The following is a 66,705-nucleotide window of genomic DNA, read 5'->3' on the forward strand; positions in this document are numbered from 1 at the left end:
GATTTTCCCAGGAGCCTCCCCCGTCAGACTGCTGCTTGCATTTCATTGGCCAAAACTGTGTTAACTGGTCACACCTGACCAAAAGGTGACCAGAGAGAAGAGGGTTATGGATAGGGAGTGTATCATTTAATCAGAGATGTCTGACCCATCATCTCATAGATTTCTTCCAACTGCTGCATAGAGTCCACAGTGTCCCTTCACCACATTTTACTGTGATGGCTAGAGGTACAGCAGCTATATTGTGACCATGAGGAAAAGCCAAGAGACTCCCAGAGAAGGCCCTGACATCATCGAGTTACTCAGTCAACACCAACAGCTTCTTATCTTTGAACTTTTTATCTTGTATGAAGAATAAACCTCTACTTGTTTAAGCCACACATGTCAGTTAGGGTTTAATTACTGGTAACAGAAATAAATCTGGCTAGTTTAAATAAAGAAGCAGGCTCTAGGTCCGGGAACAACTTCCAGCTTTGAGAGGCACATGACCTCTGCCTGTGATCCAGAAAACAAGTCACTACTACAGGAAGCTGACGAATCAGGAAACTGCTCACTAGACCCCCCCAACCATATCTGTCACAATTTGTGACAGCAAAACGGATGTCCCATGCTACTTAGTTCTATTCCAAATTTGTGTCTTACACAAAAGCAGAACTTAAATCACAGATTCCTAGCTCACAAGAATCTGGGAAGTGTCATTATAGCTTTCCAGCTTTTACAGTTTTGGAAGCAGGTTGAGCAGCCAGCCTATGGCAGCAACCACACCCCTGAGGTCAGTTTTTGGTTACAACACCTGACTGATACACTGCATAAAAAGCAGCAAGGACCAACCCCCAAAACAGCACTGAGTGAAAAGAACGAACACAATAAGCTCTGTAGCACAATCTAAGGTGTGAGTGAAAATAAAACAAACCACCACTACTTTTTTCAATGAAATGTATGTTGTCAAGAATATATGTGTCATCGAGTTCCCATTGTGGATCAGTGGAAATCATGACTAGGAACCATGAGGATGCATGTTCCATCCCTGGCCTCGCTCAGTGGGTTAAGGATCCGGTGTTGCCATGAGCTGTGGTGTAGGTTGCAGACGTGGCTCCGATCCCGTGTTGCTGTGGCTCTGGTGTAGGCCGGTGGCTACAGCTCCGATTACACCCCTAGCCTGGGAACCTCCATATGCCACTGGAGCGGTCCTAGAAATGGCAAAAAGACCAAAAAAAAAAAAAAAAGGTAATTTAACTTAAAGAATAATTTAATAATAATTTTATTAATTTAATAAATAATGGGAGTTCCTGTCGTGGCTCAGTGGTTAACTAATCCGACCAGGAACCATGAGGTTGCAGGTTCGATCCCTGGCCTTGCTCAGTGGGTTAAGGATCTGGCGTTGCCGTGAGCTGTGGTGTGGGCCAGCAGCTACAGCTCTGATTAGACCCCTAGCCTGGGAACCTCCATATGCCGCAGGTGCGGCCCTAGAAAAGACAAAAATATAAAATAAAACCTTCCATTAAAAAAATAAATAAATAAATAATGAAAACCATAGTTTGATTTGAATAATCAAAATAATTCATTTACATGTGAATATAATTTAAATATTTCATATTTAATGTACCACATCAAACTAATCCATTAAACTGAATATATCATAATTTCTGTACCCTAATTAAGCAATTCTTTATGCTTTAATTTCCCCAGAATCTAAAAAAATAGATCCAGGTGACCCCTGGGGCCCCTATGCCCGTCCCAGTCACTCCCTCTTTAGAGAGGTGTGTGACTTACAGCCTCTCCCACCCCTACCCCGCCTACCAAGCCCGGCTCCATTCTTCAAAGCGTGGGTTTGGAGCTGGTCTCCGAAGGGGGCCGAAGGTGTGAGTTTGCAGGAGAGGCGGATCTTACTCTCAGAGCCCCCTCCTCGGGGGAGGAGCCACCCGGACTCGGGCCCCGCCCACTCTAGGCAGGCTCTTGGGGCGGGGCTCTGTCGGCTTGGGGAGGGGAGAGCACCTGCCCCGCCCTGCACCTCATCCCTAACTAACCCGGCTTGATCCAGCTCAGCCCCGAGGTGTTTGAGGCAGCTCTTTCCGTTAAGTCGAGCCATCTGTTACCTGCGTTGCTTCCTGGGGGGGAGAGTCCACCTTGAGGCGCTCCAGAGACCCGGTGAGTGCTCTCAGGAGCCTGGGGCTTACTGTGAGTCCCAGCAATGGCTACCTCCTAGGGAGCCTCCAAACCCCAGGTAAGGTCCCCTGGGAAAAAGGGAACTGCCGCTCTCCCTGAATCTCACCAGGATCCTCACTTACAGTGACTTCTGCCCTCTTAGGGCTCCTGCCACTCTGCTTCCCTGCCACCAGCATGTCCTTTCTCCAGTAGGAAAGGACTCTTCCTTGGGCCATTGGGGTGAGTCACAGATGCTGAGACATGTCCCAGGATTCAGAGGGACACCATTCCCCTCATTCTGTGTTATAGATGCCAGCTGCATTGAAGGGGGGAAACCCGCCTTCTTGCCCCCAGCATGGAAGAGGAGGAGCTGCCATCGCCGAGGGGAGGGCTGGACGTGTCTGATGCCTCTATCCCAGGCTGCACGCTGGGGGCCCTGTACTGGGCCTGTGTCCGAAATGACTCTGCCCAGCTCCAAGCCATCCTGGATGATGGGGTCTCCCCAGAGGAGGCCACCCAGGTGGACGGCAATGGGAGGGTGAGTCACCCCACTCGTCTTGGGAATTTCAGGGTGGCATCCACTGCCTGGGTCCTCAGGAGGAAGGGAGAGAGTGGGTCTTCACAGGAACTGGGACATCCCTGGGACAGATGTGGATTTAAAGGGCCCAGGGCCCCCAAGAAGCTCCAGGAGGAAAGCACGGGGGCTGAGCTGCCCCTCCCCCAGACAGGCCTCATGGTCGCATGTTACCATGGCTTCCGGAGTGTCGTGGCTCTGCTCAGCCGCTGTCCTTTCCTGGATGTGAACCAGCAGGACAAAGAGGGGGACACAGCCCTCATGCTGGCTGCCCAAGCAGGTAAGAGGCTGCTGACCCCACCCTCTACCCGCCAGACCAAGGCCACAGCCCACACTCTTTGCACCAATGTTCTCTCACTCTGACACCGCCACTGCTGTGTTGGGTGGAGAGTGGGTCTGGGGCTTTGTCATTCCTTTCCTGGGTAGCCAAGCTCTGCCCTTGGTGCCCTGCAGGCCACGTGCCTCTGGTGAGTTTCCTGATCAACTACTACGCGGGCCTTGACCTGGAGCGCCGGGACCAGCGGGGGCTGACAGCGCTGATGAAGGCTGCCATGCGGGACCGTTCGGAATGCGTGGCTGCCCTCCTCATGGCAGGTGCATGGAGACGAGGATGTTGTGTGGCCTCCAGTTCCTCCCCCACACCTCCCCACCAGGCACTAAGTCAGCTGTCATAGTTGCAGAGAGGAGAGAGGTGGAGATGGAGAATAAATCTAGGCTGACTTCCTGGAGGAGGAGAGTGTGCTGGAGCTTCTCACCAGCAACAAAGTCCAGCTCCTGATAGCTCTGTTTACATGATGAATGGCAGTCCCAGAAAAGAAAACTTGGGAGCATAACCTAGACTGGCTGGAGAACCTAATACAAAAAAAAAAAAAAATGCTGTTATCTGGAACCAGACTCTTTGGTGCCCATCCTGGCTCTGCTGCCCACTGAGTGACCCTGGGCAGGTGGCTTTCCTCTCTGGGCTTCATCAGTGTAATGAGGTCAATGGCCTTCTCTGAGCTGATCTCCAGTTCTGACAAACCAGGGTTCCAGGAATGCAGGGATGTGTGGTTGAGACACTGTGACAGCGTTGTTCTGGGGTGAAGTCCACACTGTGGAGTCTCCAGCCCGCGCTACTCTCTGAGCTGGGGGTTCCCTCTGTGGGTCACCCTGGGGGACCCCAGCCTCCGGCTTTGCCCTTTCCCATCCTATTAGGCTGGGTTTGAGGTGAGAAGGGAGGAAGCTCTACATCCCCTCCTTTGTGGAAGAGTAACTGCTACTCCCCACCCCCAGGACTGGGGGGTGTAGTGATGAAACGAAGAGTCAGAAGAGGGAACCAGCAGGACCCCCTCCCTCCACCTGCCCCAGAGGGTGCAGCTCGGACCTCCCCCCCATCCTGAGCAACCCCCACACACCCTCTGGTCAGTGCCTTGGTTCGGGACGTCTCTAGTCTGCCCCATGTTTGGAGACCTGGAGTAAGTATCCCTGGTCGGTTCCCCTCACTGGACTCCTTTCGCCAATCAAACCGGAAGTTGGGATCCTAAACCGGAAGTTGGGGTCTGGGGCTGGTACTGTCCCTCGGTGCTACTGCAGCCCCTGAGGGCCTGATTCCAGCTGCAGCAGCGTGGGCCTCTGGTTTTGCATCTAACTCAAATCAGTCCTGCTCCTAAAAGCATCTGTCCTTCTGCAAGGCACCGATCCCATCCCATGCCCGTGCCTTTCCCAGGTGCTGACCTGACTGCGGTGGATCCTGTCCGAGGCAAGACGGCCCTGGAGTGGGCATTTCTGACCGACAGCTTCGACACAGTACAGAGGATCCGGCAGTTGCTGCGACGGCCCCAAGTGGAGCAGCTGAGCCAGCATTACCAGCCCGAGTGGCCAGCTTTGCCCGGGCTTGTGGCCCAGGCCCAGGCTCAGGCCACCCCATCTCTCCTAGAACGACTCCAGGCCACCTTGAGCTTCCCCTTTGCCCAGTCTCCTCAGGAGGGGGGTGTCCTGGACCACCTTGTGACCATCACGACCAGCCTGGCCAGTCCTTTCCTCAGCACTGCCTGCCACACCCTGTGCCCTGACCACCCACCTGCACTGGGCACCCGAAGCAAGTCCGTGCCAGAGCTGTTAGGCACTGCCCCACCCCCCTCCTCCTGTACCCCAGCCCCCCCAGGAAGTTCCTGGCCCCCGGGTCTTCATCCCCTACCAGAGCCCTCAGGGTGTGTTGAGCATGTGCCCCCAGTGGCTCCAGCCCAGGGGTAGTACCAGCTCCAGGCCCCAAGCCCCCAAGATCCTCCTCTCCAAAGCACCCTCATCTGGCATCCAGTGGAAGCTGGAGCCCAGGTCTGCAGGGAATCGAAGCCTGGCCCTTCCTGTCTGGAGATACCAGGAGCTCAGGATGGAGAGGAGGAGGCAGGAGGAGTCCAGATTGGCAGAGAGCCAGGGGAAGATGGGCTAGACCAGACTGGTAGCAGGTAATCAGGCCCTTTCCTTAGGCTCCTTTGCTGTCTAGAGCCCCTTCTGCCTTCCCATCTACCTCTGTCTAAGTGACTCTACTCTCAGCCTGTGTACCAGGTCATTCATACAGCATCATGTGCAACAATAAAAGAATGGAAATGACCCACGTGTCCCTCAATAGGGGACTGGCTAAATTGATTCTGGGTGTAAATACTGTATACCCATTTGATGTATTCTCTACAGTGGGAAAACAAGAGGAAGGAAGCTTTCAGAGTTCTCATTGTGGCTCAGCAGTAACGAACCCAACTAGTATCCACGAGGATGCAGGTTTAATCCCTGGTCCCACTCAGGCATTGCTGTCAACGGCACTGTAGGTCGAAGATGCAGCTCGGATCTCTTGTGGCTGTGGCTGTGGCTGTGGTGTAGGCTGGTGGCTACAGCTCTGATTCATCCCCTAGCCTGGGAACTTCCATATGCCTCGGGTGTGACCCTAGTTCTGTTATGAAACTATCTTCAAGATGTATGAAGTGAAAAAACAAGGGGTGGAACAGTGTATGAGGCATGCTACTATTTGCCAAAGTAAAATTTGTACCAAGATAAGCTTGATTAATATACATATGTAGTGAGTACCAAGATTCATTTAACTACTTAATAAGTATAAGAGCAGGATGGGTCAAAGGGAAGAAGTGAAAAGCTATTATTGACATTCAGGGGGAAAAAAAAATGCTCAAATAAGATCACAAAGTTAGATACAATAAACGTTCATTCTTACCTGGCAATAAAACCATAGCTGTTTTTTTTTTTCCCCTACCAGACAAAAGTAATTTGCTATTTATCAATCTACAGGCTAACCTCTGAATTTTTTAGAGTCGGGGCACTAATCAATAGCAAATCGTGCATCAAATGCGTTGTTTCCTCTAGATGACCCATAGGTGGGGGTTATTAGTCAATGATCTAAAATGTCTTTGAAAAGGCACCTAAGAATTTTTTATGTGCCTTATTTATAAGTTTTGGACTCTTTTTTTTTCCCCAGCCGTGGCATATCGAAGTTCCCCGACCAGGGACCAAACCTGCATGGCAGTTGCAGCCTGCACCACAGTTGCAGCAACGCCGGATCCTTAACCCTCTGTGCCACAGGAGAACTCCCCAAATATTTTTTCTGAACATGTTTGTTGCATAAATATATTTGCTTGTTTATCTGTAATAATAAAAGCAACCACTTTTAAGGTGCTTACTCTGTAATTAATACACTTAATGCTCCCAATAATCCTATGAGGAATTTATCTTTGAGGACATGGGGCACAGAGAGGGTAACGAATTGCCCAAAGTCACACAGCTAGAAACTGGCAGAGACCAAGACTGAGACCAGCCACCAGTTGTGGAGGCCAGACTCTCAACTGCTGTCTCACTGGAACCTTCCTGGAAAGAAACATGACAGTTCTTTGAAGAAGAAGACTGAGCAGTTGATCCAGAGTGGAAGGGAGGCTTTTCACTGAGTATCTTTAAATTGTAGACATTTTTACAAAATCATACTTAATTTTTTGAATAGCTTTAGATTTATGGAAAAGTTGTGAAGATCATGTAGAGGTCCCCTATACCCTACACCTAGTGTCTTCTTTTATTGATAAGTGTAGTACATTTGTGGCAATTAATGAGCATTAATACATAACTGTTAATAAAGTCCATACTTGAGTTTCCTTAGTTATTTCCTAATACCTTTCTTCTGCCTAGAATTCCTTCCAGGATACCGCATTACATTTAGTCATCTGTTTCCATAGATTCCTTTTGACTGTGATAGTTTCTCAGATTTTCCTTGTTTTGATGACTTTGACTCTTTTTAATGATTTTTATTTTTTCCATTGTCATTGGTTTACACTGTTCAGTTTTCTTTTTCTACCGTACAGCAAAGTGACCCAGTGACACATGCATGTATACATTATTTTTCTCACATTATCCTCCATCGTGCTCCATCCTAAGTAACTGGATATAGTTCCCAGTGCTATACGGCAGGATCTCATCGCTTATCCATTCCAAAGGCGATTGTTTGCCTTTATTAACCCCGATTCCCAGTTCACCCCACTCTTTCCCCCTCCACTTTGGCAACCACAAGTCTATTCTCCAAGTACATGAGTTTCTTTTCTGTGGAAAGATGTATTTGTGCTGTAGACTTTTTTTTTTTTTTTTGGTCTATTTGCTTTTTAGGGCCACACCTGCAGCAGATGGAGGTTCCCAGGCTGGGGGTTGAATTGGAGCTACAGCTGCCAGCCTACACCATAGCCACAGCGACATGGGATCCGAGCCATGTCTGCGACCTACACCACAGCTCATGGCAACACCAGATCCTTAACCCACTGAGTGAGGCCAGGGATCAAACCCTAAACCTCATGGTTCCTAGTCGGATTCGTTAACCACTGAGCCACAACGGGAACTCCTGTGGCTTTTTTTTTTAATTGAAGTATTTTTGATTTACAATGCTGTGTTAGTTTCAGGTGTATGGCAAAGTATTTCAGCTATATATATATATATATATGTATTCTTCTTTATATATATTTATATTCTTTATCATAAATATATATATTCTTTTTCAGATTCTTTTCCCTTTTAGGTTATCACAAGATACTGAATACAGTTCTCTGTGCTAGGTCCTTGTTGTTTATCTATTTTATAAATAACCTTGACAGGTTTTTTTTTGGCCACACCCGCGATATGTGAAGTTCCCAGGCCAGGGATAGAACCAGCACCACAGCAATGACAATGCTGAACCCTAAACCCGCCGAGCCACCAGGGAACTCCTAACCTTGACAGTTTTGATGATTCCTGCTCAGATATTTTATAGGCTATCGCTCAATTGAGATTTGTCTGATGTTTTCCCCAGTGGGGGGGTTATGACTTTTTGGGAGGAAGGCCACAAAGGCAACGTGCCATTCTCTTTGCATCATTTCCAGGGTACATACTGTGACCATGACTTGATTATCTGGCTGAGGTGGTATTTGCCAGGTTTCTCCATTGTAATACTACTCTCCCCATTGACCCCCATCTATAATGTAGTCTTCAGAGGGAAGTCATTATATGAAGCCCACACTTCAGCATTGAGGATTTAGACTCCATCTCCTTGACAGTGGAGTATCTACATCAATTATTTGGAATTCTTCTACACAGGATGTTTCGACTTGTTAGTCATGTATTACTAATGAAAATTTAAAAACAAAAACAAATCTGAAAAAAAAAAATGGAGTTCCCGTCGTGGCGCAGTGGTTAACGAATCCGACTAGGAACCATGAGGTTGCAGGTTCGGTCCCTGCCCTTGCTCAGTGGGTTAACGATCCGGCGTTGCCGTGAGCTGTGGTGTAGGTTGCAGACAAGGCTCGGATCCTGCGTTGCTGTGGCTCTGGCGTAGGTTGGTGGCTACAGCTCCGGTTCAACCCCTAGCCTGGGAACCTCCATATGCCGCGGGAGCGGCCCAAGAAATAGCAACAACAACAGCAACAACAACAACAACAACAAGACAAAAAAAAATCTGCTCTTGTGTCTATCAAAAGATGAATAGATAAATAAGATGTGGTACACACACACACACACACACACACACACACACACACACACACACACACACCAGAATACTATGCAGCGATAAAAATGGACTTTTTGTCATTTGCAACAACATGGATAGACTTGGAGGGTGTTATGCCAAGTGAAATAAGTCAGAGAGAGAAAGTCAAGATACTGTATTATGCTATCACCTATATGTGGAATCTAAAAAAATACAACAGGAGTTCCCATCGTGGTGCAGCTGAAATGAATCTGACTAGGAATGATGAGGTTGTGGGTTTGATTCCTGGCCTCGCTCAGTGGGTTAACGATTTGGCATTGCTGCAGCTGTGGTGCAGGCTGGCAGCTATAGCTCCCATTAGACCCCTAGCCTGGGAACCTCCATATGCCTCAGATGCTGCCCTAAAAAGCAAAAAGAATAAAAAATAAAAAATACAACAAACTAGTGAATATAACAAAAAGAAAAAAAAGAAACAGAGTCATAGAGTATAAACTAGTGGTTAACAGTGAGGAGAGGGGAAGGAGAGGGACAGTATAGGGTAGGGGATTAAGAGGTACAAACTCTTATGCTTAAAAAAAATAAGCTAGGCGTGTCGGTCGTGGCGCAGTGGAAATGAATACAACCAGGAACCATGAAGAGCCATCCCTGGCCTCGCTCAGTGGCTTAACGAGCTGGCATTGTCGTGAGCTGTGGTATAGGTCGAAGACACACCTGGGATCTGAAGTTGCTGTGGCTGTGGTGTAGGTCAGCGGCTACAGCTCCAATTCAACCTCTATATGCTGGGAGGTGTGGGAACCTCCATATGCTGCAGGTGTGGCCCTAAAGAGCAATAAATGAATAAATAAAGAAAGAAATAAAATAGGAGTTCCCATCGTGGCGCAGCAGAAACAAATCCAACTAGGAACCATGAGGTTGCTGGTTCAATCCTTGGCCTTGCTCAGTGGGTTAAGGATCCGGTGTTGCCGTGAGCTCTGGTGTAGGTGGCAGATGCGGCTCGGATCTGGCATGGCTGTGGCTCTGGTGTAGGCTGGCGGCTGTAACTCCGATTCAACCCCTAGCCTGGGAACCTCCATGTGCTGCAGGTGCAGCCCTAAAAACACAAAAGACAAATAAATAAATAAATAAATAAATAAATAAATAAATAAATAAAATAAGCTAGGAGTTCTCTGGTGACCTCGTGGTCAAAGGATCCAGCATTGTCACTGCTGTGGCTTGCGTCACAGCTGCGGGGTGCACTGGATCCCTTGCCCAGGAACTTCCGCATGCTGCAAGTGTGGCTAAAAATAAAAAATAAAGTAAAATAAATAAGCTACAAGGACATATTGTACAACACAGAGGGTATAGCCAATATTTTATAATAACTATGAATGGAATATAACCTTCGAAATTATGAATTACAATGTTGTACAACTGAAACATACATTTTAATCAACTATATCATTAAAATTAATTAATTAAAATCTGTTCTTTGAATGGGGAAAACACACACACACACACACACACACACACACTAAGGTGACAATGGCAACTAGGGTTAGATAGTGTGTGATTTCTTCCAGTGGGTTCTGAGGGCAACTGTGGTGGACCAGAAAGAGTTCAAGGCCAACTTTTCTGTTTCCTACCTGTGTGATCCTGAACAAGGCATTTAAGTTTTTCTTGCCTCAGTTTTCTCATCGGTTAACTGGGGGCAAATAGGGTTATTAGAAAGAGCTGTTAGCTGCTAACATGGGTTAAAAAAAAAAGCCTCTGTAAACCGTGAAGTCCTGCCAAGAGTTGAGGGGCTCTGGGAGGGCCCTGGGGAACCAAGTTTGACTGAGTCGCTTCTGAGCCTCCAGGATGGAGCCAGCGTTCTTTCCTCCCCACCTGCTGCTGAAATCAAAGCACATGAAGCCAGCCCGGGCACTGGGCACGGCAGCCGCGGAAAGAAACTACATCTACAGGCTTGGCATAGCATAGCATGGAGGTGGTATGCTTCAGCCTGGGAGTGGGCCTGTGACCTCAGGCAAGTTCAAGGCTCTTATATGTAAGAGTGGAGCTAATAAAAACAGGGCTGTTGTGAGAATTCGATGCGGTGAGGCAGCCCTTTGCACGGTGGCCAGACTTGATGTCATCATTATCCTGTTTAGTCCACACAACCTTCCTTTTAACCAGCTGAGGAAGCAGAGGCCATGAAGGTGAAGCAACTTGTTCAAGGTCACCAGCTGGTAAGTGGCTAAGTGCTGCTCGGAGTTCCAGCCCGCGGGACTCGGAAGCCTGTGTCCCCCGTACACAGCCCGGGCTCTCTGATTCTCTGAGTCCCTCCCTCCACGTCCAATCGGCTCGAGTTTCCCTAGGGTGCAGGGGCGACCATGGCACCCTCTGGGCAAGGAACTCCCCCTCTGTGGCTCTCTCCCTCCCCGCTGGCTGGTGCAGGGTAGAGCTGGGCTGGGAGGCTCCCGGGACAGGCGGTAAGGCGGGGTCCCTGGGTCAGACGAGATTTTCCAGCAGAGGGAGCCTCTCCACCTCGAAGAAGGCCTGCCCCTCCATCCCAGGCCTTCTCCAGGGCAGCAGGGGTCCCCGGCTAAGCCGTGTCTCTCGAATCCCCTAATGGCTCTGGACGGCCTCTAACAGGCCACCAACGAGGAGAGAGGCCTTCATGGGCTTCTCTGCCTGGGCTGCCCTAAGGGAAGCTCTCCGCTAGCACCCCAGCCTCTCCACACCCCCAGCCCAGCTCCTGCGGCTTCCAACCCGAGTTCCTATCAGCAGAGAAGTAGGTCCCTGACCATGCAGAACACAGGCCACATCGAAGCCGCCCTGCTCCGGCCCACAGACCTGGGTTTGAATCCTGGCCCTGCCTCTTATCAGCTCTGTGACCAAAACCTCTCCCAGCCTCGGTCTCCTCACTTGAAACATCAAATGGTGATGATATATAATTGCTACTTGCCATGGTTGTTGTGCGGCCTAAACAGTGGGAGGCCTGCGAGGCGCTGAGCCTGGCCTGGCACGGAGTCAGCGCCCGGTAAATGGCAGCTTTTGTTACTGTGCTGGGTGGCAGCGGGTAAGGAAATGGCCAAGTGGACCGATCTGTGGGGGAGGCCAGTGGACGTGGCCTTGGAACTCATGGCCTCCTTTGTGATTTTAGGATATTATTCTGGTGGCCCCTGAAGTGCAAACACACTTATCCCAGACTGCCCTCTCAGACTGGCTCCCACACAGCTCTGGACCCCCGAACGCAGGCCCACTCGCTGCAGCGCTGATGGCCAGCAAACCCCCCAGCAGACAGAGGGTCCTACAGAGGTGATGCAAAGGTGGCTGCCCTGACACACACTGGGATGGCAGCCAGGCTCTGGGGACTCCCCGGGAACCCTCTCCTCACGCTTGTGAGGGCAGAAGCCATGTCTGTCTCCCCAGCCCCGGGCTCTGTGCCTGACCCATCCAGGCTCAATAACTGATTCCAGATTCCACCGAGGTCTGGGATGCTAAGAAGGTCCTTTAGCATCTTCCTCTTCTTCTCAGGGGCTGCTCTGGTTCCTGGAGAGGCCGTGTCCTGGGTTATTCCAGGGCATGGCCTGTTGGGTCAAGAGAAGGCAAGGGGGTACATATACACGGTGGGAACAGAAGACAAATGGGGGCTCTTTGGCTTATGTCCCCTTTCCCCCATACTGGCACCTGACCAGGACTCCCTCCTCTCCAGCAGTCAGACTTTCCCAAGGGTTGCAAACATCTGTGTATCTACCCCACACCAGCCCCAGGCCAGTCTCGTCCCTCTCGCGTTCCCCTCCACCCCTCCATCCATTCCTCACCCTGACCTCTGAGGGCCCCTCTCCTGTCAGATCACAGCTGCTGCCCCGAGAAACCCATCGGGCCAGGGTCCCCACAGAGCTTCAGACCTGCTTACCTGTCTCCTTCTCCCCAGAGGGACCACGGCTTCCCATGGTTAAGGAAAATACCATACCTGGAGTTCCTATTGTGGCTCAGCGGGTTAAGAACCTAATTAGTATCCATGAGGATGTGTGTTCGATCCCTGGTCTCTCACAGTGGGTTAAGAATCCAGCGTTGCCATGAGCTGTGGCTGTGGTCGCAGACATGGCTCGGATCTGGCATGGCTGTGGCTGTGGTGTAGGCTGGCAGCTGCAGCTCCAATTCGACCCCTAGGCTGGGAACCTCTGTATGCCATGGGTGCGGCCCTAAAAACAAAAAAAAAAACAAAAACAAAAAAAAAAAAGGGAAGATACCACTCCTGAAGGGAGGACTTGAGGGCAAGACTTGGGGTTGAATGAACACTATGCAACATCACTCATAGTCACACAGGCAAGGTCACATGCAGACCCATGGTTAGCCAGGGGCCCACAGGGGCCAGCAGGCTCACAGGCACAGAAGAACACACAGGCCCATTGGCTCACAAACTCCTAGTCACACATACAGAGGCCACAGCCACAAGAACCCAGAAACATAGCCCATCACACAGGGTCACAAACACATAGGCTCAGTGACAAAGGAGAACATAAAGGCAGCATCCCCCTCACGCCCCTCCTCCTGTGGCCTCCACCCCCGACACGACGCAGACCCCAGCCGGGGGTCTGTCTGCCGTCTGTCTAACCCTTCGGAGCGGGAGTTAGAGAGTTGAGGCAGGACCAAGTCTGACCCCGAATCCTCCCTGCAGACCTAGCTGTCTTGCCTTTTTTTTTTTTTTTGTCTTTTTGTCTTTTTAGGGCCACTCCCGGGGCATATGTGGTGTAGCTGCCAGCCTATACCACAGCCATAGCAATGCCAGATCCGAGCTGCATCTGCCGCCTACACCACAGCTCACGGCAACGCCAGATCCTTAACCCACTGAGCAAGGCCAGGGATCAAACCTGCAACCTCATGGTTCCTAGTCGGATTTGTTAACCACTGAGCCACGATGGGAACTCCTAGCTCTCTTCCTTAACTGAGAGCCACAGTCCCTCTGAAGGAAAGGGAAGCAGTGGGCAGCCGAAGCCTAACCCCTGCCTGTGGTTACTTGCTCCAGATCAGCCTTGGAGACCGGCATCCCTGCTTCCTAGATCCGTGCCAGTGACCTGCCCTGGGGAATAAGGAGCAGAGGCCTGTGGCCGCTGGCGTCTTGGAGACCAGCGCTCGCTGAGCGCCCTCGGTACCGGGCCCTCTGGCGCTGGGGGGGGGCAGGGGCAGAGCCTGGGCATGGATGCTAGAGGGCTAGGAAAGGGGCAGGATTTGTGGCATTTCCCCTCCAGCTGGAAACAAAGGCAGATTCCTGTGTCTAGCTCCAGCAATCCGGTCCCACCCACCCGAGTGGCGGGAGCTGAAGGAAATCCCGCCGGCCTCTGGCCTCGCCCAGCCACTCAGCCCCTCTTTCAAACAATCTCTCTCTCAGCCCAGGCCACTACCCGCTCTCAAATCCTGGGAGCCCCCTCCTTGTCCAAATACCAACACCTCCCCATTGGGGAGGTCTCCTTAAAGCCCCCCAGACTCTCTCTTCAGGCAGTAAGGGTCCCCTCACCATCTAAGAACCTACCAGGCCCCTGCGCCCTTGCCAGGCAACTCTGCCGACCCTCAGCCCAGCAAATCCAGGCCCTGCTTGTGTTTAGAGGGGGCACAAGTCTTGACGCCCTTAGGGAATCTTGTGACATCCAAAAAACGCTCCGCCAGACCCCGAAGGCATCTCCATGTCCTGAGTTTCAGTTGATCACCCCTCCCACAGAAACAAGATCATTCACCTCAGCAAGTGGACACATCTTCCTTTTTTTTTTTTTGTCTTTTTGGAGCCATACCCATGGCATATGGAAGTTCCCAGGCTGGGGGTTGAATTGGAGCTGCAGCCGCTGGCCTACACCACAGCCACAGCAATGCCAGACGCAAGCTGCATCTGCAACCTACATCACAGCTCACGGCAATACTGGATTCTCAACCCACTGAGTGAGGCCAGGGATCGAACCCACATCCTAATGGATACTACTCAGATTCGTTACTGCTGAGCCAAGACAGGAACTCCGGACAAATCTTTCCATTATTGCAGCAAAATTGCAGCTCTAGGAGGGGCCACTCTTCTGACTTGGGGAAGAATCAAGAGACACTTGGTGACATTAAGAGGCACTAAAGGCGTATCATTTAAATTTACGAAATAATAACCTATGATCAGTAATGAGAAAGGAGAGAATCTAGGAGTTGGTGTTGTGGCTCAGCGGGTTAAGAACTCTACATGGTGTCCATGAGGAGGCACATTCGATCCCCTGGCTCGCTCACTGGGTTAAGGATCCGGTGTTGCCGCAAGCTGCAGCATAGGTTGCTGAGGTGGCTCGGATCCTGCGTTGCTGTGGTGTAGACTGGCAGCTGCAGCTCTGATTTAATCCTTAGCCTGGGAACCTCCATGTGCCACAGGTGCAGCCCTAGAGAAAGACAAATACTGGATGGGATCCCTTACACGTGGAATCTAAAAACAAGTCAAACTCATAGAAAGAGTTAGAAAAGTGTTTGCCAGAGAGCCTGAGAGGTGAAGAAATCGGAAGAGGTTGGTAACTGGTGCATACTTCAGCTATAAGAGGAATGAAGGCTGAGGATCTACGAAACCAAGTCCCCCTAAAACCAAGCCTTTTGACCAGGTTTGTGATGAATGTCTCTATGCAAAACATTGGTGCCTTTCTTCTCCCCTCTGACCTCAACCCCGTGCCAACTGAACACTAATCAGCCAGAGTCAGAGGGCTAAAATTGCTGTTGTTCACAACATCGTCAGGACTAAAATTGCTATTATAAATGTCATCACTGGAGTTCCCGTCGTGGCACAGTGGTTAACGAATCCGACTAGGAACCATGAGGTTGCGGGTTCGATCTCTGGCCTTGCTCAGTGCCTTAAGGATCCGGTATTGCCATGAGCTATGGTGTAGGTCGCAGACGCGGCTCGGATCCCGAGTTGCTGTGGCTCTGGCGTAGGCCGATGGCTACAGCTCCGATTCGACCCCTAGCCTGGGAACCTCCATATGCTGCCAGAGTGGCCCTAGAAAAGACAAAAAGACAAAAACAAACAAACAAATAAATGTATGTCATCACTAATGTGCGAATGAACTCAGGTTATTTCTCCAAAGACAAGCTAACAGACCCCCAAGCCGTGAAACAACTAGTTAGAGCACTGTAAACCAGAGACACACTGACTCCTGAAACCATGACTAAGAAATGTCACAGAAATGTCACAAGACAATGATTAATGCCAGCCTCTTTGTTCTTCCCCTTTAAAGAGCCCCTAACTCAGAGACCCAATGGGAGTGGATCTGAGGCTCGTCTCCCACTCCCTTGCTTGGTGCCCTGCAATAAGTGCTAACTTTGCTGCAGACTCCTGCTGGCAGAGTTTGGCTTTCTGTGTGACAGGCACACAAGCCCTTTGCTCCATCACAGCTGTAGGTTTTGGGGTTTGTGGTTGGGGGATGGTTGGTTTTTTGGCCACACCCATGGCAAATGGAAGTTCCCAGTTAGGGATCAAATCCGAGCTGCAGCTGTGACCTGTGCCATAGCTGCAGCAATGCCAAGTCCTTAACCCAGTGCTCCAGGCAGGAAGTTAAACATGAGCTGCCCCAGAGACAATGCTGGATCTTATCTCACTGCCACAGTGGAAACTCCGCAACTATAGTTGCTAACATTGTATTGTATAATTGAAATTAGCTGAAAGAGTAGAAGTTAAATTTTACTCACTAAAAAAAAGAGATAAATATGTGACAAATGTGTTAATTAACTAGATAGAAAGAATCCTTTTAGAATATACAGATATATCAAATCATCACCATGCACATTTTAAATATCTTTTAAAAAAATATCTTGTATCTTTTTTGTTTTTTTTTTTTTGGCCACACCTGTGGCATGTGGAAATTCCTGGGCCAGGGATTGAACCTATGCCACAGCAGCAAATCAAGCCACAGCAGTGACAATGCCAGATCCTTAACCCACTGTACCACTAGGGAACTCTGAAATCTTGCATCTTTTTAGAAATTGAAGTATAGAAGTCCCATTGTGGCTTAGCAGTAACGAACCCGACTAGCATCCATGATGATGTTGGTTCAGTCCCTGGCCTTGCTCCATGGATCAAGGATCTGGCATTGCGGTGAGCTGTGGTGTAGGTCGCAGATGCGGCTTGGATCCCTCCCTTGTGGCTGTGGCTGTGGCTGGCAGCTACAGCTCTGATTCCACCCCAGCCTGGGAACTTCCGTTTGCCGAGGGTGCGGCCCCCAAAAATGGAAGTATAGTTGATTTACGATGTTTATACCCTAACATATCTTCTAATTGTATTTGTCAGTTGTATTTCAAGAAAACTGAAGAAAAGCTATAGATAGCCATGTAAACATGTTGTTTAGAGTTATTAAAGTAAATGTCAGAGAAATAAGTATGCTGCAGGAGTGGTCCTAAAAAAAAAAAAAGGCCAAAAAATGAATAAAATAAAATCAGACTCCTGCTCCAATATACCATCCCTTTCTTTTTTCTTTTTTCTTTTTTTCTTTTCGGGCCACCCCACTCCATGTGGAGTTCCCCGGCTGGGGATCGAATCTGAGCCAGAGCTGCAACCCACACCACAGCTTTGGCACCACTGGCTCCTTAACCCACTCTTTTGGACCAGGGATCGAACCCATGTCTCTGCCACTGCAGAGACACCGTCAATCTCGTTGCACCACAGTGAGAACTCCGCCATCTCTTTCTTAAGTGTTTCCCTTCCGAGATAAGTCATCCGCAGGGCTCTGGGTGGGCGAGGAATGGACAAACCCATCTAGAGAACATCCCAGCGGAGCTGGAGAGGAAGAGGAAGGTGATTCAGTGGCGCATGGTCTGGCCCCTGTCTGCCAGCCTCTTCCTGAGGTGCTGGCAGAGCTTGGGGGGGTGGGATGGGGGGCCCAGCCTCCACAAACCTTAGCCTGGGCCGCACTGCCTTTTCACCTGAACTGTGATGTCAGGGCCTGGGACCCAGTGGTTTCCTGAATCTTAGAGCCAAAGGAGATGATACAAGGGCTGAGAAGAACCTTTGAGGGTCTCTGGTCTAAACCAAGCCCAGAACAGAGGCCTGATGCCCCTGGGTTTATTGGTCTCCTCAAGACTCTGGCGGAGGAGGTCTCCAGAGGGCACATCCCCTCCCTGCAGCCCACAAAGCTGAAACTCTCCTCTGCCTTGACGAGATAGAGAAACGGAATGTGATCTGCTCCTCTTCTGCCAGGAGACGGTGCTTCCTCCTCAGGTACCCTGTTCTACTCTTTCCCTGTCTTTCACATTTTTTTTTTTTCTTTTGGCCTTTTTAGGGCTATACCTGCGGCATGTGGAGGTTCCCAGGCTAGGGGTCCAATCGGAGCTGTAGCTGCCGGCCTACACCACAGCCACAACAACGCAGGATCCGAGCCACATCTGCAACCTACACCACAGCTCACGGCAATACCGGATCCTTAACCCACTGAGCAAGGCCAGGGATCGAACCCACAACCTCATGGTTCCTAGCTGGATTTGTTTCTGCTGTGCCACTATGGGAACTTCCCTGTCTCTCACATTTGAAAAATCCCTAAGGTTGTCTGACCTAAATCTCTCACTCTGCAATTTGTTTTTTAATTTGTATTATTACTGATTTTTTTGTGGTTTGCTAGGGCTACACCCTGGGCATATGGAAGACCCTGGGCTAGGGGTCAAATTGGAGCTGCATCTGCGACTTACACCACAGTTTGTGGGAACACCAGATCCTTAATCCCCTGAGTGAGGCCGGGGATTGAACCCGCGTCCTCATGGATACCATGTTGGGTTCTTAACATGCTGAGCCATGACGGGAACTTCCCATCTCTGCAATTTAAACAGAACAAAGCCCACCCCTTCCTCTGCTAATTTCTCCCCCCCCTCACTCTCACCCCCATCCCTGCTCCCACTTTTCCTTCCTATTCATCCTGGTGCAGAACCAGCTGTACAGTTTGTGGGGCCCAGTGCAACATGAAAATGCTGAGCCTTTTGTTCAAACATGATTAAGAATTCCAAGACGGTGACAGCAGAGCATTAAACCAAGCATGGGGTTCCATGGGGCTGCACAGGTTGGACACCCATGAAGTCAGCCCTGCCCTAGCATCAAGAGCGATGCTGGAACTCAATCCCCAAAGCTGGTCCTGAAAAGTCAAGTTGTCCAGTCCCCTGCCTTCATGCCAGACCCATCTCACCTGCCTTCCACAGGTGAGAATCTCCTTGAGGTTTCATCCCACGTACCCTTGCCAGGATCTGCAGGCCTCTGCTTCACATCCTGCTGGGAAATCCTTCTGAATGTCTCAATCTAAGTCTTAGCCCTTTAGGCCCGTTTCCTCTTCTGTCCTCCCTGAATATGGGGAACAGCTGGTCCTTTTGAGTAATTACTTCTTGTTGACTGGGACCCAGTCTGTAATTCCTTTTCCCTTCCCTCCTTGGGCTGAGTCTCCAGTGCGTTCTTCAACGCTGTGTCCCTCCTCTGATGCTGTCCCCAGGTGCTCTGTATGTTGTTGGTGTCCCCAAAGAGCACCAGTCAGGGTCCAGGGCACTCCAAGCCCTGGGGAGGTGGGGAGACTCCAGCACTGAGGACCAGCCATCCCCCATCGGCCCCGTTGCCCTCCTCCAAGCCCCACACTCTGTTTATCTGTTTCACGAACCCTTCCCAGAGAAGTCTCCCATCCCCACTGACTCTCCCCAGAGACGCCCAGCTCCTGTCCATCTCGATGTCTCTGTCCTCAGTGTGTGTTTCAGGCTGAAGGCTTCCCTTGGGGAACCCCACTCTCACCCCCCAGGACAGAGATCCATGAGCTGGGACTGGGAAGGGTTTATCAGAAGCCATAGCAAGACGGCAGTGGGGTGTGTGTGTGTGTGTGTGTGTGTGTGTGTGTGAGAAAGATGGACATGCAGCCACACTCCCCGTTCTCCGGCTAATAGAGTGCTCTAGTGGCCACTATAATCTGAAAACAGATATTGTAATCCCATAGTACTTCCTATTGGCTGCAGGACACAGCTCTATCCTGACACTGAAATTTGGGTGTGCCTTAGTTCTAGAATTCACAATGCTCACAAGTTGTGAAGCAGCTGCTGGTGGGGGCTGGGGAGGGTTTCAGCAGAGGAAGTGAGGTCAGTCAACAATTGATGCCTGTCTGAGCCTTTAGTCATTGTCTCCCCCAGCCTCTATTCTTGTCATGGGGGTGGAGAGACGTTCTGGCCCATCTTACAGAATCCCCACATTAGAGCCAGGCGCCTTAAAAATCTGCTTCTGGAGTTCCCGTCATGGCTCAGTGGTTAACGAATCTGACTAGCATCCATGAGGACACAGGTTCTATCCCTGGCCTCGCTCAGTGGGTTAAGGATCTGGTGTTGCTGTGAGCTTTGGTGTAGGTTGCAGATGCAGCTTGCATCTGGCGTTGCTGTGGCTGTGGTGTAGGCCGGGAGGTGAAGCTCCGATTGGACTCCTAGCCTGGGAACCTCCATATGCCGCAGGTGTGGCCCTAAAAAAAGACAGAAATCTGCTTTTTTTTTTTTTTTGGTCTTTTTAGGGCCACACCCATGGCATATGGAGGTTCCCAGGCTAGGGGTCTAATCGGAACTATAGCTGCTGGCCTACGCCAGAGCTACAGCAACACCAGATCCGAGCCACAGCTGTGACCTACACCACAGCTCACGGCAACGCCGGATCCTCAACCCACTGAGAGAGGCCAGGGATTGAATCCACAACCTCATGGTTCCTAGTCGAATTCGTTTCCACTGTGCCATGATGGGAACTCCTGCTTCTGCTTCTAACACCTGCATCTTTCCACCTGGCTCTGAGGCCACTACCTCCCCAACCTTTTGATCTATTAATTTAAACATTTTCCTGGAGGGGCCTACCCTGTGTCAAGCTCAGTCAGCTAGCATCTTTCCTACGAACCCAGATAAGCATCATATTCCTTCACTCTGCCAACAACATTATGAGGGTTGTTTTTTATACCCATTTAGCAGATGGAAGACTGAGGCATGGAGACCATGGCCAGGATTACACAAGTAGTCTGGGTTCCCAGACTCGAGGGTCTTAGTGGATAACCCCGAGGCTAGGGATAAAGTGGAGTCCTGCGTTCAGGGTGCTCATAGTGGTTGGAGCAAAGTAACAATGTCAGGGCTTTAACCCCAGGCAAGGGCATGCGGGGAAGCCATTCTGCTCCCCTCCCCAACATGCCTTGTGTACCTTGTCCCAGCAGTGTCCCCAGGGAGGCTCCCTGTGGGCATTGCTAAAGCTCCATTTGGTGGGGTGAGGGGCCCGCCTGGGAGGGGCAGTCCAAGGCGATTCCCAGCCTCTCCCTCCACTCTGGCCGCCGGTGGTGCTTTCCCGGCACTGAGCTGTGCTGCAGCCCAGGGGCTTGGACTGTCACCACTGACCCAGAGCTGCCCCATCTGGGCCTGTTTACCCTGTGCCTGAGCGCTGAGCTGAGCGAGGCTGTGGAAGGGAGGAGGGAACAAGAGGGGGTGAAGGGGCCCAGCGAGGAGGTTGAAGGATTTGGACGAGTGGGGAGTCCCTGAGGGAGAGGGGGAGAGGGTGGAGCCAAAATACTTTGGATCCTGCCAGCCCCAAACTCTGCCCTTGCTGCTGAGCCTCTGGGCCGAAGACTCGGCGTTTTGGGTGGACGCACAGGTAACTTCTCTCCATGCTGCCCTCCCCGAATGCATGCTCTTCTCTTGGTGGCCCCCTTCCCGTCTGGGATTCCAGGCTGCCCCTCGGGCGGCTCTGAGCTGGAGACGCGCCTCCACCTCCAGCCTTGCTTAGGCATCCTAGGACGGTGCCTGGCGTCCAGCTCTGGCCCCTATGGCTCTGCGCCTGGACCCCACGAGACCCCCACGGCCCGCGGCCAAGGCCCGCCCCCTCGGGGAGGCGGATGTGGGAGGCTGGGGGCGGGCGCGTGGCCTTGATCCCAGGCGGGGGCGGCCGAGGGGGAGGCGGCCCTTGGGGTCTGCAGCCGCGCGGAGGAGGGTCCAGGCTCTGAGCCTCGGCAAGGGACGAGCGGGCGGCCGTCGGCTAGCTGGGCAATAGGAAGCGGTTTATTAGGAGGGAGTGGTGGAGCCGGGCCAGGCAGGAAGACGCTGGAATAAGAAACAGTTTTGTTCCAGCCCCTTTCCCAGTCCCGGGAGGCCGCGGCGCCAGCCGCGCACAGCGAGCCCCTCCCCGGCCCCAGCCCCGCCCCGGGGCCGCACCCGGACCCCGGACCAAGGACCCCGGCCCGCTGTTCAGCGCCCGTCGTGCAACCGAGGCTGCCGGGGAGAGGAGGAGGCCGGCCCGCTGCACGCTGCGCCCCGCCGCCCGCCGGGCAGGCCCAGAGGTGAGTGGAGGTGCAAGGGCAGGGCCAGCGGGGGAGGGGGGAGCGGCTGACCCCCACCCCAATGGGCCCTTCCGCAGGGCAGATACCAGAGAGCCCCTCAGAAAGGTCGCCGCCGTAGGGTTAGTCCCAGCCCCTCGCCGCCGTGCACGCTGCCCTTGGTCCTCCCATCACCCCGCCTGAGACTGGAGGGGGCTGGACCGAACCTGACTGGGAAGCAGTAAACGCTGCTCCTGGGGCCAGTCACTTAGCTTCTCTGTTCTTCCATCCTCATCCATAAGGTGAGCAGAAGGAAACCTGCCCCACTTCACTTCCAGAGAAGGAAGTCACCCGTCCTTCCAGGCGCCTGGCTTGACCCGGGAGTGGGTGTCCACTGCCAGTGCTGTTCAGCCTCCCTGTGAAGCCCACCTTTCCCAGACCAACCCGGGCAGCTCTCGCTCAAGGAATCTGACATATAACCCCCTCCCCGCAACCTCACCTCCAACCCCGTGTAGTCAGTTAATCCCCATGCCATGGACTTCCTTCAGGATCCAGGTCCAAGGGGATCCCAGGTCCAAGGGGTCCAGCTTGGGACCCCAGGTTTTCAGTCTGTCTGGAAGCTAGTGCTGTTATGACCATCCTGGGCTGGCCAGCCCCTCTTTTCTTCTCTGAGGACAGGGGCATAGTGGACAATAGCACTCAGCCTCTCTGTAGGGGCAGCTTTTGCCTGAGTCAGAGTCTGTCTGACATCTCTGACCTCTTATTGTTTATGTGTCCTGGGACCTGACCTCTCCTCCCATCAGGTGGTTAAAAATAGCTACCATTTAATGAGGACTTACTATGTAGACACCTGAATACATTTTTCTCATGTAATCCTGGCCACAGCCTAGCAAAAGAGGTGTTATTATGTCCATCCTACAGAAGAGGAGAGAGATTCAGATTGGAATCACTTGTCCAAGATGCCATGGATGGTTGGTTTTTTTGGCAACACTTGTTAAGTGCTCTGCTAAAGAGGAGTATTTAGTTAGTAGTACATAGTACTCTGCTAAATAATCTGACTGCATCACACCTATGAAATGGACACTGTTACCATTCCCATTTTTCATAGGGAAACCTAAGCCTCAGCAAGGTTTAAGAATTGCCCCACATCTCGCAGCCCTAAGTGGTAGAAGCAGGGATTTGAGCCTGGGTCTCCATGAGCCAGAGACCACAGCCTGACCTCTGCGCTACACTGTGCTGCCTCTGTGTTCTGCCAGAGGTCCTAAAATCCAGACTTGGGGCTACCCACCGCCCCCCTGCTGTGAGGAGCTCAGGAAGTGATGCAGTTGGAAGTGCTTTATGATGGTAAGGGGCAACCCAGGATGGGCAGCTCAGTCTGGTCCTCTGCTGCTTGGACAAGACCTGCTACTGTGCAGAGCAAGACACTTCCGGTCCCACGACAGTCCCTGCTGTGCTGAGCCACTGCTGCTGATGGGAGCTGATTACATCCATCCCTCAGGTGTGCTGGGGAGTAAGCTTAGCACCCACCTTCTGAACACACCCCTACCCTGGTTCTCCCCACCTAAGACCAAGCCTACAGCAGGCAGAGGATTTCGAACGCAGCTCACATGGGGCACCCGGTGATGACAACAGCAATCTGTAAATGCAACCCCTGCTTGCCCTCTTTCCTCCTTTGAGGGACCTACTTCACATCAAACAACTGGAGGAGTAAAAGGACCAAGGGAGGATTTATTACTAGCAATTTAAGTTGATCAAGACCCCCCATGGTGATTCTGGGCAAGAACTCGCAACATCTCCAAGCCTCCATTTCCCCGTCAGATGGTCATGAGGCTTAATTGAGATCAACCTTCAAAGTGTGGTACTTAGCGCAGAAGTAGTACGTGGAGCAGGTTTAACTTTGATTACTAAGAATTTCACAGTGGTAAGTTCGTGTTTGAAATTAGTTTAGCATTTGTGATTTCTGGCTGAAAAGTGTGATGCTTCTGTCAGCAGGCGATCTTCCAGGAAGTTTTGTTAGAAGTGAAAAGATAGCAACAGTCCCCAGGAGTCTATTTGTGCTAGAATCGGGTCTGAGGGCAAATCACACAGGGTCAGCTCTGAGCCGGGACTGGTCTGGACTCAGCACCCTCCTGTACTTAACTGTGCTCTGGGCCCAGATAAAACTTGGACGGTCTGGAGTTCCCGTCATGGCTCAGCGGAAATGCATCTGACTATTATCCAAGAGGATGCAGGTTCGATCCCTGGCCTTTCTCAGTGGGTTAAGGATCCAGCCTGCTGTGGCTATGGTACACCAGCAGCTGTAGCTCCAATTCGACCCCTAGCCTGGGAACCTCCATAAGCCACGGGTGCAGCCCTAAAAAGACAAAAAAAAAAAAAAAGACACAGTTTCCTTCCACCGCATTCCCGGGATTAGACCAGAGACAAATTCTGCAAATGCTCCAGGCCCTCCTGGCACTGGTTCCTGGGTTCCAGAGGCTAGAGTTTGCCTGAACAAAGCCCATACCCCACCCTCCATCCACAGTGTCTCCAATGCTGGCTCCAGCATTTAGCCTTGTGTGTCTGTTCTACAGTAGGAGTGGGGGGATGGGGCCCCCAACCTCTGCACTGCACACCCACTCACCCAGCAGGGCCCTGCCCAGTGAAATGAAAGCACAGGGACCAGTCTCAGCGTCGTGTAGGACCCGGCTCTCCCAGTGCGGTACCCGCACAAACAGATAAGAATTACCTGGGGAACATTTTAAAAATACATGTTTCTGTTTTTTCCTGGTCCCAGTGGACTGAGTCAGAATCTGGAGTTGGGGTGAGATGAAAGAATGTGGACTCGTTTTCTTTTCTTTCTTTCTTTTTTTTTTTTTTTTTTGTCTTTTAGGGCCACACCTGGGGCATATGGAGGTTCCCAGGCTGGGGGTCCAACTGGAGCTGGAGCTGCCAGCCTACGCCACAGCCACAGTGACACAGGATCCGAGCAACATCTGCGACCTACACCACAGCTCACAGCAACCCAGGATCCTTAGCCCACTGAGCAAGGCCAGGGATGGACCCCCACGTCCTCATGGATGCCAGCTGGGTTTGCTAAGCGCTGAGCCACGACAGGAACTCCATGAGTGTGCATTTCTAAGAGAGCACTTCAGGTGACTGTGCTGTGTGATAAAGTGGGTGAGAGGGCGCACTGGGACACAGAGAAGTGGAAGCATGGGTAGAGGATCCTCGAAGGATGCTGGCTATCATCGTTTTTGGTACCCACTTTTCCCTCTTTGCTGCTCACCTTCTCCTTCGCTGCTTTCTGGGAGAGATGGATTCCTGCCCTTACCCCAGTGGGTAATTCAGCTGGCCTGGGGCTCCCCTTCCAGTCACCAGTCTCACAACAGAGTGCTTGCCAGAGTCCTCACTGCCTTCTGGGAGGGGCAAGAGGCAGGAGGTCAGGCAGAGCCTGGGGACACAGCTGTAGCGGCCCAGGGCTCCGTTTCCTCCCCCAGCCCTGGGCCTCTGGGGCAGAGGAAGCCCAGGCAGGAAGGCCAGAGCTGCCACCAGCCGGAGAGGCTCACAGAGTGCCCCCCCCCAGTCCCCCAGTCATCCTGCCCCCAGAGCCTCAGCTTCATGGATCTTCATTTGGCACCATTCTTAGACTAGGGGTCTTCTGTACCCCAGGTGGCCATATGCCCAACCCTCCCAGCTTTACCATGGCATACCAGAAGACAGCCCCCCCCCGCCCCCCGCCCCATGTCAACTCAGGGGATGCAGGCACACCCGCCACCATTCAGAAAGTCCTTCTTGCTGTCTGACCTCATTCCTTCTTGCTGCAGTCTCAACCCTAATCTTCTTGTTCTGAATCTTTGAGAAATGAAGGGGTGGCTTCAGAAGCCCTGGCTGGTTTGGGACCTGAGATGGGAACTATCATAGATCTGAATCACTGCCCTAACACTCTCCACCAAACTTCTGGAAAAGTTCGACCTTAACCAGCCACGGAAGGTCAAACATTCAGTGCCTAAGTATGTTTCACTTCCCCTCCACATCACTGGCCCTACCCCCACCCTTTCCTGGGACAGCAAAGAGAGAGAAAGGGGCCGGGGAGTGGCTCAGAGCGTGCCCATCTTAGGCTCTGATAAGGGTGCAGAGTGGTCCCTTCGCACCTGACATGGCCCACACTGTCTAAGCTCTGTGTGGTCGTGACAACCCCGACGGCTCAGACACGCTGCCACCCTGGATTGGGATGAGGAGTAGAGAAAGCCCTGGACTGGAGTCTGGACCCCTGGTATCGCCACTGAATCTTATGTGACCTTGGACAAGCCTCCTGTCCTGACTGAGCCTTGATCCCCATCTTCTCTAAAATAAGGAGCTGGGTTTTGTGATTCCCAGGGTGTCCCCCTAGGATTCTGTCATGGGGGTGTCCTGGCCTCGGATGGCACCGCAGACCCCGGAGCCACTCCAGCCTGCCCTGAGACGATGCCCTGAACTCCCTTCTGTGCGTGACTCCTGCCTGTTCTATCCAGACCCCAATCTAAACAATCTTGATTCCTGTTCCCAGCTTGACGGGCCCCTGAATGGCAGGAAGTGAAGACAGGAGCCTGTTTATGTTTGAGGCAGCCAGGCCTGGGGTGGGGGGGGGGCACTGGGAAAGGGGTGGAGGCTGGGAAGGGGTGGGCACGGGGCAGGGGACAGAAGGGTGGGGGTACTGCTGAAGAGACGCTCCTTCCACCCCAGCCCCATGCCCTCGGCGCCCTGCAGGCTGAGCTCAGCAGCCGCAGGATGGCTGGGAGCCCCCAAGCTCTCCGTCCCTTGAACATGGCTCCCCACCCTTTACCCCAACAGAATGGTTTCCATGGGGAAGTGAACCAGGACTTCCCCTGCAGGCCCCACCCCAAAGCCAGACACAGAGAGTAGAGAGGAGGCCTCCCTGCCCCCCCAAATAAAACTCCCAGTGATTTCCTCTGGATGGGAGGGACCACAGTCAGTGGCTGCAAACACTGAGGGGATCCCATTTCATAGATCCTACTGCACCCCTTCTCCTCTCCAGGGACCATGACCTTGGACCCTCCCAAGAGAGGCTTTCTGATGCTACTGATGGCCTTGAGCCTGACCCAGGGTGAGTTTGGGGGGAGCAGGTGGGGAATGGGGGCCTGGGTGGAGGAAGGGCGATCTCATCTCAGCCCTTGTTGGGCTGAACTTGAGGAGCTGGAGAAGAAGGGGGCTTAGGAGCTTGGCTGGAGGGCAGGAGACAGGCTCAGTTAGACCAAGCCCCCAGCTACCCCACTCTCCTATGCTGTCCTCTTGATCCAAACCCATAGGCTGGTGCTCTGTCGGAGTCCAGGGCAGGAACCTCCACCTGTGGGTATAGACAGTGGGGATATGGGCAGGGAGGGGCTGGGAGAACCCTCAAGGTTGGGGCTGGGGGCCAAACTGGGCCTGGAACTGGGAGGGGAGGGCCTAGAATCAGGGAGGGGCGAGAAGCCTTATTCTCATGGGTGTCAGCTGCCCCTGGCAAGGATAAGGCACGGGGGAGAGGGATAATCTGAGGATGCAGCTGATGGACCAAGGCCTCAAAAGGTTTGTCTGAGCCCTCAGGAGGGAGGGGCGGTGGGCAGACTTGGACGGTAGGCACATCCTGGGGAGTCAGGCCCAGAATGGCTGAGCTTCCAGTGTGTCTCCCAGGCAACCCCGTGAAGCCCTCTCGGGATCTGCTGGTGACCTGCACGTGTGAGAACCCATACTGCAAGGGGCCCACCTGCCAGGGGGCCTGGTGCACAGTAGTGTTGGTGCGGGAAGAGGGCGGCCACCCCCAGGAACATCGGGGCTGTGGGAACCTGCACCAGGAGCTCTGCAGGGGGCACCCCACTGAGTTCGTCAACCACTACTGCTGCTACAGCCCCCTCTGCAACCACAATGTGTCCCTGGCGCTGGAGGGTACGTCCAGCTGCCCGCCTTCTCAGACTCTGCCCACCCTGCCCTGCTTGTCTCTCATGCTCTGGCCTGGAGGGCGGGGGAGGCAGGACTCTGGGATCTGACTGGCAGAGGGGCGGGGCGGGGGTGCCATCTGGCCTGCGGGAAGCTGGGCCTCAGTGTCCCCCCTCCGCCAGCCACCCAGACTCCTCCGGAGCAGCCGCAAGCAGACAGCCAGCTGCCTCTGATCCTGGGCCCTGTGCTGGCCTTCCTGGTCCTGGTGGCCCTGGGTGCCCTGGGCCTGTGGCATGTCCGGCGGAGGCAGGAGAAGCAGCGGGGCCTAAACAGCGAGCTGGGCGAGTCCAGCCTCATCCTGAAGGCATCTGAGCAGGGGGACAGCATGTTGGGGGTATGGGCCTGGGGGAGCCTGGGACACAGGGTGGGGAGACGGGGGCCACAGAATCGGAGGGGGTACTGAATGGCAGGTAGCTGAGAAAGGCATGTGGCAGGCACGTAGAGATTTGATTGGGTGCTGGAGGGGAGGGGCTGGTGAATGAGGAGTGTGAAGAGGGGGCCCAGGCTGAGGAGGGAGAAATGGGTTGGGTGGGTGAGGGCTGCCTCTCTCTCAGTGGCCTCTTGGTATTCCCAGGACCTCATGGACAGTGACTGCACCACGGGCAGTGGCTCAGGGCTCCCCTTCCTGGTACAGAGGACAGTGGCACGGCAGGTTGCCCTGGTGGAGTGTGTGGGTAAGCCTGGGGGTGCTGGGGACCCAGAGCTCCCATGAGCTTGGAGGGGTGAGGGAGCTGCTGCCCTCCACGCTCACAGGCCAGGCCAGGGCCGGGTCAGAATGGGAATTCTGCTGGGTAGGGAGGGGGCTGGAGCAGGGTCAGCGCCAGACACTTCTGCAGGAACAAGAGGCACATGGGGGGGGGGGGGCGCTGCCAGCTGTGTTTGGATCTGGATGAAATTAAACATAAACATAAGCATCAGAGGTTCTGCAGATGCAGTCTGTGCAGCAGCATGATGGGGGAGGGGGAGGGGCTCTTCCCGGCTTCGTGGGCTCTTCGCACCCAGTTATGTGATCCGCTCCCTCCTCTCTTGCCCTCGGGTCAGGAAAGGGCCGCTATGGCGAGGTGTGGCGGGGCCTGTGGCATGGCGAGAGTGTGGCGGTCAAGATCTTCTCCTCCAGGGATGAACAGTCCTGGTTCCGGGAGACTGAGATCTACAACACGGTGTTGCTCAGACACGACAACATCCTAGGCAAGCCCGGCGTGCTACGCCAGGCCCCCCTGTAACCCTCCTGCACTCAGGGCGGGACCATCACACCCCCTCTCCAATCTGGATACTGACTTACCCTTGAAGGACTCCCAGCCAGCCCTCAGCCCCAAACTCTGACTCTCGCTTCCTCTCTGACCTAAGCCAGACCAGCCTCCACCCCACCCCATGGGTGGGTGGAGGATGCACCCTGACCTAGCGCATCCTCTGTCCCCAGCCCTGACTGGTCCATCTCCCTCATCCCCAGCCCCTTGGTGAGCGACCTGACCCTCCGCCCACAGGCTTTATCGCCTCGGACATGACGTCCCGCAACTCGAGCACGCAGCTGTGGCTCATCACGCACTACCACGAGCATGGCTCGCTCTACGACTTTCTGCAGAGGCAGACGCTGGAGCCGCAGCTGGCCCTGAGGCTAGCCGTGTCGGCGGCCTGCGGCCTGGCGCACCTGCACGTGGAGATCTTCGGCACGCAGGGCAAGCCGGCCATCGCCCACCGAGACCTCAAGAGCCGCAACGTGCTGGTCAAGAGCAACCTGCAGTGCTGCATCGCAGACCTGGGTGAGCGGGGAGGGGCGTGCCCTCAAGGGGGCGGGGCGTGGGCGGGGTTTTGCGCGCTCCTCTCGGTTCGGTCTTTGCCTGATTGGATGCCTGGCGTCGAGGAGGACGCTGATTGGCGCTTTAAAACCTACAGACGTGTGTGGTCTCATCGCACCTCCACAAGTTGCCTTAACACTCTTTTCAAGCCCAGACTCCTTCCGCTACACCAGCCGGGCTCCAGGAGTTGGGAGAAAGGGGGCAGGGAGCCAGCCACCTGGGTTCTCATCCTTCGCTGACTACATCGCTGCCCCTCACCAGGCCTTGGGGTTCAGCTCTGTGAAATGGGCATCATGGTGCCTGCCTCGCCTGCTCACCTCTCGCTGGGTTCTTGCACCCAGCGAAGTGAAACTGGGCTGTTCTGTTATTCTCCCTGGGGCTGCTGTCTCCCAGCCCCCCTCAAGGCAGGTCTCCACGGGCTGCTCTGTGTCCCCACCTCCATCTCAACCTCACGCCCCGCCCCTCCCCCAGCCCTGCCTATGGGCTCGGGTGGGCGGCAGGAGTGACAGGCCTGGGTACCCACAGGCCTGGCTGTGATGCACTCCCAGGGTAGCGATTACCTGGACATTGGCAACAACCCGCGAGTGGGCACCAAGCGGTACATGGCCCCCGAGGTGCTGGAAGAGCAGATCCGCACTGACTGCTTTGAGTCCTACAAGTGGACGGACATCTGGGCCTTTGGCCTGGTGCTGTGGGAGATCGCCAGGCGGACCATTGTCAACGGTGAGGCTCCTGCACAGGGTGGGAAAAGGGGAATAGACAGGCAGGAGACGGCTTCCTGCCATGGCTGGTGCCCATGGCCGGAGGGGCTTGTGGTTAGACCTCCTGTGTTCTCTTTACTGCCACTCACCACTGGCTCAGCTGAGTGACTTTTTAAGGTTCATCTGAGTCTGATTCTGGCTGTGAAATCTTGAGTAAGTGCTAATAACAGAAATATTAATAGCAGCTAACATGCATTGAGTTTAAATATGAGCCATATGCTATGCCGTATACACGTATTCTGTTATGGAATCGTCCTGTGTTGGCAGGGAGGTGGTATTGCTTAGCGGTTAAGAGTATGGGTTGGTGGAGTTCCCCTTGTGGCTCAGTGGTAACGAAACCGACTGGTATCCACGAGGATACAGGTTCTATCCCTGGCCTTGCTCAGTGGGATAAGGGTCCCATGTTGCTGTGAAGGCCAGTGTAGGTCTCAGATGCAGCTTGGATCTGGCATTGCTGTGGCTGGGGTGCAGGCCGGTGGCTGCAGCTCCAATTAGACCCCTAGCCTGGGAACCTCCATATGCCACAGGTGTGTCCCTAAAAAGATGAAAGAAAGAAGAAAAGAAAAAAGAAAGAAAGAAAGAAAGAAAGAAAGAAAGAAAGAAAGAAAGAAGGAGGAAGGAAGGAAGGAAGGAAGGAAGGAAGGAAGGAAGAAAGAAAGAAAGAAAGAAAGAAAGAAAGAAAGAAAGAAAGAAAGAAAGAAAGAAAGAAAAACAGGCATGGGTTGGTAATCAGACTGCCTAGGTTCAGTTCCTGATGTTGCCATCAACTGTGTGCAAGGTACTTAAACCTCTCTGCCTCAGTTTCCTAATTTGTAAAGTGAGAATAAAAATAATTTCTCGGAGTTTGCGTTGTGGCTCAGTAGGTTAAGGACCCAGCATTGTCTCCCTGAAGATGCAGATTTGATTGCTGGCCTTGCTCAGTGGGTTAAGGATTCTGTGTTGTTGTGAGCTGCAGCATAGGTCTCGGATCCTGCGTTGCTGTGGCTGTGCCGTAGGCTGGCAGCTGCAGCTCCAATTCAACCCCTAGCCTGGGAACTTCCATATGCCGCAGGTACAGCTGTAAAAAAAAATAATAATAATTAATAATATTAATGGTAATGATAATAATCACTTCCAGCTATTGAAATAATCAGATAAAGTATTTGGGGCATTATGTTTAGGAGCAGTTCTGGAGCTCAGTAAATGTTAGTGGCAATTATTGTTGGAATAGCAAATGCTTGACCCGGTATCACCCCGATTTTACAGATGAGGGGACTGAGGCACAGAATTACAGCCAGCTAGAGGCAGCACTGGGGCCTGAAACCAGGCAGTCCGACTCCAGGGCCAGTGTTCTTTATTAACTCTGTGCTACTTTACACCTCACTGGTCCTTGGTTTCCTTGACCACAAAAACACGAGATGTAACAGTGCCTGCACTGCCTGCTTAGTGCTGCCTGCTTATTACCGTGGGTGCCACAGGGGACTCAGGTTGGGAGGGGCTGGGAGCAGGTGAGGGACTTCATTGCCGATGGCCCCATATAGGGGGCCGCCCTGTGGCTGGTGCTCTCCCAGCCCTGGGTGCATGGGTGATGGGTGATGATCTGGACCAGGTGGGAAGTTGGTCAGTCTTTGTGGAGGCCATCCATGGGGAGGGGCTTCTGGTGGGGGACCCCTCCTCTGGACAAGTCCTGACAGGTTGGGGACCACCCTCTGGATGGAGCTCAGGTTCCTGCCCCTTCAGCTAGGAAGCCTAGAGGCTGGGGCTGGGGCAGGGGGCACCTGGAAGGAGCCGAGGCCCTTTGGACCAGGCAGCAGGCAGGAAAGGAAGGCAGCACCAGCCTGGGCTGAGGGGGAGGCCAACTGCAGGCTCCTGGGGCGGAGGGAAGCTCTGTCAACCCCACACAGCTTCGTGGCGCATTATAAACACTGTAATCTGGTGTCAGCCCCGGCGCTGATTAAAGGCCCATTAGACACGCTCAGGCCTCTGTGCAGCACTGATTAGGGCTCGAGCAGCCCAGGGCTGGCCTGGAAGCCCGCCACGGGGAGCACAGCTGGCGCGGGCTCTACCGAGGTTGCGGCTGTGTGGCTGCGGCCCCCAGCCTCAGGCTGGGAGCAGGGTGGGGCCCAGGGTGTTTTTCTGGGGTCTGGCTCTCCTGCCCCAGCCGTCTGCCATTCCACAGGCATCATTTCAGAAAGCTCCTGCTAAGGACCGTGCGCTTGGGGTGATGAGGGGAGGGACGAGCCTGGCTGAGGGAGTCAGCAGAGGCCTGTGCCCTCCCTGAGAGTGGATGGATGTTATCTGGACCTGGGTCAAAAGCTCTTTCTCTTTGGAGATGTGTTTTTTCCCCCTTCTCCTTGCTCCGCATACCTCATGCAGCAGTCAAGCAGCTGCCCTCTCTCAAGAGTAGTTTAGAGGTCAAAGTCATTGTCTTTCTTTCCTTTTTTTTTTTTTTTTGGTTTTTAGGGCTGAACCCGTGGCATATGGAGGTTCCCAGGCTAGGGATTGAATCGGAGCTACAGCTGCCAACCTATGCCAGAGCCACAGCAACGCAGGATCCAAGCTGTGTCTGTGACCTACACCACAGCTCACGGCCACGCCGGATCCTTAACCCACTGAGCAAGGCCAGGGATCGAACCCGCAACCTCATGGTTCCTAGTCGGATTCGTTTCCGCTTTGCCACGACGGGAACTCCAAGAGCATAGTCTTTGGTTAGACTTTCTGGGCTTAAATCGTAGCTTTGTCATTTACTACCTGTGTGATTTTAGACAAGTTTCTTAACCTCTCTGATCTTTATTTCATTGCCGATAAAGTGGAGCTAATAGTATTTCTTAGCTCATCATGTTGTGAGGATTCAATGCCATGTAGGTAGGCATTAAATGTTCATGCCTGACACATAGTAAGTGCTCAATAAACATTAGATATTATTGGGCACATGTAGTAGTTGGGGCCTGGGAGCAATACCAGCTTGTTTTGGCAGCTGTGGATCAACTGGAAAAAGATGTGGCTTAGGAATAGGATGAGTTTAAGTCCTGGCTCTGCCATTACTAGTTGTGGAACCCTGGTTCCACTTTTCTGAGCATCAGTTCCCTCATCTGTAAAATGGGAGTAAAAATAGTACCCACTTCATCGGGTTGCTGTGAAGATGAACAGAATAATGCGTGTACAGTGTTTATAGCACAATGTCTGGCATGTATGGGAAGCTTAAAATGGAAGTAATAATAATTATTTATAAATATATTTATTGGGGAGTTCCCACCGTGGCGCAGTGGTTAACGAATCTGACTAGGAACCATGAGGTTGCGGGTTCGGTCCCTGCCCTTGCTCAGTGGGTTAACGATCCGGCGTTGCCGTGAGCTGTGGTGTAGGTTGCAGACGCGGCTTGGATCCAGCGTTGCTGTGGCTCTGGTGTAGGCTGGTGGCTGCAGCTCCGATTCGACCCCTAGCCTGGGAACCTCCATATGCCACGGGAGCGGCCCAAGAAATAGCAAAAAGACAAAAAGACAAAAAAATATATATATATATATATATTTATCATATTATGCTATCCCTCTCAGGGATAGCATAGCCAGGCAGCTAGTTTCCTGGTCCCTGGTCCAGAGGGTGGGCAGGGCTCTCTGCTGGGTGACCTTGGGTCTCCTTGGCATCCTGAGTGACTGTCCCCATTGCCTGCCATCCCCAGGCATCGTCGAAGACTACAGGCCCCCCTTCTATGATGTGGTGCCTAATGATCCCAGCTTCGAGGACATGAAGAAGGTGGTGTGTGTTGACCAGCAGACACCCACCATTCCCAACCGACTGGCTGCAGACCCGGTGAGGCCTCCAGGGGGGCTGGGATGGCATGGGGCGGTGGCCCACAGCTGGGGGTGCTGGGCCCAGGAACTTCTGTCCGGCTTCCACTTCACCTGGAGAGACTGTGGGGGACAGAGTCCAGGCTTCCTCTCTGGGGACCTCATCCTTGCCTGGGGACCTCTGGGGACCCTCTGGTTTTTCCAGGATTTCCAGAACTCTTCACCTGACCTGAAAAGTCAGAGGCTCTCTGTCACCCTTCCAGTTATGCAGTTTTTGTTATTGCTGGTTTGTCTTGTTTTTTCTCAAAACACTCCACATACTTATATAGGACACACACACATAGAGACACATAGAGTCATGCACACTCTTCTGCACAAACACACACTCACACATGCACATATCTGCCAGGCTGTCGGCCCATGAAGACAAAGAGCATGTCTCCTTTGCTGACCTTTCCATCCCGGTTACCTGTCACAGTGCCTGGCACACAATAGGGACTCAAGAAATGTTTATGGAAAGAATGACTCAACATGCACATGTATATACAGGTGTGTGTGCGTACGCACAGGCACACTTCTGCACCACATGTGGATCCACAAGACACCACTCAGATGCACGCCTTTGCACACACACATACACTCCCTCTCAGGAACCAGCTCCAGTTCTGTGGCAGGGGTAAGGCTGAGGACCTCACTCGAGGACCACCGAGCTTCCCGGGTGGGTTCCTCCCTGGACAGATGCATTTCGAGGGCACCCACCACCCAATCTTTCAGGGTCCACTGGGCCCGCCAGGGTTGGTGGAGGGACGGGGACCTGCTGCCTTCTGCACTGGGGTCCGGCTGCAGATGGGGACATGGAGAGGTCCCCTTTCCTGGTTCTCGGTAGAGGTGGGGGTGGGGCAAGTTGTTTTGTAAACGCCAAAGGGCGTCCCTGAAGATCTGAGTGACCCTCTCCATCCTGCCTGCCTTTCTCCATCCCCTTCTCGTGCCACTCCCTTCCTCTTTCATTTTGCATCTTTCTTTCCTCATCCTTCCTGCTTCCCGCCATTCTCCCTCCTCCCACTTCTCTCTCCTCCCCCACCTTCTTTTCGACACACCTGCTTCCCTCCTCTCACCCGTTCTGTCCTGCTTGTGTCTCCGCCCCGTGGGGCATCCTCCTGGCCTCTTCCTTTCCATCCCCCCTGACCCCATGACTCTGCCTCCTCTCCTCTGCTTTGCCCTCCCTCCCCTCACCCCAGGTCCTCTCAGGCCTGGCTCAGATGATGCGGGAGTGCTGGTACCCCAACCCCTCTGCCCGCCTCACTGCGCTGCGGATCAAGAAGACGCTACAGAAACTCAGCAACGGTCTCCAGAAGCCCAAAGTGATTCACTAGCCACGGACCGATGCCTGAACTCCCCTCCACCGGCGGTGTGTGCGGGGCGGGCCAGCGGTGGCGACCTGTTTGGGTAGAGGTTGTGTGAGTGTGTGCTGGGGAGGGGGGTGCCTGTCTCTGGGCAGCTGTGCCCGCCTGCCCGCCCCGCCCGCCCGCCCGGCTGGCCCCCAGCTCATCCAGCCAAAAATATGGCTAGACTGAAACCCGATCCCCCCGCCGTCTGGCCCTCTGAAGGCAGCAGGCTCACTGACGCCTGGCTCCCTCCCCACCCCCCTGCCCTGGGTGCACCCCCACCCCCACCGCCCCCAGAACAGGATGCAAAAGAGGCTCCAGGGCCAGGGTGGCCAAGCCAGGGAATCCCAGTCCCGGACCCAGAGCCTTGGACCTGCACTTTACCCCCTGTCCTCGGTCAACCCCACTGCCCCACCAGAGCTGCCGGGGTGGCACAGGGCCCCGTCCAGCCTCCGGTAGACACCCTGCCCTGCCAGGCCACAGCCTCTGGTCCAAATTGCAGACACCCAGGACCCATCCGTTTTTCTCTGTGGATTTGTATCTCGGCTCCATGCTTCCTCAGGCCTTTATCTCCTAGCCAAGACCCCCCCCACCCCGCCCCAGCTGAATGCTAGCTGCCTAGGAGAGCTGGGGCCTGATCTGGGCCCCTCCCCCACCCCCTCCTTAGCTGACTTATGGCCTTAAACCCAAGGAGTCATGCTTTGGTGTGGCGGAGTCACAGGCCAGGGGAGAGGTGGCAGGTCAGATGGGCAAGGCCCGGGACTTTCAGGGTAAACTGAGAGGACATTGAGGCCAAGCCTGGCCAGGGAAAGGCTCACCTGGGAGTCAGGTCCTGGGTGCTTGCTCTGTGTAACAAGAATGGGGCCGTTATCCCAGGACCTTTGTTCTTTCATCCACCTTTGGAAAGATTTGGTCCTGATGTCCTCTGAGGTTTTTCTCGGCTCTAAATTTCTTTAAAATTGCAGCCTGTGTTAGAACTCAGTTCATCAGACCCTTGAATCCTTATGTCCAAACCCCTGGCAGTTGTCTCAAGATGGTGATTTGAGCACAACTTTATCTGAGGCCAGGAGTATCTGAAATCTTCCTAGTCTAATTTTACAAGTTCCAGTTCCTGTCTTAATCCATGCCTGTAGCCATCCTTGGACTCAGACAACCCTGGGCCTTCTGGCAGGCAAGCCAACCCCTCTGTGGCTTCCATTGCTCTGCCCAGGGCTGACAAGAGCTGAGGGCCAGCTTCCTGCAGGGCCTCCAAGGCTCAGAAGAAATCTGGGCCCAACCAGCAAGCCTCCAGCACCCAGGTTCCTGCTCCCCACTGGCCCCTGGCCCAGGCCCACACCCTTGGCCAGGCCCCAGAAAGTGGCTGTAGAGAAACACATGGAAAGTTCGGCATTTAAAAATGTCAAGGACATATGTCCACGCATGGAGGTGACTCTGAACCCCAAGCGGGTGACTGCGATGGAGGGTGATGGGTAGGAGGTAGGGCCTGCGGGTTGGAGGGTGAGAAGCAGGGCTCAGGCTAAGGACAGAGCAGTCCCACACTTGGAGACACCTGGCCTTGCAGCCCTCAGCCCGAGACAGGGTGAAGGAAGGACCCTCAGTTCTCCACAGGAGGTGAAGGAAACACAGCCTCCTCCCCTCTTGCTGTAAATGCCCCAGCACAGCCTCCCGGGGCGGCTTCCTGAGTGTCTCTTCCACCGTTGCAGTGGCACTTTCCCAGGCCTGCCTGCCAGCATTGTGCAAGGCCTGGAGGAGAAGCAGGAAGTGAAACTGGCTGAAACAGAAAGCTCCATGGACCAGCTAGGTTCCCACATCAACTGGGGGGCAGTTTGCTTCCTGGCAGTTTCATGTCTTCTGGTCCCTGGAACCCACCCAGTCCAGAAAACAGGACCCTCCCCCCTTGAAGGTTTTTACCTCTACTGGATCTGGGGGCCAAAAAGTTCCTGAGGCTCCGCAGTCAGCCTGAAGGCAGCAGCTCCCCAAAGGCTAGAAAATCCCTAAGAGGCAGGAGGCCGGGCGATGGGGGAAGGCTGAGAGAAGGGGCTGAAAGTGGGAGAAGAGCTATGGCTCCAAGGGAAGGAGGTGTTGGTGAGAGCCATCTGTATAATGCTGCTGGCTGAGTTCAGGACTATGTTCCACAGCCGAAATGACAGTCCCTTAACTTGGAGAAACTGTTTGTGGGAGCACTTAGCTTGTGCTTAGCCCCTAGTAGGTCCTCAATAAAGCATGGTTGAATCTGGAGCTCCTGCTGCATCTTCCCAGGCCTGTGTCTCTGCAGGGGCCTCTCACAGAGGGAACTCAAGAGGACAGGGAAGGAGAGAGTCCCAGGGTATCCTGCCTGGGCTTCGTCCTATAAGAACCAAGTCACAGCTGACACTGGCCCCTGCTTGGATCTCAGTTCCCACCAGCCCAAATCTCAGTTCCTACCACCGGCTGGGAGCAGCCAGCTCGCGGCGCCTCCGCATCGCCCTCTGCTGGCCGGAAGGCTGCCGAGCGACCGCCTTCTGCTCCGCCCCCGCGTGGGAACCGCAGGCCTTTCCCTGCGGGGATCTCCTCGCGCCGCTGCCCGGCCTCCCCCGTGGTTCTGTTTTGTGGGCAGTGTCCCCCGAAAACCACATCTAGAAAGGAGCTGCGATCTCACTGAGGCAGCTTGGACCCGCCCACCTCAATTCCCGGTTCTCCATTCTCTCCTTAAAATGGGACCCCTGTCTTGAACTCAGTCCTCATTCCCCGAACGGGAAGGTGGTCACCACCCTCAGGGACCCACCTTGGCCTCCTGGATGGGCTCGGAAAGCACCTCCCCCGCTTCCCCTGGAAACCGGCGGCGGGGACACGCCAGGGGGGAGGCAGGTGCTGAAAGAAGCCAAGACGGGTCTTTTCCATTTGACTGCCTATGCCTTTGCAGTAGAGGCCCCCTTAGGGAGCTACAGAAAGGGTCCCCCAATTCGTTTTACCGCGAAGGACCTCCCCTCCTCCCAACAGCCCCCAAAGCGCTCTCATGCCTGGAGCCTGCTACCCACTTCCCAAGCCTATGTCCATGGACCCCCACACAGACCGTGCCCTTCACAGAAGACCTCTTAACACCAGCTCCGGGGAAATAGCGAGTCTGGCATCCCTCAATGACGACTTTCTCCCTCCTCCTGTGCCTGCCAGACCCTGGTCTGGTCTTTCCATCTCCATCCTGATGTCCACCCTTTGGTTGGAGTGTGGGCAGGGCAGTAGGAATATTGCGGAAAAGGAATCTCAAGGCTGGCTGGGGTCTGGGAAAGGAGCATTGGGCTTCTTGCCCTCCAGGGTTAGAACAGTCTGCAGAGGTCACAGTGTCCCAGCCCCTCCCTCCATGTAGAGCCTCAGGGAAACTGCCTGCCTTTGAAAAAAGAAAACCCATCAACTTTTTCACAGCTTTGTCCTGCCCTCCTGGGGACCCCAGGCTCCAGTTTCCTTACCTGGAAACTATGTTGTAAGGAGTTTCCCCGAGGGATGACAAGTGTCTATAACACGCCCAAATGGGAGTGAGGGTGGTTCCAGGAGCATCAGTTTTGATACTAAGGCACTCGCCTTCCCCTCCCAAGCCCTGGTGGTACCCAATTCTATTCTCCCAGTCACCATTCTCCCTCATCTGCCCTGGAAGAGGATGGCCCTTCTGCCTCCAAAGCCTCACTCGCATCAATATTAGCAGACTGAGGGATGGCAAATCCCCACGCCTAAAACACCCAACCATGGCGGGGAACGGGGTGGGGGGGGCGCACGTCCAGTCTCCCAGGGCGGGGACGGATGCTGACTATGCAGCCGTCACTCTGGGTGGGCGACTCTTGGAACGAGCTGTTTCCACCAGGGCCACATTCAGTTTGCTAGAAATAGAGACAGAGGGCTTCTTGACTTTGCATATGATTTGCATAATGCCATAGACACACGGTCTATTTTCAGGCAGTTTTCAGGTTAAAGTGTTGTCACTGCTGCCCTGCGGGGTGTCACGTCTGGATGAGTCTCTTCTCTGTTCTTTCTCACCCACCCACTCTTACTGACCTAGATCCCCCACGGCAGGAGCAAATGGTGAGGTGGGGGGCAGAGCAGGGTTGTCCGGGGAGACACGGGGGCAGGGCAGGAGGCACAGTGGCGCTTCCTGTATTACCTACCTACCGCCACCACCAGAAGCAGACTGGGGCTGCTCCATGGCAGCTGATAGGCAGAGGCAAGAAGCGGGAAGCAAGGTGGCCTCTGTCCTACACAAACCTTTCCCGCCCCTCCTGCAGGAGAACAGCCAGTTCCTGGACCCTGGATTCACTCTTCTGCCAGTTTGAAGGGATACATCTAGATAAACCTGTTCCGTGCAGCCACCATAAAGCCTGGCTTGGCCCAGATATCCCTCTTGGGCATTTATTTTCAGCACTAAGATTTACTCTTAGCCTCCTGTGAAATCTGACCCTCAGTCTGTCCCTCTCCTGGGTGCCCCATTTGGGACACTGGTATCCCGGTCGGATGATCGGTGTTTTTAAAGCACCTGGATCATAGTAGGAGGTCAATCAATGTCCGAGTCCCCTTCCTCTCCTTCATTCAGAAGTCTGTGCCAAGCACCTAGTTGTCCCATGCCCGGATGCCCAGAAAAGTCACCATTCTCTGAGTGGTCAAGGCAAACACGCTGGTAGGGCCAGTTGGGGTGACGGTTACTAAGTCTGTCTGTTGACCTTGGCAGGTCACTTGGTCTCTCGGCTGGAAAGGAGCGGGGGGGGGGGGCCGCGGGGGGGCAGTTGATGGGGTTTAAGGGCCAGGGCACGTCTCAGGCCATAGCTTGAGCTGTTTGGCGACCTAGCCTTGGTCCCAGAGGGCTGGGGCTGGAGCCACACCTGGGGTATCCTCGGGTCTGTCTGCTGCGCTGTCCTACTGTGGAGACCTAAGGATTCACAGATGCCAAGGCAAGGGGACTTGCGGGTTCCTGGGAATCAGGACGTCCCTCAGTCAGGCTGGACAGCAGCAACATACCACCCAGAGTTCCTGGCCCCTGGCGTCCAGTCCCCCGGACCTGCCTCGTCCCCTTAGGCAGGCGTTTCCTGTTGATAAGAAGCTCAGTCAACAAACACTGATAAAGAGATGAAAAAAGGAAATTGACAGGGCTTGGGTATAATGGGCATTCTGTCTGCCTTTCCTACCTTCCTCCTTCTCCCAGCACTCCTCCCCGCCTGCTTCCCAGAACTGAGGCAAAAACATGCCCCCCACCTCCCCTCTGAGCCCTATTTTGTAGTTTCCAGGAATTTAGCCTCCAGAGCCCTTAGAAGCAGGACCTGGTTTGACCTGGTATGGGTGGGGGGGCGGGGTAGGAGCTCAGAGGCAGGAAGCTCTGGGTGCTGCGAGGCCCCCAAGTCCAGGGAAAAGGGCAGTGGCAGCAGGAAGGAAGGATTGTCAGGCACAGGTTGCATCTACGACCTTCCCTCTTCCCTTCCTCTCCCTCCCCCCAAGAGGCCTGGCTCCAAGTCGTGGTTAGGTGGCTGCAGAGTCTATAGTGAGTGGATTTTCCATCATTTTAGTCTCAGGCTCGTTAGTGGACAATCTCATTAATTTTGTCTCTATTAATTTGGCATCTGTGATCCTTCGGGACAAGAAGCCGGACTTGATGTTTGGAGAAAGAAAACAAACAATTTTGCAAAGCGTGCCTGACTGCCCCTCTTGGGCTTGGATTTGTGGGCTCAACTCAACAAATGCACTTTTCCCAAGCCTGTAGTTAAGATAATCTGCCACCAGGTGGGTGATGAGGCTTCAGGTAGTCATGGATCATGGACAGGGGTGTTTTAAAAATGTATGGCTTGGAGTTCCCGTCGTGGCTCAGTGGTTAACAAACCCGACTAGCATCCATGAGGACGTGGGTTCCATCCCTGGCCCTGCTCAGTGGGTTAAGGATCTGGTGTTGCCATGAGCTGTGGTGTAGGTTATAGACACAGCTCTTGCTGTGGCTGTGGCATAGGTCAATGGCTACAGTTCTGATTGGACCCCTAGCCTGGGAACCTTCATATGCCACGGATGCTGCCCTAAAAAGACCAAAAAGAAAATTATGACTTATATTTATAATTCTTTTTCTCTCTTCCCAGAGAGATCATTCCTTAGTAAAATGGGCAAACACAAAGGAGCGGAATAGATGGTTCTAAATGGCCCCTGTTTAAAAGAAAACCAGTAGCCATCCTCACCTTGAAGTCTTTCTCCTGCATTCGGAACTGTTTCCAGTTCTGGCTACCACCTGACCAGGGCCTTCTCTTGGCTTCAGGCCCTCAAATCTGTCAGTGCACTTCGGACACTCAAGGGAAGGAGCAGAGTAATGAAGAGCTAAGGATTTTACCCTAGTCAAGATTCCAGACGGATTTTTTTTTTTTTTTTAGTAGTTCAACAAAAGTATTCTAAATTTTACATGGAAGAATGTAAATTCACGAAGAGTTAAATCAATTTTCCCTTATTTTAGGTTACTTTTTGAATAGGTTTTATAGGCACATGATTCCAAAACACAGATGTCAAAAGGCAGGCAGTGAAATGCCTCCCTCTCATCCTTTCACCCATCTGCCCAAGTTCCCTGACCCCCAAGGAAATGTCTGGTCTTCATTTTTTTATGCTTCTGTCTCTTCAGATTCTTTATAGGGATGTAAGTGAATTTGAATTGAAATTGTGGTCCTGCCCCATCTTTATACAAAAGTAGCATATTATATACACTGTTCTACACTTTTTTTTTCACTTAATAATATGTCTTGGAAATCTTTCCATATCAGAAGATAGAGAGCTTTCAGATTTTCTCCCCTCCTCCTCCTTCTTCTACCACCACCACAACAAGAACAACAACAGCAGTGTGGTAATCTGCTGTCTGAAGGTGCCACGATTCATCCAGTCCCCCATGCTGGAAGTTTTGGTTATTTCCAATTTGGGAGGATAAGTTCTAAGAAGTAGAGTTCCTAGGCCAGAGGACATGTGCGTTGGTCAAGCCAGTTCTGAAAAAGTGTGATAAGGGGAGACTTGCCCTAGCAGATAAGACAGAAGACAAGTCACAGTACTAGAAACAGAATAATACCAGACTTGGGAGTTCCCATGGTGGCGCAGTGGAAACGAATCTGACTAGGAACGATGAAGTCGTGGGTTTGATCCCTGGCCTCGCTCAGTGGGTTAAGGATCCGGCATTGCCATGAGCTGTGGTATAGGTTGCAGACATGGCTCGGATCCTGCGTTGCTGTGGCTCTGGCGTAGGCTGGCAGCTATAGCTCTGATTGGACCCTAGCCTGGGAACCTCCATGTACTATGAGTGCAGCCCTAAAAAGCAAAAAAAAAAAAAAAAGGAAGAAGAAGAAGGATAGACTAGATGAATGGACAAGTAGAACATAAGAAAGGGCTCAGAAACAGATTCATATGCACCTGAGAACTGATAGGTAATAAAAGCGGCATCCAAAATTAGTGAATATGGTGGCTAAAGGGTATAGTGGTGTTTTCTCTCAGGGAAAGTGATGAAAATGTTCTAAATTGTGATAATGTGTGCACAGTTCTGCGAATATGCTAAAAGCCACTTTATTTTTTTTTTTATTTTTTGCTTTTTAGGGTCCCACCCGTGGCACGTGGAGGTTCCCAGGCTAGAGATCCAATCGGAGCTATAGCTGCCGGCCTACGCCACAGCCACAGCAACTCAGGATCCGAGCCGCATCTGTGACCTACACCACAGCTCACGGCAACGCCGGATCCTTAACCCACTGAGCGAGGCCAGGGATTGAACCCGCAACCTCATGGTTCCTAGTCGGATTCGTTTCCACTGTGCCATGATGGGAACTCCTAAAAGCCACTTTAAATGGCTGTGAGTTTTATTTCAACAAAGTTGTTTAAATATTAGTGAAGAAAAGCTAGGTTCAGATAGTGTTGGAAAAACTGGATCACCATTTTTGAGGAAAAGTAGCCGGGTCTCTACTTTACATCGTATACAAAGATGGACTCCAAATGGATTAAGAACTGGAGTTCCTGCTGTGGCTCTGTGGGGTTGGCAATGTCTCTGGAGCACTGGGACACAGGTTTGATCCCCGACCGGGCACCGTGAGTTAAGGATCTGGCATGGCTGCAGCTGTGGTGTAAGTCGCAACTGTGGTGCAGATCTGCTCTCCGGCCTGGGAATTCCATGGGCTGGGACAGCCAAAAAAAAAAAAAAAAAAGGAAAGAAAAGAAAAAGAGAACAAATGGATTAAGGACCAACATGTGAAAGACGAAACTGTTGGGCTAATAAAATAAAATGTGGGAAAAGACTTAAACAAGAGTCTTAAAACATAAACCACAAAATAAATATATGGCTATGACAACATCAGTTCATTCTTCAGTGATACACCGTAAATTTAACACTAATAAATTAATAAATAGATGATAGACCAAAAGAGATATTTGCGATCTCCAAAACTGTTAAGGCTTAATATCCACAATGTACAAGAAACTCCTGCAAATCAACAAGACTTGATTAGAAAATGCGCAAAAGACGTGAGCCCATTCACAAAAGAGAAAGCCCAAATGATTCACATGTATAGAAGCGAACAGTCCAATTCACTAGTGATCGGAGAAAATCATATTTAACTGATGTAACAAAAAATGGCAAAATTTGAACCTGAGTAATGCCAAGTGTTAGCAAGGTGGGGTTAGGAGGTGGGGAAATAGGAACTCTTGTTTAGTTCTCATAGAAATAGAAAGTGGTGGAGTTCCTGCTGTGGCTCAGTGGTTAATGAACCCGACTAGTATCCACTAGGACATGGGTTCCATCTCTGTCCTCGCTCAGTGGGTTAAGGACCTGGCGTTGCCATGAGCTGTGGTGTAGGTCCCATACATGGCTCAGATCCTGAGTCGCTATGGCTGTGGTGTAGGACAGCAGCTGCAGCTCCGATTTGACCCCTAGCCTGGGAACCTCCTTATGCAGCAGGTGTGGCCCAAAAAAGACAAAAAAAAAGAGAAAGAAATAGAAAGTGGTGTATCCTTTTTAGCATCGCTTAATGAATGTGGGTGTGCCTGTGCCATCTGACCTCATTTGACACCATTTCTTGGTCCACATCTCAGAGAAATGCTCACACGAGTCTGCAAGGGGACATGCATGAGGAAGTCCAAGGCCAAGACAGTGGTTCTTGTGGTAGCAGGGAGCTGGAGACAACCTCAGTGTCCGGGCAAGTAAAACATTGTGGATGAATATTTCAGAGTAGTATGTCATCCATCAGAAGCTAGGAACAGGCTATGCGTATAGCAACACGGATAGATCTTTAAAAGATAGAACTGATTTGAGAGTTCCCATTGCGGCGCGGTGGTTAACAAATCCGACTAGTATCCATGAGGTTGCAATTCGATCCCTGGCCTTGCTCAAAGGGTTAAGGATCCAGCGTTGCTGTGAGCTGTGGTGTAGATTGCAGATGCGGCTCGGATCCCGAGTTGCTGTGGCTGTGGTGTAGGCTGGCAGCTACAGCTCTGATTCGACCCCTAGCCTGGGAACCTCCATGTGCCACGGGAACAGCCTTAGAAAAGACAAAAAGACAAAAAAAAAAAGAAGAAGAAGAAGAACTGATTTGCAGGGAGTTCCTGTTGTGATTCAGCAGGTTAAGAACCTGACTAGTAACCATGAGGACGCAGGTTCAATCCCTGGCCTTGCTCAGTGGGTTGACAATCCGGTACTGCCGCAAGCTGTGCCATAGGTCACAGATGTGGCTTGGATCCCGTGTGGCTGTGGCTGTGGCATAGGCTGGCAGCTACAGCTCTGATTAGACCCCTAGCCTGGGAACCTCCATATGCCACAGGTGTAACCCTAAAGAGACAAAAAAGAAGAACTAATGGGCAGAAAGAAAATGAGGGTTAGAGCACAATGCTTTCTGTATAAATTTAGAATGCATAAGAGAACTAGTGATCCAGCAGTCCCACTTCCGAGTATACATCCAAAGGATATATGCGAAGAGACAAATGCACTTCCTTGTTATTCACCATAGTCAAGACACGAAGCAAACTAAGGTCCATTGACAGACGAATGGATAAAGAAAATGCTGTACATGGAGTTCCCGTCGTGGTGCAGTGGTTAACGAATCCGACTGGGAACCATGAGGTTGCGGGTTCGATCCCTGCCCTTGCTCAGTGGGTTAAGGATCCGGCGTTGCCGTGAGCTGTGGTGTAGGTTGCAGACGCGGCTCGGATCCCGAGTTGCTGTGGCTCTGGTGTAGGCTGGTGGCCACAGCTCTGATTAGACCCCTAGCCTGGGAACCTCCATATGCCGCAGGAGCGGCCCAAGAAATAGCAAAAAGACAAAAAAAAAAAAAAGAAAGAAAATGCTGTATATACATACAAAGGAATATTACCCAGCCATTAACTCACTTTATTATTAATATTTAAAAAGAAGAAAGGCCTGCCCTTTGCAACCTCGTAGATGAGGACATCATGCCAAGTGAAACAGGTCAGACACAGAAGGACACACGCTGCAGGATACCATGTATACGAGGAATCTAAAATAGTCAGACTCATGGAAGAGGAATGTCTAACGGTGGTTCCCGGGGGTGGGGGGGTGGGGGGTGAGGTGGACATGGAGTGGCAGTTGTCAAAGGCTCCCCAGTTTCATTTCTGCAAGATGAACAAGCCCTAGAGATCTGCTGTACAGCAGAGAGCCTCTGGGTAGCAATCCTGTGTTGTATACTTAGAAATATGCCAAGAGGGGGACCTTATGTCAAGTGTTCTTAACACACACACACACAATAATAATAGAATTCATACATATTCAAGACCACACTACATTCTTAACAAGGATATGCATGTGCTTAAGGACACAGCAAGCTGGCTCGCGGGGTGAGGAGAGCAAGGTGGATGGAGACTGAACAGGGGGCTGGAGAAAGACGTGACAAATAAAATCGAGCCACGCACAGGCCAGTGATAATAACAGGCCACCGCTGGATTAACCTGAGGCCCATCCAGGGAGGAGGGGGAACAACGACAGAACCGCAGCGCTTGAGTCCTGACTCAGCCACTCGGGAGCTTGTGATCCTGCGCGTGAAACAGCACCGAAAACCCGGCTTCCTCGTCTTGAAATGGGGATCATGGGAGGGACCGTGGAGACGTTGCTGGAAAAGGGGCTTGGCCAGAACTGTTGTTCGACAGATACTCATAATAGCGTCAATGAGAAGGCACGGTCCTCACCCACAGCCTTCGAGGCTTCAGTTCTTCCAGAGCTCCAGGCCGGCTGGGTGTCAATGCCTCTGGCGTTGGCCCCCCTTCAAATGAGAGGACAGAAAGGCAGGTCCTGTCCCCAGCCCCAGGCCCTCTGATCTCCCTGGCCTCCTCATCCGGGCAGCAGCTACAAAGGAGAGATTTGAAGGGCAAGGTGAAAGCCTAGGAATGCAGATATACGTGTGTGTGTGTGCACGTAGGCGCACACGTCCGTGTGCAGATGGGGATGTGTATTTCTTTCTACTAGAGAAAGACCCTTCATCCTGTACTTACTGGCTGCTCCCTTTGGATCAATACTTTGGCTAGGTCTTTTGTGAAATGAAATTTATATTCACGCCCACTGTTCCCTTAGTAACAATCTCCAGCAATCAGATCTGCTCTCCGGTGGAAATGGCCTTTGGAAAGCTCCGTGCGGTGCGCAGTTGCACAATCCTACCTTTGCCAGAAACTGTTTTCCGATGTAGCCGGTATCTTTTCCAGAAAAACAAACAAACAAACAAACAAAAAAACCCCCCACTACATTGAGGCAGACTTAACAAGGTCTTAAAATAGATACAAAGCGGTTTCACCCCACAAGGGGAATTCTTAAAATACTAAAGTACTGTTTTTAAGCACAGTCAAGAACTTCAGAAAAACGAATTTACATTCCAAACAATTTCCATGCTAATTACAAATGATTCTTTCCCAACCACTAGGTAATATTTTGTGTTACTGGATGTACCTGAAATGAATAAAATTATTTCTCTTTTTCATTTTAATTAATAGTCACTCATTCAAACCGGCCTGTCCACAATTCTACCTGATTGGCACTTCTGTTGTATTTCAGTAAAAATTTGAATATTTTTTTCAAATTTGATCTCGTAGCATTGCGGTAAAGACACAAAAAGAGGTTTATCACAGTTCTGTAGATGAGAGGCTTATGACTATCAGATCTCCACTGATTTTGCCTTTTTCCTAGCATAGAAAAAGGAGGCCCCACAGAGTTCCCTGGAGGCCTAGTGCGTTAAGGATCTGGGGTTGTCACCGCTGTAGCCCAGGTGACTGCTATGGCGAGGGTTTGATCCCTGGCCCGGGCCCAGGAATTTGTGCATGCCATGGGCTCTGCAAAAAAGAAAAAGGAGGCCCCAGGATGCTCTTAATTGCAGACTCCAAACCTGCAAACACACTGCATCCACACCTCTCCTTTCTCAGGTCCTCCTCTCAGGTCCTCACTCTTAACAGCCCTTCATTTTTGGGAATGAAGCTTTGACTTGCCATTCTCTGTGGATCCTTCCCACTGGGGTAGACACTTGGTGCAAACCAAAACCTCTCCACCCCACCCCGTTCCAACCACCCCAGTCTCTCTCGCCTCCCCTTCATGGTCACATTTTTTGGTGATGTCTCCGGCCTCCTGGTGGTAAAATCCGGTGCACACGCTCAGTCTTTCTTTTATTTTCTTTTTCATTTTTCCTTTTTGGTCTTTTGTCTTTTTAGGGCTGCGCCTGCGGGGCACATGGAGGTTCCCAGGTTAGGGGTTGAATTGGGGCTGAAGCCGCCGGCCTACACCACAGCCACCGTGATACAGGATCCAGACTGCATCTGTGACCTACACCACAGCTCATGGCAATGCCAGATCCTTAACCCACTGAGCGAGGCCAGGGATCAAACTCACATCTTCGTGGATGCTAGTCAGGTTCTTTAATCACTGAGCCACAACGGGAACTCCTCAGTCCTTCTTTCTATTATTATTACTATTATTAAAGTATTATTGATTTACAATGTGCCAATTTCTGCTGTACCACAACGTGACCCAGTCATACATACATATACATTCCTTTTCTTATATTATCTTCTATCATGTTCTATCCCAAGAGACTGGATATAGTTCCCTATACTACACACACAGTAGGACCCCACTGCTTATCCATTTTTGTTGTTGTTGTTGTTTGTTTTGTCTTTTCAGGGCCACACCCACAGCACATGGAGGTTCCCAGGCTAGGGGTCTAATTGGAGCTACAGCCACCAACCTATACCACAGCTCACAACAGCACCGGATCCTGAACCCAGTGAGCGAGGCCAGGGATCGAACACACGTCCTCATGGTTCCTAGTCGGGTTTGCTAACCAATGAGCCACGACAGGAACTTCTGCTTATCCATTCTAAATGTAATAGTTTGCGTCTACTAACCCCAAACCACAGTCCCTCCCACGCCCTTCCAGTCCTTCCTTTTTTAACTTGACCTCTTGGAGACATTTGACAGCTGACCACTCCCGCCTCTTGGCTTTCCTGTCCCTTTCACCTGGTCTCTCTCCTGACTCCCTGGGGGCTCCTTTACAGACCTCTTTGAAGGCCCCTCTCCTTTACCTCTCCCTCGAGTGCTGGTGTTCCTAGGCTTCTGTCGGAGGTCCTTTTCTCCAGCCACACACGCCTTCTGCGTGAGCTCATCACCCCTTGGCTTTCAGGCTCCCTGACGATGACTTCCAAATCTGCATCTCCAGCCCACACCTCCATCCTGGGCCCTAGACCTCAAGACCCAGCTGTTTCCAGACGGCTCCTTGGATGTCTCCAAGAATCTCAAATTCATCGTGTCCAAAATAGAACTTATCTGTCACCCCAAACCTGCTCTGCCTCTGATGCTCAGAGAAGGCTATTATTATCTAACAAACATAGGAAATTCATTCATGATCTCCTCCTCCCAGTCCCCACCGCCACATCAATTAAACACGCATTTTTGTTCATGCTACCTTCTAATTATCTTTCCAACTCCATCCACCTCTCTCCATCCCCACCCCGGCCCCAGCTACCAGAATCTCTCCCCTGGGTGATGGCACGTCCCCCTGCTCTCCTGCACGAAGCTGCCCCTCCAGCCCATCCTTCACACTGAAAGTGAAGAATTTCCTCTGACATACAGATCGACACTCCATAAAGCTCTCTTCTGAATGTCACTGCCCTCAGGTTAGAGTCTAAGCTCCTTATTCACGGGCCCAATTGTTCGAGCCAACAGGGCCCACAGCTCTGGCCACATCTCTTTCTGAAGCCCTCTTCCATCTTCCTGTTCCAGGGTCTTTCAGCTCCTTAGACCCACAGTTGCCTCTGCCTCTGGGCCTTTGCACAGACTGTCCCCTGTGTCTAAGACGCTCTTGGTCTGCTTTCTTGCATCTATCCGTGAATGTGTGTGGTGGTGTGATGAAGGGGTCCGGCAAGAGGCAGAACTGAGTGTGCATTCCAGCTCTGTTGTTTTCAAGCTCCGTGTATGACCTTGACCTCTCCGTCTCTGTGTCCTCACCTGTAGAGAGAGGAATAATGATACCTGCTTTGTCTGGCATCTATAGACTTTTCTTTTTCTTTTTTTTGTCTTTTTTTGCTATTTCTTGGGCCGCTCCCGTGGCATATGGAGGTTCCCAGGCTAGGGGTCGAATCGGAGCTGTAGCCACCGGCCTACGCCAGAGCCACAGCAACGCGGGATCCGAGCCGCGTCTGCGACCTACACCACAACTCACGGCAACGCCGGATCCTTAACCCACTGAGCAAGGGCAGGGACCGAACCTGCAACCTCATGGTTCCCAGTCGGATTCGTTAACCACTGCGCCATGACGGGAACTCCCTTACTTTTTTTTTTTTAGACTTTTCTTTTCAACTACCTGACCCTCCTCCCCCATCCCCTCTGACATACCTTTCCTGAAAATCACCCCTTCCCCCCTATTTCTATGGGAACTGCTGTGGCTCCTGGCAGCTGTGTTTATACAATGTGACCAAGCCTACGCCTCACAGATCACTGTGCCAGAGTTTGACACCTGACCCAAGCTGGACCATTGTCCCTACCTCCTGAATGAGGAGCTGGGACCCAGAAGGCATCACACCAGACCCTTTCCTGTGCGGCTGGATTGAGCAGAGATCTGACAGCCGTCAGGAGCCATTTGTTCCTTGTGGATGGGGCACAGAGGAAGCAGACCTGCACTGAAGAAGATGGAAGCAGAGGCACAGATGAAACAACAGCCCAGAGAGGAAGAGGGTGGAATCGGAGAAAGAGTCTTGTCCATTGGACATCATGCTTCCAGGCGCTGCCTGAGACCAGCAGCACTGAGTCTGGGAGAAACCCTTGCATTCTTTAAAGAAAAAAGCGGGTTTTTGTTTTGTTTTGTTTTGTTTTTTCTTAAATAGCTAGATAGGATTTCTTTTCTTTTTTTCTTTTCAGGACCACACCTGTGGCATATGGAGGTTCCCAGGCTAGGGGTCTAATGGGAGCTGTAGCTGCCAGCCTACACCACAGCCACAGCAACTCGGGATTCGAGCCGTGTCTGCAACCTACACCACAGCTCACAGCAACGCCAGATCCTTAACCCACCGAGCGAGGCCAGGGATCGAACCTGCAACCATATGGTTCCTAGTCGGATTCATTTCCGATGTGCCACAATGAGAACTCCTAGACTGGATTTCTATTACTTAGAATCAACAAAGTCCTAAGTAATCTACCTAACTTACAGACTTATTGTGAAAGTTAGAAATGAGCTATGTGTACATACAGTAGGGGATCAAGATAAGATTCCCATACTATTTGTACATTCAAAGGATGAGTGAGTTGAGGACTGGGGGAACTCTGCACCCATCTCTCTAGAATAGTTTCAGAAATGGGGCCAGTGCTTCGTACTGTATTAGCCCATGAGTATTTTTTTTTTTTAATTGAAAAGGCAAAGGGTCATATTTTGGTAATTTTGAGAGAAAGGAAAAAAAATTACACACAATCTGGCCCTATCAAATTGAAGCAAATATTTTTATTGCACCCATACCTGGCATGTTTAGCATCACGGGGCACATTCTATTTTGTGTCCAGTATTTTTTACTTACACTATAAACATTTTAATATTTTTACACAGAATTCATAATCATTTCAATGATTGCAAAATATTTATATGGAGTGTATCATGTAATTTATTAAGCTATTCTCTTTCTCTCTTTTATGTTTTTTATTTTTCTTATCATAGATCATGCTGCAATATATCTTTGTGAATAAGATTGTTTTTTTTTTTGGCCATGCCCACGGCATGTGGAAGCTCCCAGGCCAGGGATCAAACCCACACCACAACAGCTACCTGAGCCACTGCAGCGACAAGCCAGAGCCTTAACCCACTGCAAACACAAAGGAACTCAGATAGCCTTTTATAAATCAGTTTACAAGGATTTTTTTTTTCAGTTGAAGTATGGTTGATTTACAATGTTATAGTAATTGCAGGTGTACAACATAGTGATTTGATATCTTTATAGATTATTTCCATTTAGAGATATTATAAAATATTGGCTATTTCCTCTCTGCTGTACTATATATATATATATATATTTTTTTTTTTTGTCTCTTGTCTTTTGTTGTTGTTGTTGTTGTTGTTGTTGCTATTTCTTGGGCCGCTCCCGTGGCATATGGAGGTTCCCAGGCTAGGGGTCGAATCGGAGCTGTAGCCACCGGCCTATGCCAGAGCCACAGCAACGCGGGATCCGAGCCGTGTCTGCAACCTACACCACAGCTCACGGCAACGCCGGATCGTCAACCCACTGAGCAAGGGCAGGGACCGAACCCGCAACCTCATGGTTCCTAGTCGGGTTCGTTAACCACTGCGCCACGACGGGAACTCCTGTACAATATATTTTTATGCCTTACTTTTTTATACCAATATTGATTGTTTTAGTTACAAAGTAATAGAGAGTCGTCTTTGAAAAATGTTGATAATAGAATCAAGAGAAAAATGTCTATAATTTCACCATCCAGAGATAACATTTGTAAATATTTTGTAAATATCCTTTTGGCTCTTTTTTATGATAATTAAAAAATGTTAAAATATTCTACATTATTTTATAACCTACTTTTCCCCATTTTCACTGTATATCATAAATACCCTTTCATGTCATTTAATTTTCTACAAATCTTTGTATAGATGCACCTTATATGAATGCCTCTCTGCTTTTATTTTTATTTTTATTTTTTTGCTATTTAGGGCTGCACCCGAGGCAGATGGAGGTTCTCAGGCTAGGGGTCCAATCAGAGCTACAGCTGCTGGCCTACGCCACAGCCAGAGCAACACCAGATCCGAGCTGTGTCTGCGACCTACAGCACAGCTCACAGCAATGCCAGATCCAAAGCCACTGAGAGAGGCCAGGGATCAAACCTGAAACCTCACGGTTCCTAGTCAGATTCACTTTCGCTGCCCTATGACGGGAAGTCCAACGACTCTCTGTTTTTAAATATTCATTTGGTGCCAATATTTTACTATTTTAGTTGAAGTTGTGATGGCATTCCCGAGTCTCAAATCTTTATGCACCTGTCTGATTATGGTATTTCTTCAGGATAAATTCCTACAACTGGAGTTGTAGGGTCAAGAAGTATGTGGGAGTTCCTGCTGTGGAGCAAGGGGATCGGCGGCATCTCTGAAGCTCCAGGACAAAAGTTCAAGCCCTGATCCGGCCCAGTGGGGTCCCTCATTGCCACACCTGGGGCATAGGTCACAACCGCGGCTCAGATCTAACCCCTGGCCCAGGAATTCCTTATGCCTGGTGGGGGGGGCGGGGTGGGCAGCCAAAAAAAAAAAAAGAAGAAGAAGAAAAAGAAGTATGTGGACCTGCTTGGGATAACTCCTAGGAGTGGAATTATAAAGTCCAAATTTAGAAATTCTTTAGGACTCTCTAAAAAATGGCTGCCTTAGCTTTTGAGTAGAATTTTAGTGGGGAGAAGAGAGTGGTTTTTTGTCCTCTCCGAATCACCTCCTAGAGGAGACAGATGGCACAAACTGGGTTACAGGGACGGGCTCTCGGCCCTCCTCCTCCCCTCTCTTGCACCCTCCAGGGCAAGCTCCCGTCTAGTCTCAGGCATTTGGGGCCATGGCAAACTCCAAAAGACTTGGGTTCCAGGTGCTGGTCCCACATTGTACTGGCTAAATGACTCAGGCAAATCGCTTAGATGTTGTGAGGCCTCAGTTTCCTAATCTGTAAAGTGAGGCTAATTATACACCTACTCCGGAGGTGCGTGGTGTGTCTTGAAAGTGCAGTAGTAATAGATCAGTTATAAATCCCTATCCTAAGTTGTGCCTTTGTCCGGCCCCAGGATCACGATCCCTTTCTGAAAAGAAGACGGAGACGTGGTGGCGGGGAGTGTAGAATCACGGGCTTTCACCTACCTGGTCAGCGCCAGGGCAGGGTGGGAGTAAGCCCCCATCAACCCTTCCCTCGGGCACTGTCAGGATCCACGGGGCAGGGGGTGGCGGCTGGAGTGGTGACCAGCCTACTGTGGTAGTGGCTGTAACAGCCGTGGTGGGATTCTTTGGCTTTCATCCACAAGCCCTTCCTCCCCCAACCCAGGCAGCCCCTGTAGGTTCCCATGACAACAGCATGCCTGGGAAGGACCAGCTTGGGGAAAAACCAGATTTTACTGTAAGAAAAACTGGTCAGAAGCCACGGGCAAGACAAGCTGGAGCTGGGTCCCAAGACAAAGACCACAGAGGTGTGAGCGCTGGCTCTGGGTAGGCAATCTAGAGACGAATACTTGACACATGTGGAGCCCTGACTGCAGCTGGACACCATTCAGTGCGCGGCTGCATGTGCATTGACTCGTTTGATCCTCACGACAAACCTAGGGAGTGGGAACATTGTCCCCTTCCTGTGTCACAGATGAGCAGATCAGCACAGGGAGGTTAAACACTGGCAGTCTGGAGTTCCTGCCGTGGCGCAAGGAGTTACGAATCTAATTGCTGAGGCTCGGGTCGGTGCAGAGGTGCAGGTTCCATCCCCGGCTGGCAAAGTGGGTTAAAAGGATCCAGCATTGCCGCAGCTGCAGCTCCGGTCACAGTGGCGGCTCGGATCGGGGAACGTCCATATGCCCAGGATGCAGCCATTTAAAAACAAACAAAAAACCTGGCAGTCTGGGTTCAGTGCCTGCACCATAGTCCTCCTGAAGTCATTACTCTCCTGTCTGCAGCCTTTGGCAAGTGATAAATGACTGTTTCATTCTATCCTCACAAAATTTTTACAAGAAAATGCTCATTATTCCCATATCACAGATGAGGAAGCCAAAGGTCAGAGAGGTTAAGGGATGGGCCCCAAACCACACAGTCGGTAAGCAGCAGAGCTGGGATTTAAATTCGCATCTGTCTAAACCCAGAGCCCATGGTCTTTCTCCCACTAAGGAAAGAGATCGGGCCCTTCAAATCCTCATCTGGGTACATTTGTCCATTAGCCTAGAGAGGCAGGTCTTGGTTGCTTGGCATTGCTCTAGGGGTATGTGTAGGGAATGTTTCTGTGTCTTTAGCACATGCCAACACACACACACACACACACACACACACACACACACATATACACACACAGATGCACACAGATGCATGCACACGCACACAGGCCCTGCAGGCTGATGCTGCCTTCCTCCCCGCCAGGAATGGGCCCGCCTACTCACAACAGTCTTCCCAGGAGTGAGCCTGCCCACACCTGCTTGCCTCAGCTGGGAGAGGCTGCACCAAGGCACGTCTCCTGACTCCAGCTCATGCTGCATAACCAGGCTGGGGCTTCCCAACGGAGGGAGAAATTTCCGGAAGTCTGTGAGGCCACTGGGACTTTGGGGGATTTTTTCCTAAAGAGGGCGGGGTGGGAGTTCCCGTCATGGCTCAATGGTTAGTGAACCCAGCTAGTATCCATGAGGACGCAGGTTCAAACCCTGGCCTTGCTCAGTAGGTTGGATATCCGGCGTTGCCGTGAGCTGTGGTGTAGGCTGGCAGCTGTAGCTCTGATTGGACCCCTTGCCTGGGAACCTCCATATGCCGTGGGTGTGGCCCCAAAAAGACCAAAAAAAAAAAAAAAAACAGAGAGTGGAGAGCCTGAACTTCAGAGCTTGGAGCCTAGGCTGCTTAGGGACGAGGAGCTTCTGTCTTCCCTGAAGGACACTGTCCCTATCGTTCTTCCAGTGTTCATTTTTTCCTCTGTATATTTCATTGCTTGTCCAAGATATGATTATTTTCTGGGTGGTGGCCTTTGATTTTTAAAAGTCCTATAATCCCTGCAGTAAGTGCTATGGCCTTCTAACTGTTTGTCATTCTGTCTCATCTCTGCCGGACGGTTCTGTAGTTTTACCTGGGAGCTTACCTGTAAGGTCATGAAGTAAAATCATGATATTTGCATAAGATCAACCGTTGCTCAGATATCAAGCCTATCATTTTTCCCTGAAAGGCAGGCTACGCATGGAAAACTAAAGACACATTTAGGAGTTCCCGTCATGGCGCAGTGGTTAACGAACCCGACTAGCATCCATGAGGACGTGGGTTTGATCCCTGGCCTTGCTCAGTGGGTTAAGGATCCAGTGTTGCTGTGAGCTGTGGTGAGGGTCACAGATGCACTCGGATCCCGTGTTGGTGTGGCTGTGGTGTAGGCTGGCAGCTGCAGCTCCGACTGGACCCCTAGCCTGGGAACTTCCATATGCCTGGGGTTCGGCCCTAAAAAGCAAAAAAATAAAGACACATTTAGACCCACCCCTTCTCACCTCTGCAGAGTCAAGGGCAGCAACAGAAACTCAAGTTCTGACAGGTTCCCTCTGAGATGGTGGGCTAGATAAGGAGCAGAGACCTGAAGACTGCCTTGCAGCAGGAAGCTTCTGCACACTTGTCCACTGGAAGCGGAATTAAGGCTCTCTCCCCAACTCCATCAGCCTGACCATCTGCCTCCATTCAGCTCCCCTCTGGAGCTCCCCCAGCCTGTCTTTGGGGACGACTTGAAAACCGTCCTAGGAGGCCTGCACACCCCAGCTTTCTCCCGCAGCTGGCAGACCTTGCCGGGCCTCTGCAGAAACCCCATTCCTGTTCCCTGCCAAATTGCCAGGGATCACAACGATCTGGGAACTGGAGCACCCGACAGCCAGCTCCCAGCTTCTCACTTACGGAGAAACCAGCCACGAAGCCTTTCTTTAGAGGACCCAGGGGTCCGTCCACGGGACATCACAGACTCTGCCATAGAGCGGGAGAGGGGGGAGAGAGGCTGTGGAAGGAAGGCCAGAAAGTGAGGAAATGGGGAGTTCCCATAATCCATGGCCTTTTGCGAGAAATGGGACGTAGGTTCGACCCCAAGCCAGGCACAGAGGGTTAAGGATCTGGCCCTGCCACAGCTGCTGTTTAGGTTGCAATTGCAGCTTAAATCTGATTCCTGGCCTGGGAACTCCATATGTGGCAGGGCAGCCAAAAAAAAAAAAAAAAGTGAGGAAGTGGGGCTGGTGGAGCAGAGACAGGGGACCATGGCCAAGACATGTCAATATCACGTTTGTTTTTCCCTCTTGTGGGGATGGTGGGGAGGGCAACCCTGCTGCCTGGAGCACAGAGCACCCGTGCATGCTCCCCTGCCCCCGCTCCTCCAGCCTCGGTGGGCATTGAGTGATGCGCACCAGAGCCGATGCTTATGCTGATGAGATGACGGCACAGCACTCAGTCTGCAAAGTCCAGACTTCTGTCTCTCCCACCCCCTGGGAATTTCATAAATAAATCCCTGGACCTGTTCCAAGAAGAATTTCAAGACGTGTGTGTATGTGTGTGTGTGTGTGTGTGTGTGTGTGTGTGTGTTTCCAGAAACACAAGCAATTTTACATGCTGCCTGGTGTGCAAACTCCAAAGCATCTCCCGCAGAGGGAAGAGGGCTGGATGTGGCAAAGAGAAGATAGAAACCCCACATAAGCCGGGCGGGGCCGGGCCAGGCAGGGCCACCAGCAGTTCCCAGCTTCATTTGGAGCGAAGGCCCGAGTGCTGGCTCCCTCCGCCCCAGGCTCAGGTTGCTCCGTCTCCCCTCCCCCGCCCTCTGGCTCTGGCAGTTTTCTCCATTAGGTTTTCACAAAGTGCTGGGGTCTTAAAATAGCATAAAAGCACACACACACTCAGAGTATGGGGCAATTCCCGGACCACAGGAGGATCAAAAAGGAGGAAGGGGAGAGTGGGAATCCTGGGGCAGCTTCCTGAGCCGAGAGCAGGGTGACTGTGGACGCAGCCCCCAGCCTCTCCAGCACCTGGCCTGAGGAAGGGGATGGTGGGACGGTGGGATGGGGAGAAGACCAGATAGAGCCCGTATCTAGGTGGGTGTGTGACAACGTGACAGCACTCATAGTCACAGCTGGGGTGTGTATCTGTGTGTGTGTGTCTGGAATCGTGGAACCGGAGGCGTGACCCGTTTGGCAAGGGTGATCTGGATTTCCCTCCCAGCCTTTGAACTCCTATAGGGCAAAGAACTAAGAACTTCATCTGAATCATTTCCAGGGCCTAGGCTGGTGCCTGGCACCAAAACACTCAAAACATGTTTCGGGATGAATAAACGATGGCCGGGTGCATGGTTTTGCTGGAACATAAAAGGAGAGCAAGAAAGATAGTCCATCTTCAGGCAGCTAAATTACACATGGGTGCCCCAAAGTTAGCACTTACTGAACAGTGGGAGGGAAACAAAAGTGGTAGGGAAACAAAAGTGGTAGGTTGATGATCCATCTGGGGAAGAAGAGGCAGCACACCCAGCGGGGGGAAGGCTTCCTGGAGGAAGTGGGCTCTGAGCTTGTCCTGAAGGATGGGTAGAATTCCTTGAGCTGCTGTTCTCAGCCAGGGCTCCTAGGCTACAAGGACCAGCATGGTCAAACCAGTGGGAGTGAAGAAATGAGGACTTCCCAGAAAGCCACCCGGGCATCTCAGAGAAACTGGGAGTGGAAAACACGGCTGGACCTCAGAGGATCTTGAAGACTCGTGGAGAACAATTTGACTCGTTAGAGTGGGTGAGGCTGCAGGGCGCATGCGTACAGGTGCATCTCGGTGACCGTCCCCCCACCCTCCGCCTCTTCCCTGCCACAGCTCTACTCCGCTCTCTTCTCCCAGCTCATCGCGATATCACATGGCTTTCAGGGACGACTACTACTGTAGCTCCTGCCACATTGAAGTAACTCAGTTTTGGAGTTCCCATTGTGGCACAGTGGAAACAAATCCGACTAGGAACCATGAGGTTGCGGGTTTGATCCCTAGCCTCCCTCAGTTGGCTTAAGGATCCGTTGTTGCCGTGAGCTGTGGTGTAGGTCGCAGATGCAGCTCAGATCTGGCATGGCTGTGGCTGTGGCAGAGGCCAGCAGCCATAGCTCCGACTGGACCCCTAGCCTGGGAACCTACGTATACTGCGGGTGTGGCCCTAAAAAGCAAAAAAAAAAAAAAGTAACTCAGTTTCTACGCCTTCTTCTCCCCTTTTTTTTCCTACGCCTCCTTAGGTCAAGTGCTCATAAAAGAGAAGCTGAATAGCTCAGCCAGTTTATTTACTGCTTTCCCTTGGTTCAGATCCCCAGCCCAGAGGCAACCATCTGTGGCCAGAGGGCAGACCATGTACTCATCTAGGAGAAAGGGGGGGAGGCAGGTGAGAGCGATATGCTCATAATCCAGATGGAGAAATGGGAGCAGGAACTGTTCAACCGAGCAGGGGGAAGACTATGAATGAGGACTTGGCGAGTGTGCTTATACGTGTGTAAGTGTGTAAGAGGAGGAGGGATCGAGAGAGGGAGAGAGGAGCCAGGATGGTAGAGGAGCTGTTAGAATAGATTAGCTGGGTGACCTTGGGAAAATTATCTAGCCTCTCTGTGCCTCGGTCCCCCATCTCTACGAGAGGGTGAACCGCCCCCATAGGCTTGTTGTAAAGATTAAATAAATAATCCACAAAGACCTCTTAGGAGAGCACATGGCCAGTCTCTGTAAGCTATTTTTTTTTGTCTTTTTGTCTTTTTTAGGGCCATTCCTGTGGCATATGGAGGTTCCAAGGCTAGGGGTGGAATCAGGGCTGTAGCCACCAGCCACAGCCACAGCCACAGCAACTCGGGATCCAAGCCATGTCTGCGACCTACACCACAGCTCAAGGTAACACTGGATCCTTAACCCACTGAGTGAGGCCAGGGACTGAACCCACATCCTCATGGTTACTAGTTGGATTCATTTACCACTGAGCCACAACGGGAACTCCTGTAATGCTATTTTTGTTTGCAGGGGAAGTAAGTCTATATGGATATTAAGTGCTTGTCATGTGTAGGTCTTGATTGCCTGTTTTGGTTTTGTCCTGGACAAGTCGCTTACCTTCTCTGGACTTCAGTTTCTCCGTCTGTAAAAGAATGGGGTTGGGCTAAATAATTTCTACGCATCCCCTCCTGGTTTAGAATGCCAGGCCTTTGGCCTGGCGTTTTGGGCATTAGGGAGCCCATATGTTCTCAAGAAGGCAGATGACAAAGTGAGGGGACTTTCTGGGAACATGGGTTTGCAGCGGCGTACCTAGTGACTGCAGGAAGGGTGACTAGGGGGTAGGGAGGGCACAGCACTAGCAGTACCAGAGATACTGGTATGAGGCTCTGGACTGAGGCTTCACTGGGGGCATAGAGAGGAGGGGGGCGTGCGGAGAGGCCAAGGCTCAGAGGTCCACGGCAAAGGGAGAATGACGGGAGCGCCATCCTGCTTGGCCACTGGGCATGCGCAGATAGAACGTGAAGTATGAATCACCAAGGCAGAGGGCATTGAACCTGTTTACCAAGGAGGCACTGGGGTGGAACGAGGTCAGTGTGAAGCTTATAGTAATCTAAAATCATGCCGTGGCCTCTGGAGCAGAAAGTGAGGGGGAAAAAGCCTGAAGGAAGGTTTTCTTTAAGAACAGCAGAGCTCAGCACCATCCCGTGGGGCCACTGAGCACAGATTGCAGCTGCTGACTATATCGGGTCCCTATGCTGACTGGGGCCTTCAGGATTCTCAGGCCCCTGGTGGTCCTTCTAACCAACCTCGCCTCCTCAGCTTCCAGCCACATCACATTCTAGTTCCTTCTGTTGCCTAAGCTGCCCTCTCTGCTTCCCTCAACTCCCTGGCCCGCCAGTTCTCCCACCAGACCCTCTACTGCTGCCACCTTCAGCCTCCAACCATCCCCTTTTCAGCTCTCACTCTGGGATGCTGAGCGTTTCTAGAGGAAACTGTACCAGCAAAGGGTCTCATTATGATCTTAATGTCCTGCTACTCCGGCTGGGTCCCAGGGCCATGCTGCTTTTCTGTTTTCTTGGACGTCATTCCCATTCCCCACAATGGGGAATTACAAATTCTCACTACGCTCTTCAGGCACATCAGCCATCATACGCCATCCTGCCGCCTGATCACATTGTAGCAAAACAGAGGGCCGTGCCTGAAACTTGACTGAGCACATCCAGGTGACCCTCTTATTCCGATAAACTTCCTTTGTTCACGTCTTTCCTCCATCTTCTGGCCCCGTCGCTGTTGCTTCTTCTTCCTGTATCACTGAACTCCTCTTGGCACCTTTATTGCAGTCCAAGTTGCAATCTCTCCCTTCTTATTAAAGCAACACAACACAGCAAACACTTCTGTGAGCTTGCATATCCTCTGGAAATCCCCTTTTCTCTCTTTCTCCTCTCTAGTCTACATATCTATATTTTTCATTTGGATTATTTAGCCCATTCATATTTATTGTAATCACACATTTTTAATGTATTTTTACCATCTTATTTTGTGCTTTTTATTTATCTCATCTTAATACTATGTTTTTTCCCTTTCTTGCCTCCTTTTGGATTGATCGTATTTTCTTATTCTATTTTTTCCTTCTCTCAACCTGGAAGATACATAGTCTGTTTCTCTTCTATTAGTGAATACCTGACAATACATAAAGTATGCATGAATTCATACACAACATGCATTTTTAAATTTAGCCCACATTTTCAAAAGACATTTTCTATGAGTAAACAATTATAGGTTGACTGATATTTTTCTCTTGGCCCTATTTAATTCTTTTTGGGTTTTTCAACTACATACATTATATTTCTTAGAATTTTATCTGTGAGGATCTCTTGTAGCCTGAGCTGAAGGTGAGTTCCTCTACAGCTGATTGGTTCTTCTTTCTTCGAGGTACTACCAGGGGGTACTACCAGCCCAAGCCCACTTGAATCTAAGTAGTGTGTAGTTTCTCAGACCACCTAGCTAGGATTAATATGCAAAGAAATTAAAGCATTCAGGCCAGCTTGTGGTTATGAATTCTCAAGAAGATCCCTCCCCCCACTCCCACCCCCGACCATTCTCACTCCGAGCCAAGGTTCAAATCAGGCAATTTTCCTGGCAGTCTCCTGGAGGAGCTAATTATTTCTAGTTCATTTTTTGAGTGTGTTATTACCCCTTGTGGGTCTCAGCTTTGAGCAGAGGGCGATTTATTGGACAGGCCTGGGCTTTGTCTTCTGTCCCCTGTATCCTTCTCACTTTCAGGACAGCAAAGTTCAAGTTCACCTGGTATACAAATACTCTCAAGGTGACAGCTAGCTTTGGTGCTGTTCCTTCTCTCTGTTCCTTAGTTTTTAACTTGAGTATTCTTCACTTTCTTGTTAGTTTACTGAGCATTTTGAGCTGTCTCTTTAGCAGAAGGTTTGCTCCAGAGAACCTGGTCTCTCATTCTGAAGGAAATCCAAATCTCCCTTCCCATCATAGCCAAGTTCTTTAATTTATTTCTCTATTTATTTGGGCTGAGCCCAAGACATGCAGAAATTCTGGGCCCAGGAATCAAACCTGTGCCACAGCTGTGACCTGAGCCACAGCAGTGACAATGTCAGATCCTCAATCCTCTGTGCTACCAGAGAACTCCCCAAGTTCTCTTAAAGAATGTGAAATCCTAGGAGTTCCTATTATGGCTCAGCAGGTCGACATAGTGTCTGTAAGGATGAAGGTTCAATCCCTGGCCTCGCTCAGTGGGTTAAGCATCTGGCATTGCTGCAAGCTGTGGTGTAGGTCACAGATTCGGTTGGATCCATCATCTCTGTGGCTATGGTAGAGGCCAGCAGCTGCAGCTCCGATTCAGCCTCTGGCCCGGAAACTTCCATATGCCACAGGTGCAGCCATAGAAAGAAAGAAAAAAAAAAGAATATGAAATCCTAGGCACTCTTTGTTCCCCCATCCACTTGACTCCTTTTCGACATCAGAAACAACTGATCTCTTGAAAACCTCTCCTGTCCTGATTTCCATGATTCTGTTTTTTTTTCCCCCCCAGGTTCTCTTCCTATTTCTATAGCTATTCCCTCTGCCTCCTTTTTCCTGCCCAGAATCCTCATACACCTCTGAGCTGTTTGAACAACTGATATGCTGCTGCTGATTTCCAAATCCGTATCTCCATGGCTCCAGGTACCTACAGGAGGCCCTTCAAACTCAGCATGCCTAACGGGGAGCTTATTACCTTTCTCCCAAACTTGCCCTTGCTAATCTGCTGAATGAAGCCACCAAGCAGTTGAGTCAGTCGCCCAAGTGAGATTATTCTGGAAACATGGGGGGCACTCCCCATTTCCTCCTCACTTCCCACATCTAATCAATCTGGTCATTTCTACTTTAAAATCTCCTGAATCTATTTTTCTTTCCCATATCCATTGCTGCTGCCTAGGGTCAAGCCCTCTTCCTATTTGGTCTGAGCTACTGGAATTGCCTCCTCTTTGGTTTCCTTACCACCAGTCATGCCTCCACAGAGTTCAAGTTCATTTGGTTCAATAAAGTGCTCTTTCTAAAACACAAACACGGTCACTTTCCCCCTCCTGCCTCAGAACCCTTTCAGGAGTACTGGAGAAAAGGACACTTCCAAGTGGACTTCCACTTACCTTTCAGCTCCCCACCCTTCTTCACCCCAGCCCCCTTCACGCTCCACTCTCTGGGTGTGCTGCCATGCCTAAACATCTGGCATTTTCACCTCAGTTTCTTGTTCATACTGTTCCCTCTTCCGGGAACAATCTTCCCCCCCCCCCCCGCCCCACACAAGCCTGTCTATCTAGGGAACATGCATAGATCTTCCAGGAGGCAGCTGGAGCACAGCCTCTTCATGAAACCCTTCCCATGTCCTTAGTCCTGCAGGGTTGAATCAGCCATATTCGGTGTTCAATACACACTTGCAGAATGGATGAAGATAAGCTATTGCCTTTTTGGAATCGATGAGCCTGCTGCTCACTATGGCAAACTGTGCTGAATCCCCTAAGAGGTAGGGTGTCTTGGTGTGTTGTGACCAAGATGGCAGCTGTGACCCCAGCTGGGCAAGGAAGACTTTCCTGGAGAAGTAAATCCTGGCAGCTCTGGGGAACCTCCTGACAAAGGGACAGAGCAAGGTGGACGAGTAGTTCACAGATGGTAATGTGGGCCCAGACCTAAGATTCAGGAGGCTTACAGAAATGGCTACTTTGCTGAGGCCTTCAGGGGAGAGCCAGGCTGTGGCAGAGAACACTGGGAGATCAGATGTTCTGTTTCCATGCAGCTGAGGACCTAAGAGAGAAGAGAGGTGTATCACCTGGCAACGCTCTGACTTGAGAAGATGCTGCAAACTGTCAGCAATAGGGTATGAGGATTATAACTCCCCCCTCCCTAACCTCATCAAGTCGAATTTCCCACCTTCGGCTGGCTCTTGAGGACCAGCCCCTGGAAAAGCATGAGGTGCTGTGATGTCGCCAAAGCATAGGACCCGGAGGCTGTGGCTTCAACACTTAATCAGACATGAGCTTGGGCAAGTGGCTTACCTTCCCTAGGTCTCAGTTGCCTTATCTGCAAATTGCACACACCCTGACATGCCTCAACCACTTCAGAGGATTCTAGTAAAGGTCAAACCATCATCTCATCATTGTAAAAGCTCTTCTTTTGCTATCACTTCCTATGGTCAGAGACTGTGCCAAGTGCTTTACAGACTTCATTCATCCTCCAACATCTCTATGAGCTAAAACTAATATCCATCTGCTCCATTTTACAGGTGAGAGAATCAAGGTTTAGGGAGGTGAAATATCTTGCCCAAAGTCACATGCTGTCAGGTGAGCCAGCCTTTGGTCTATGGACCCAGGGTCTGGTTTCCCTGACTGCACCTTCCCTGACTTTGCAATCTAGGAGTAAAACAACCACAGGGCCCCTCTGGGACTCCCAGTCTTGCAGCTGCAGTGGCAGCATTTAGCAAGATATAGGAATGGACAGTTCCTTCCCCTTGGCCTCAGTGATGGGCTCCCGAGAGGTCAACTTTCCCTTCCCAGCCACAGGGGTTGGTGAATCTACTGTGTTGAATCGTGTCCCCCTCCCCCTCCCTCAGTATTCATGTCCCCTCAGAATCTGTGAACGTGATCTTATTTGAAAATAGGATGTCTGCAGATGCAATCAAGTTAAAATTACTTGAACTCATACTGGATTCCGGTGAGCCCTAACCCAATGACTGGTGTCTTTATAAGAGAGAAATTTGGACACAGAGATACAGACATGGAGGGAAGAGGGCCATGTAAAGACGGAAGCAGAGATTGAAGTTATGCTTCCACAAGCCAAGGAACACGAAGAATTCTGAGAACCACAAGAAAATACAAGAGACAAGGAAGGATTCTTCCCTAGAGCCTTCAAAGAGAGGATGCGGCTGCTGACACCCGGGTTTCAGATTTCTAGCCTCCAGAACTGAGAGAAGAAATGTCTGTACTTTTAAGCCACCCAGTTGGTGGTACTTTGTTAGGGCACCCCTGGGAAACTAACGCAGTAGCCAATTAGTGCTTCGCCCACCCCAGCTGGGAATACTTAAGGGTGGGTGGAACAGAGTTTGGGAGGCCAGTTAGATAAAATGGGAGGAGGGAGCCCATTTGGGGGGGGAATGAGACAGAGCAGTATAAATATAAGGTATCTGGAGTTCCCTTATGGCACAATGCATTAAGGACCTGGCATCATCATTGCAGCAGCTCAGGTTGACACAAGTTCAATGCCTGGCCCAGGAACTTCCACATGGTGTGGGCACAGCCAAAAAATAAATAAATGAATAAAATTAAAACAAGGCGTTTGTTCACCCAGCTACTGACCAATGCGTAGATCATGCCTCTACAAGACTTTGCCCGTGCGTGTTTGTGTGTGAGTTGTGTCTGAAGAGTGTGTCTGCAGTCCAGCTTTTGTTGTTGTTGTTGTTGTTGTTGTTGTTTTCTGGATACAAGGAGGGGCATTCTTCTGGATACAAGGAGGGACAACTTCTAAGGTGAGGATTTCATTTGAGAAGCTCCCCCCTTTGGCCATCCTTTCCATCCCAAGATTTTAGATGATGAAACCATGCTTAGAGAAGTTAAAAAGCTTGACCAAGTTTTGATGTGTTAGTGAGGAGAGAAGAATTCAGATCCAGAACTTTGCATACAAAACCCTGCCCTTATCGGATGCAAACTATTGCTCTTGGAATGAGATCCTGCTGTGTAGCACTGAGAATTACGTCTAGATACTTATATCGCAACAGAACAAAGGGAGGGGAAAAAATGTATACATGTAAGTGTAACTTGGTCCCCATGCTGTACAGTGGGGAAAAAAAAAAAAAAAAAAAAAACCCTGCCCTTTTCGTGATCTCAGTCAAGCTCTTTTTCAAGCTAGGGAAAAGGAATTCTTTTTCAAAAAGACATGGGTGATTCAGTTTACCTTCTATAAGCAGTTTCTAAATTTGAAAGTAACACCTGCTTATTGGTAAAATATTGAGAAAACACTAAACTGTTTAAAGAAAAAGTAAAAAATTATTCTGGCGATAACTACTGATAATACTGGGTTATTTCCTTCCAGCCTTTTTTTCCAAACAGAGATGTAGCATCAACAAAATTAGAACAATACTGTAAATAGCTTTGTATTTTGCTCTTTCATTTAACATTACCTCCTGAACATTTTCTCACATCATATTTTTACAAACATAACTTTTAATTACTAAATAATGCTCCATCATATAGACAGGCCATATTTGCCTTCTATTGCATACTTAAGTTTTTAGCTTTTTACAGTGATAAACATGCACCAGTTAACATTTCTCATAAATATCGGTCCTCATCTCTAGTGTTTCTTGAAGACAGACAGGGGAGAGGGATCCGAATATTTTAAGACATTTGATACATAATGCCAAATTGCTTACCAAAGGGTTCTACCTACCAGCAGAATGGAAGTGCCTCACACAGCACTCTTACCAAGA

At 51.3% G+C, this 66,705-nt stretch overlaps 2 protein-coding genes across 3 annotated transcripts; both read left to right on the forward strand.

Moving 5' to 3' along the window:
- The first annotated feature begins 2,820 nt into the window (after positions 1-2,820).
- On the forward strand, positions 2,821-5,164 carry ANKRD33 (ankyrin repeat domain 33). Its single transcript, XM_047788432.1, has 4 exons — positions 2,821-2,996; positions 3,170-3,310; positions 4,422-4,817; positions 5,013-5,164. Exons 1-4 carry the CDS (start codon positions 2,876-2,878, stop codon positions 5,162-5,164), a joined length of 810 nt encoding a protein of 269 aa, XP_047644388.1. The 5' UTR covers positions 2,821-2,875.
- Positions 5,165-21,177: 16,013 nt separating this feature from the next.
- On the forward strand, positions 21,178-37,839 carry ACVRL1 (activin A receptor like type 1). 2 transcript variants are annotated; one of them, XM_047786664.1, is made up of 12 exons: positions 21,178-21,282; positions 21,756-21,964; positions 23,197-23,438; positions 26,955-27,023; positions 27,590-27,841; positions 28,015-28,226; positions 28,467-28,566; positions 28,934-29,080; positions 29,377-29,652; positions 30,214-30,411; positions 34,108-34,238; positions 35,455-37,839. In XM_047786664.1, the coding sequence occupies exons 3-12, from the start codon at positions 23,279-23,281 to the stop codon at positions 35,587-35,589; spliced, it is 1,680 nt and encodes a 559-aa protein (XP_047642620.1). In that variant the 5' UTR covers positions 21,178-21,282; positions 21,756-21,964; positions 23,197-23,278; the 3' UTR covers positions 35,590-37,839. The 2 variants fall into 2 exon arrangements, with proteins under 2 accessions (XP_047642620.1, XP_047642621.1); XM_047786665.1 differs by lacking the exons at positions 21,178-21,282; positions 23,197-23,438 and having other exon boundaries at positions 21,594-21,964.
- The last annotated feature ends 28,866 nt before the right edge of the window (positions 37,840-66,705 follow it).

The sequence above is a fragment of the Phacochoerus africanus genome, chromosome 7, assembly GCF_016906955.1.
Source record: "Phacochoerus africanus isolate WHEZ1 chromosome 7, ROS_Pafr_v1, whole genome shotgun sequence".
Lineage (NCBI taxonomy): Eukaryota > Metazoa > Chordata > Mammalia > Artiodactyla > Suidae > Phacochoerus > Phacochoerus africanus.

Bases quoted from the DNA above. Each gene is read 5' to 3' on its own strand.
- ACVRL1 (XM_047786664.1), top strand. From the start codon at position 23,279: ATGATGGTAAGGGGCAACCCAGGATGGGCAGCTCAGTCTGGTCCTCTG. The intron at 29,653-30,213 runs GTGAGCGGGGAG...GGGTACCCACAG, and splicing joins GTGCTGCATCGCAGACCTGG to GCCTGGCTGTGATGCACTCC. The intron at 34,239-35,454 runs GTGAGGCCTCCA...CCCTCACCCCAG, and splicing joins ACCGACTGGCTGCAGACCCG to GTCCTCTCAGGCCTGGCTCA.
- ANKRD33 (XM_047788432.1), top strand. From the start codon at position 2,876: ATGGTCGCATGTTACCATGGCTTCCGGAGTGTCGTGGCTCTGCTCAGC. The intron at 2,997-3,169 runs GTAAGAGGCTGC...GGTGCCCTGCAG, and splicing joins CATGCTGGCTGCCCAAGCAG to GCCACGTGCCTCTGGTGAGT. The intron at 4,818-5,012 runs GCACTGCCCCAC...TCTGGCATCCAG, and splicing joins GTCCGTGCCAGAGCTGTTAG to TGGAAGCTGGAGCCCAGGTC.